The sequence below is a fragment of the Camellia sinensis genome, chromosome 13 (genome assembly GCF_055761805.1).
Source record: "Camellia sinensis isolate YWXY chromosome 13, ASM5576180v1, whole genome shotgun sequence".
In the NCBI taxonomy this organism is placed as follows: Eukaryota; Viridiplantae; Streptophyta; class Magnoliopsida; order Ericales; family Theaceae; genus Camellia; species Camellia sinensis.
In genome coordinates this window covers 69,418,641-69,490,729 of record NC_138973.1, presented here as the reverse complement: position 1 = coordinate 69,490,729, position 72,089 = coordinate 69,418,641, and the positions used below count along the sequence as shown (strand labels likewise).

The window sequence follows — 72,089 nt, the reverse complement described above, 5'->3', positions numbered from 1 at the left end:
ACGGTTAAATTCAAATAAAAATTTCAACCAAACACCATTAATTTTTTTTTAAAACCAATAAACTGAAAAATTAACCTATAAATACTATCAAATAGAACATATATATTATATAATATCATTTTATTTCACATATAATATTTTTTGTATGAACTCTTATTATTTCATTTATTAGAATGAGATGACATTGAATGATTATTCCTTAGGCGTTCATACATAGGGTTTAAATTGACCAAATAAAAAATTCAAGATTTACTTTGTTATATATGTTTTTTTTTTTTTTTGGGGGGGGGTAACTATATGCCTTTATTAGACTTTAATTATGTGTTCGAATTCGAATTTTCTAAAATAATTTTGGAGCTTTTTTTAAAGATGAATGGTATTTAATTATACAAAAATTGAAAATACAATAGTCAAAAGTTAAGGACATGTTTGATTAATAGAATTATATTATTGGATTGGGATGGGATGGTTAGTCTATGTACTCACAATCCCATGTTTGATTACAAATTTTATTAACCAGATTATATGTATAGCGAACATTCAATCTAACAAAATTGACAAAATTTTAATATTGAGAGAAGTTAGGAATCATAATTTTAAGTTTGAAAGAAAAAAAAAATGAATACATAATAAGTGGTTATCTCTCTAATTTAGTTTGATAGTGCTAGGTTTTTATTCTTGGTAATGCCGTTTGGCAAAACTCCTTTCAGTTGTACTTTTATTCGCTCTTTTATTTCAGTGAGACTATGAGTACTTAGATGCGAATCCAACCCAAATTGCGCCTTGCAGAGAAGTTTCAGAAGATAATTCTTTCATGTTTGCCGCTTCGCTGACTATGTCGGGGATCGAGAAGTTTGATCGCTTGCAAAAGTACTGGGAGTTGCATTTTTCTGCTCGAGTGGAATTTTCTGCACTCGAGCGTCAATCCGCTCGAGCGGCCATTCTTGCGATCGAGCGGAGATCGCGGAACAGATTGCTCTAAACATGTGTTTCAATCAGATTTTAAGGCTACGGCTTCCAGATCTTCTTCTTAGATATTAGAGTTTATATCTGGGGCAATTTTGCTTGGCTTCTTTGATGTTTAATTGAGTATTCAACTCATGGTTTAAGAAGTATACTTCAAAGGATTGTTTGTTTATTCAATACAAAAGAGAGTGTTGTTCTTCGGTGGATTCTGTGGAATTCGGGCCTGAAACTTTGGTGGATTCCGGAGTGGCTCATCATCGTGATTCGACATTGGCGTTGTGGATTTAACATTAGGCAAGAAAATTCTAAGGTAAAGACGGGGCTGGAAGAGGCACACTAGGGTCAGTTCAATTTGGGCGTGGATTCGCTAGGTAATTAAGAGTACAATTGTGTAATTTCTTTATATTTTTTTAGTGGATTGTTTTGAGACTGTTGCCCGTGGTTGTTTATCACAATTGAAAGCGCTCCAATTGTGATTTTTCCACGTTAAAATGATTGTGTTGATTTATCTTAATTGTTTGATTGAGATTGTTTTACTGCTTAAAATTGATACATAATCACAAATCAATATCTAGAAGATTTCTAGATTTTTCAGATAGCTAACCGTACACTAATTCATGAGATTATTAATCATTTTACTATTAATCCTATTAATCAAATAAGACCTAAGAGTATAGCAACCATAATAGTTTTTTTTTATATATACATATGTATATAAATAAAATTTTAAACAAAAATAATATTTAAAACAATAGCATTTTTAAATTTATGAAAACAATAGTGATTGTTTTTTTGAAAATGAAGTGCCTATAACAAATTATATTTTTATGTATGAAAATTTTGTAAAAAAATCTCAATATAAAGGTAATATCCATCATCATTGATATGTAAACATAATTAATCTTACTATATATATATGTAAAAGTTACTAAAGTGTTAGTTATATTTGTATGTGGAATTCACCCTTTATATGTTGTTTTATTATTGATAGGTAATATCATATGTCAATAATGACATAATATCATTATTATATGAAATTTTTACTCAAATTTTGTAAACATTTAATTTATCTTACTATGAAATAATTTATTTTAAGACTATGAGTTTTATGTAGTATAATTTGTATTTCAAGATTATATAATTTATTTTATGTAAAATACTTTTGTAATAATTTATTTAAGTTTTTTTATGTAATATTAATTCAAAAACTATTATTATTATCTTCTTATTATTAGTTATAAAAAAATAAAAATAAAGTTACAATTAATAAGTATCATCCTAATTTAGTTTCCCGACTCCACAACTTATTAATGGCCCATATTGGTGATCTAGTTATAGGCTAAGTTTTGCAATGAATTAAGAATTTAGGCGACCTTGTTAGGCTCAGTTTTGCAAAGATTCCAGAATAGGCTTTTTTTTCTTTTTCTTTTTTCCCCCTTCTTTTTTGATTTTTTTTGACTAATATGGGTGACCTAGTTATAGGATCAATTTTGCAATGAATTGAGAATTTAGGTGACCTCGTTAGGCTCAGCTTTGCAAAGATTCCAGAATAAACTTTTCTTTTCTTTTTTTTTCTTTTTTGATTTTTTTTTTTTTTTTTGACTAATATGGGTGACCTAGTTATAGGCTTAGTTTTGCAATGAATCGAGAATTTAGGTGACGTTGTTAGGCTTAGTTTTGCAATGAATCGAGAATTAGGTGACCTCGCGTTAGGCTCAGTTTTGCAAAGATTCCAGAATAGGCTTTTTTTCTTCTTCCTTTTTTTTTCTTTTTTGATTTTTCTTGACTAATATGGGTGACCTAGTTATAGGCTCAGTTTTGCAATGAATCAAGAATTTAGGTGACCTTGTTAGACTCAGTTTTGCAAAGATTCCAGAATAGGATTTTTCTTTTCTTTTCTTTTCTTTTCTTTTTTTTTTTTTTTTTTTTGGACTAATATGGATGACCTAGTTATAGGCTCAGTTTTGCAATGAATCTAGAATTTAGGTGACCTCGTTAGGCTTAGTTTTGCAAAGATTCCAAAATAGGCTTCTTCTTTTTCTTTTTTTTTTTGATTTTTTATTCTAATATGGGTGACCTAGTTATAGGCTCAGTTTTGCAATGAATCGAGAATTTAGATGACCCCGTTAGGCTCAGTTTTGCAAAGATTCCAGAATAGGCACTTCTCTTCTTCTTCTTTTTTGGATTTTTTTTTGACTAAATGTGTTAAAAAAAAGATTAAAAAATCAAAAAGTTAAAAAAATCAACACAAATGAACTTTTTAGCCTGAATTAAAATAGTCAAAAACTTCCCAAATGATTTTTGGTTTTGGTTTTTGATAAATGCCAACAAGTGCCTTTCATGTATTGTTTAATGTTGAGAAATGTGTATATAGTGTTTTAAAAATATATAAAACTATTAAAACGTATATTAATTTCAGTAAAAATTTAGTGAAAAGTATATTATGTTCTTCCTTTTACTTGTGCTCTAAGGGCATTTGTTAGCAAGACCCTTGATTTTATTTATTTATTTTATTTTTTGGTGTTTTTTGAAAAAAGAAATGAAAACTTAAAAATACCAACATTTTCATTTTTTTTTTCTATGAAAATCTTGCCCAAAAATTCCAAAAATAATTTAAAAGTGTTTTCTAAAATATTTTGCTTTCATAAAACTTTTCTTAAAATGGTTTCCGAGTAAAGTTTGCGAAAAAATTCTTCAAACAGTTTTTGTTTTAGACAATAAAAATAATACTGAACATATCAATTTTTTAAACAGTGGTTATAAAGAGCTTTATAAGTAGAATTCTAAATTGTGCTTGGCAATGAAAAAAAAGAAGCTAAAATATCACATCACTGGGTAGACTCCACCCATTAGAACTCCTTTATAGCTCTTGGTTTAGAAGTGAAAGCTACCAACCAGGCAAGCCACTCTAAACCTTCCCAAGCCTCCCAAGAAGTCTTGTTTGGTAAAAATGAATACAGAGCGGTTGTTGATCTGCCATTATCAAATGACAACGTACAACCTCTACTCCTTCCAGAGACTCTCCCAACTAGCATTTGTCAATTAGCATTCTCAAATTTAAAGGCAGCTCTTCCGAAATCTGCAGCTTGGCCTATCTTGTCAGCAACATCAGCACAAGCAACAAGGAGAGCAATTGCAGGAATAGAACACACAAGAAAAACTTTTCAAATCCAAAACCCAATCCATGAAATTGAAACTCAAAATCAGCAATCAGCCCGAGGGACTCAAGATCAGCAGCTATGTATGAAGGAGCTACATATAGAAGCCAAAGCAAGGCAGCCTCAAGACCACACCAATCGACAGTGCAACAAAGGACAAACATGCAACATGGCCTCCTGCAGAAAAGCCTTAAAATCTATACAGGTTCCACAAACCATCAACAAGAAGTAGCAGCAGCAGCTGTCTATTACCCCCATCTGAAATCCGATGAAACTCAAGCAGCCACAAACCACTCTAAACCTTCCCAAGCCTCCCAAGCTGTTATTGTTCAGCAAAAATGTGAATATAGCGGACATAGGTCTTCCAAATTCAGAAAACCTTAGGGCAAAACTCAACACAAGGATTGAAAGCCAATAAACAAACGAAACGAAACCCCACACCCAGCAGAAAACTAGAAAATAAATAGACAGACCGAATATAACACAAGAGGAAGCGAGTTGAATCGAGAGTAAGCTAGAGATGAATCAATATATGTTCTCTGGTCGTAGATAGTAAATGCATACTGGAAGAGTAATGGTAAGAATTATGAAAAAATTATCACGACGCATTTTATGATATCATGACGTATTTTATGATATTTTTTTCGTGATGCTAATATTATTCAGGAAAACAAAGCTAAATATTACAGTACAGTGGGGACAAAAAGAGGGACACGTGAATCTCTCTCCTCCACTTCGGAGGGAGGGAGGGAGTAGCCACCTGAACATTGTAGAAGAGTGGGGGTTTGGCAATGAAAATTTTAGCCTATTTTAAGCTAAAATTTACAAAAATAAAATAAAATAGGATAAAATAATTAATAAGATAAAATGTCACATTAAATTGATAATCATTTCACATTTTCTTTCATAAATATCACATTCAATTCAACTACAAAAAAATCCAATCATTTTTCCAAATACAAAAATTTTAGCCTATTAAACTATTCAAAATCTAAAATAGTCTACTAAAATCCCAAACACCCACAATGTATAAACCAAGTTGTTCATGAAAGTTTGTCTCAGCTTGTGAAGGGTTCGGTTCGTTTGCTAAACCAATCGAATTCGAATTCGAATATTAGATTCATTTAGTAATTGAGTTGAGTTCAAGCTTGAATAAATTCGATTAGTTTATCTTTATTTAAATTATATAAATAAAATTACAAAAATCTTATCGAGTTTGATTCGACTCGTTTATAGTCTAATGTAACTACCAAAGTAAAACACATATTTATATTAGTTTTTATAAAAATAGATATAATAAAATAAAATAACGATTAAATCAAACCAATATCATCTCACTCATCTCATCTCATCTCCACGTTTGTGAGAATTGTGAAGAAACTATGCTTTTGATAAGTCACTTTTTTGACTTTTTTTAAAAACATTATTTAAATAAGTCAATACATTAACAAATTGGCTTTTTTTTAATTGTCAAAATAGACTTTATAATCAAGTTTATTGACTTATTTGAATTACACCATCTCTTTATTTTTTTGTAATAAATCAAAATATCAGTTTATGAGCCACTTCCTAAGAGAATTTGAATTATCATCTTCTTCACAAATCTTCTCTTTAGACTTTGTTTGTGATGTGGGTTGACTTTTTGACTTTTTTAGCTTGGAGCTAAAATAGTCCCGTTTTGGATGAATTTTTTGACTTTTTTTACTTTTGTGAAAGAAAAATGAAATGATTATGATTTGGATGTGACAAATTTTAACCTGGTGCTAAAAAACTTATTTTTTCTTTTTGTGATTATTTTAGCTCCAACCCATCCCTAACTCACATGCCAAACCAAGACTAGATTTTATTGATTACTCTATTATTATTTGGAGGAGGATCGCTTTTAGTCCATATTTTAAATTGAATGGTGTTCTTTGGACCGTGGGACTTACCACAAGTCCCGTTTTGATCATTTGAACTATTTATTTTTTTAGATACTTCATATATTTCATCTAAAAAAAATTAGGTCAATCCGCTAACTGTAATTTGTTCGATTTTTTACTAAAAAATAAACAACAATTATATTTTAAAAAATAAACTATATATTTTTGTAATGACCAACATAATAAATCAAATAAGTTACAATTATTAGATTGACTTAATTTTTTTTAATAGATAAAATATACGAAATACTTGGTAAAATAAATATTTTATATCGTCAAAACGAGACCTAATAAACTCACAAGCTCAAGCAAAATTTTCCAATTTAAAATGTGGACGGAAGGGATGCTCCTCATTTTTTTTTTTTTTTTTTGGTTCTCTTTATAAGCTTGCAAAGGCAACAGCCATATATACATTGGAGCTGTATATACATTGGAGCTGTAAGTGAATAAGGCCAAAGCGCATGAGAAATTATTTAATGGTCCTGCAGTGAGTGAGTGCTTTTGAGATGGATTAAAATAGTGCAATTAAACTGAAATAATAATAAAACAAAATATTCAATGATAACTTTTTTTTGGTTGACTTAATTTGCTGAGTGTACTAATAAAAGCAAAGTTGGTGCCAGTGTAACAAAATATTTTTTAAATTATAATTTTAATGGTTAAATTATAATCTTTTATTTAGTTTATAATAATTAAATTATAATTTTTTATTATAATTTATTATGTAAAAATAGTCTAAATAATTTTTTAATTTAATTATTTAAAATTTGAGAAGGAATGGTTTTAACTTCTACATTGTATTATCAATTTTCAATTTATAATAAGTTGGGTATTGATGAATCATATAAAAAAAAAATAGATATTGCTATTCAGACCTAAAAATTAGACCAACTTTCTAAATTTAATAATGTGGTATTTCATTAAAATATCTAAGTCTCTCATTTATTTTTTAATCATCGACCATCTTATTTACACAAACACAAAAACATAGTCTAAAAAATAGATTTATATATTATTTTCCTAATGACTTATACCAAACTGGTCCATATACTCTCAACCATAAACTTTTTAAAGATCTGAAATGTATAAAGAAAATCTTTATAATTTTTGCAGTGGAAGAAATATTTTCACTAAATTGATATGCCCCTACAGTAAGATGGCCTTGGTTGTCAGGTTTCAAACTAGGGCATCAAAGATCAGCTAGTGATTAAAAGGCAGAGTCAGTCCCGAACCAAAGCTCATATTCAATGAATTCTTGAAAGATATTTCTACAATTTTTATACTTTTTTAAGGGTAAATGAATTAAAAAATAATTTAAAAAAAAATTTGATATAAAAAAGGATTGAAAATTTAAATAATTTTTTTTTTTTTTTTTAAAAGAGAAAATTGGAGAAAAATCTAATTTAAAAATAATGTAAGGTATTAAGTCCGCTGGGTATTTTTTTTGTGAGAAGTACACTCTTTGTAAAATATTCTGGTGAGAAGTATGTTTTGCTATCTTTGAGGACATTTTATTTCCAATTTTCTTTTTTTAAGTTTTATGAACAATATCTGTTGGAATTTTTATTCTATCTGTTGGAAATTTTTATTCTATCTAGTGAAATTTTGTATTCTATCTTTCGAATTTTTCTGTATTAAATTCTATCTATTGAAATTATTGTCCTAATTTTTCCTATCTGTTGAAATTGACCAAACCAAATTTTCCTATATGTTTATTTCTTATATGTGCAAATTACATATATACATTTATACATACATATTTATATCTATATCTATATCTACTGTCGTTTCCTATCTGTCTATTTCTTATATGTGCAAATTAAATACATACATTCATACATACATATCTATATCTATATCTACTATCGTTTCTATAACAATGATGCTGGAGAAGAGTTGCTTAATCGGATGGTCCAAATGTGACATTTGCAACCAATTTCTGAATTCATTCACAAAACAATTTGAAGAACACACCACCTACTTGATAGATCTAAGAGAAAGGAGTGAGGAAGCGACAAATCTAAGGGAAACAGCAACGGAAACCCTAACCCGCCACTATCGACGAGTCTTTACGGTGAAAATAGCGATAAATCTGGAGAAGATGGCTCGGAGTCACGACTTACCCGCTCTCCGCCCTCTTCTTCTATGCAACTTACTCTATCCATTACAATAGTAACAGAGAAAACCAACATCACACACGCAATAGACATTGACAAAAAACGAACCACCACTGAGAGATTGAGGCTAACAAAGAGAGAGTATATCACTGAAGCTTCCATTCTGTAACCTCTCTTTTCTCTACCATCTTCGTGGTACCAAAGCGACACCGATCTAACCGTTAAAGGAAAATCTCGATTTAATCTTCCATATTGCTAGCGCAGCCGTTAAGGTCTCGCTTTCTTGCGAGATGGTGGAGATCTCTCGACGTTGTCCTATCTCTGCCAGCCAGGAAGCCGCTGTCAGAGAAAAAAAGAGCAGATGCACTTTTCAAGAAGACAGAGTTGTACGTGGTAGTCAATAAGCAGATAAGAGTCGATTCATGGAGATGAGAGGAGAGAGAAATGGAGATGATGAGATTTGGAGAGAGAGAGAGAGACAGAAAAAAAAAAGAGATGTGATTTAGAGAGAGGGGTTTGATTACACAACATTCAATTTGAACAGATAGGCGTAAATCTAAATGATTTGGGGTGGCTACTGTGTGGGGGTACACAGCAGCCACTGTTGTGCAGCCAAATGAGCCAATTTCGGGATTCATTTCGATAATCCGAACCGTTCACATTTTAGAATACATCAAGTATAACATACTTGCAAAACATCAAGTTAATCAGATATCGTTTACCTTTTCATCCACTCATATTTGTATTTCTTTTAATACTTTAAATCACAATTGTTAGTTATATTTCTAGATACAAATGTGAGTGGATGAATGGGTAAACGATATCCGATTAACTTGATGTTTTGCAGGTATGTTCTACTTGATATATTTTAAAATGTAAACAGTTCGAATTATAGAAATGGGTCCCGAAATGGGCCCATTTGGCTGCACAACAGTGGCTAATATGCACCCTTGCACAACAGCCACCCCAAATCCGAATCTAAATATGTGTAGTTTGGTCATTTTGCAAAACATGTCCTTATGGACATACTATTTTCGCACGTGGACTTTTGGGCAAAATGAATTCAAATTTGAATTTTTGGCTTGAGCACCCTTTTGAAAACTTTAAACCAAACATAAAATAGATTATTCATGTAGAAAATTAAATTAATTGGATATCGATAATTGTATGTTTGAATAATATTTTAAAAAATAGAAATCAAGTATAATATCAAAAATAGACCCTCTATTTTTTTAAGAATAATATGATGAAACATGAAATTATTAATATCCAATTAATTTAATTTTCTACATAAATATTGACAAATACCAAAATTTGAGCTTTACAGATCACCAAAATACAGACCCACTCAAAATTTGTTCATACAAAATATGAGCAATACACAACACCTTACTAGTTGAATCAATGGGATGTCCCACTAAAAGTTTAAAATGACTCAATCAAATATTATGTATTATTCCCACTGTGTAATCTACCTATATATTTATTATCTATATCATTATTATTAAGTGAAAATCTAAATTGGTTTAGTGAAATGTTTTTCTCCTTATGTTAAGTGGAAACTGTATATATGCTAAAATAAAAAAAATATATATTATATACATCATAAGTAAGTTTTGAACCTAAGACCCTGGGTTTCATTAAGAACATTTTTATCACTTAAACAACACGTATATTACGATATTAAATTCTTTATTATTTGTTTTTAGACTTTTTACGAAAAGATGTACAATGTGATAAATAGATGATGTGACTCAAATAAGAAATGATATGACTCAAATAAAATAAAAAGATTAAAAAATGTGCTAAAGCAGCATATGCCAAAAAACCCCTTAGTCTAGATTTATAATAGGAAAATTTTAATATACACTTCTTTTAAAAATGGTGTACTATATACATCCTTAATTATGTCATTTTATTCTTTAGTTATAATTTTTTTTTTAAAATTATGATATTATTTTGGTTATGACTTATAAATTTTTTAGTTATATCTTATATTGTATTTAGTTATAATATTTTGTTTAATTGTGATTTAAAAAATTTTAATTATGTTTTTTTTTTCTTCTAATTATAAGGTGGATAGCTCTTAAAAGGGGTAGACTATAATATTCCTCTTTATAATATTACATCTCATTAATTAGGATGAAAAATGTTTGGGGGCCCTAATTCTGTGGCTCAAATGTGGCTCAAATGGCCAAAACGACGTCGTTTTGGCCATTTTGATGTTGTTTTGTACTCAAAACGACGTCGTTTTGGCCATTTGAGCCACATTTGAGCCACAGAATTTGGGCCCTCTACCATTGCTCATAGTTAAACATCATCAATCAATTCTGTCGGCAACAAAGGAAAGAAAGTAAATAATCAACCAACTCTGCTGACAACGAACAAACAAAAGAAAGTGAATGAAGAAAAGAAAAGGAAGTGAAGTATAGCATACAGAGGACATGGGCATGGCATGGTATGATAGTTGTTGACATATCAGTTCCAGTTCAAGTTCAACCTCATGCTTTAGTTCAACCTTAACAGATCAAAGAGTTCAAGGAACTAAGCTGAGGCCTCATTGTGACATTCCTATGTTGCTTTCTTATGAGAATATTTCCTCAGTTAGTTAGTTAGAGTTGGTTTAGTTAGTTAGCTTCCTCTTGTATATATAGAGGAGAGACTGATATGTGTAATATTGTGAAAAGAGTTTATGATATATGACTGGTTTATGTTTTTCATCATGGTATTAGAGCATTGATGCTTTCACGAGCTCCTGATCCATGACAACTTCATCTTCACTGTCTTCATCTGTTTTGTCTTCTTCACTTCCTTCGAATTTAACTCTGCTGATCTCCAATCTTTTATCATTTGTCAATGTAAAGCTTGATGGATCAAACTTTATCATCTGGAAAAATCAATTGTCTAATATTCTCAGAGCTATTAATCTTCTAGGTTTTGTTGATGGTTCAACACCATGTCCTTCTCTTACAATTACAGATTCAACAGGAACAGAGGTGACTAATTCGGATCATCTTCAATTGCGTATGATTGATGCTCATCTATTGAGCTGTATCACTGCTACACTTACACCACCAATCTACTCTACTGTGCTTCAGTTACAATAATGCTCTGAGATCTGGTCTTCTCTTCACAAGTGATTTACATCTCTTTCTCGATCTCATATCCATCAATTGAAGAACAAGTTGAATCTTGTTTCTAAGAAATCAGATACAATAGAGGAGTATCTCTTAAAGATCAAGGCCTTAGTCAGTCAGTTAGCACTTGCTTCAGTAATTGTTGAAGATGAAGATTTTATGTTAATCACCTTGAATGGTTAGCCATCTGAATATGATGCTTTCACCACAACAATTTGTGCTCGATCTGACACTATAACTATGGATGATCTATCATCTCTGCTGTGTTCTGAGGCAATCCATTCAAAAGCTAAACACAAGAACGTTGCAGAACCAACTGTTGCTTTCTCTTCTATTAAAGGATCTGTTAATTCTGCTTCACATGTACCTACTTTCACTTATTCTAGATGAAGATCTTCCTATAGAGGCAGTAAAGGATGTCGAAATTCAAGGTCATATAGAGGTAATGGTTGATACTACAACAACAACAGAGGTAGTGGAAGAAATTTCAATTAGGTTTATTCTACTTTAGGTTGTCAAATTTATGGAGGACTAAGTCATTCTGTACTTGATAGTTGGCACCGCATGGATCCTCAATATCAGTCATCTTCACAGACTGTTACTCATTCTCTATCCTCTCGATTTTCTTCTTCTCAGCAACCGAGAGCTCTTCTTGCTTCTTCTTTACCTAGTTCTAGTGTTTCTTCCTCACATCTGTCTCAGGCTTCTTCAAATTTCCAGTCTATTCCTTGGTACTTAGACTCTGCAGCTACAGACCACATTACTAATGATCTAAGTCATCTCAGTAATTATCAGGCTTATCCAGGTTCAAATCACATTACCATAGGTGATGGAACTTCTATTCCCATGCAGAATACTGGTAAAGGTCTCCTTCCTACACCTCATTATTCTTTCAAACTTAATAATGTTCGTCATGCTGATTTTATGTCTTCTAATCTTGTTTTCTATTCAAAAGTTGGCTCAGGATAATAATTGTATCATTAGTTTTGATGAAGCCAAGTTTGTGATTCAGGACAAAGTTACGAAGAACATTCTTCACCAAGGATCTAATCTCAATGGCTTATATCATTTTCTTCCATCAGTCGCTCACACATCTTCATCTGCTGCCTTTGTTGCTCAAAATATATACAAGACCACTCACATTTGTTGCTATTCCTATTCATGTACCAAATTCTTTTGTTAATAATTCATTGCCTACTTCTAGTATTGTATAGCATAATAGACTAGGTCATTCTAGTAGTTTGAAATTTCAGCATCTTGTTCCTCATTTGTAGCTTATTGCCAATAAGTCTGTCATTTCACTTGATTGTATTGACTGTTGTGTTGCAAAGAGTCATCGACATCCTTTTCAATTGTCTAATTCATCTGTTAATAAAACCTCTTTCATTGATACATAGTGATGTTTGGGGTCCCTTTGACTCTACATCTGGCTTCAAATATTATGTTCTTTTTGTGGATGACTTTAGCAAATTTACATGGTTGTATCCTTTAGCTTATAAAAGTGAAGTATATGATAAGTTTCTTGAGTTTAAAGCTTATGCAGAAAACCAATTCTCTGTTTCACTTAAGATTCTTAGAACTGATGGTGGCACTGAATACTGTAATAATAAAATGAAAGCTTTTATCACAGCTCAAGGTATTGTGCATCAACATTCTTGTTCATATACACCACCACAAAATGGTGTGGCTGAGTGAAAACATAGATATCTCACTAAATTTGCTATAGCCTTGTTACATCATTCTTCAGTTCCTTTTCATTTTTGGTTTGATGCTCTTGCTTGTGCTACTTATCTGGTTAACAGATTGTCTTCTTCTAAGCTGGGTCAGAAACTCATTTTGAAGTTTTGTTTCAGCATCTTCCAGATTTTGTTGTTAGTGTTTTCCTTGGTTAAAACCCCATACAGCCTAAATCTATTGCATGTGTGTTTTTAGGCTATCATCCTTTTGCTAAAGGTTATAGATGTTTTGATCCATTTTCTGGTAAATTTTACTTATCAAGATATGTTGTGTTTAATGAACATGTGTTTCCTTTTTCTATGTCCACACCTACTTCTACTTCTCTTCTATCTATTTCATTTTCACCTCAGATTTAGTCCTTTTTCTGGTCTTCTCCAATTCCAGCTTCTTCTCCTTCAGCTGCCAATCTTTCTTCTTCACTATCTACTATTTCCTCTCCAGCTAAGTCAGTCTCTTTGCCAGCTGAGTCAATCTATTTGCCTCTGGTTTCTCCTATTCTTCAACCTCCTATTCTAATTCAATCTTTCTCTATTCAATTGCCTTTGTTTTCTCCTACTGCTCTCATCCTTCTATTCCAACTTTAAATCTTCATCCCATGGTTACCAGACCTAAAGCTGCTGCACTTTTCTCTGTCAAAACCTCTTCTGCTTCTGATTCCACTACTGAGCCTCCCTCTCACAAAGAAGCTATTCTTATTCCCATATGAAAACATGCCATATTAGAAGAATTTAAGGCTCTGTAGAAACAGCATACTTGGTCATTTGTTCCTCTTCCTCCTGGCAAAACTGCTATAGGCTGTAAATGGGTGTTTAGAATCAAGAAGAACTTTGATGGCACTATTGCTAGGCATAAGGCAAGGTTGGTTGTTAAGGGATATCTTCAACAAGAAGGCATTGACTACCAAGACATTTAGCCCACTGACTAAGCTTCCCACTATTCATATTCTCTTATGCATTGCTTTACATCATAAGTGGCCTGTCAAACAGTTAGACATATCCAATGCCTTCATGGTGTGCTTGAAGAGGAAGTTTATATGTTACAACCTCTAGGGTTTGAGACCTTTTCTCAGTCCAATTATGTTTGTAAGCTTCACAAGGCTTTGTATGGACTTAAGCAAGCTCCAAGAGCCTGGTACAGCAAGTATGATTCTTTTCTGTTTATTCAAAAGACATCATCTACCTTTACTGCACTTCTAGTGTATGTAGATGACATCTTAATCACTGGCAATGATACTAAGCATATTCAGACTCTTGTCACTCAAATGCACCAAGTGTTTTCTATGAAAGAACTTGATCCCATATCTTATTTTTTGGGTATATTTGTTGAGCCCTTAGCCTCTAGTTATGTTTTATCTCAACCTAAATATGCTCAAGGCATGCTTCATAAAGTTGGGATGCTAGATTGTAAACCTTGCTCTTCTCCCATTGCTGTCAAGCCTACTGTGACTCCTACTTCTGATAATCTTTTTGCCAATCCAACTCTATATCGAAGTGTGGTTGGTGCTTTGCAATACTTGACAATTACCAGACATGACTTGTCCTTTGTAGTCAATCAGTCATGTCAACATGTGCAAGAACCCACTAATGCTCATTTTTCTCTAGTCAAAAGGGTTCTTCGATTTGTTAAGGGTACTCTTCATCATGGCTTCACCTACACTCCTAGTTCTTTTGACCTTCATGCTTATTCAGATTCTAACTGGGCTAGAGATGTTCTTGACAAAAAGTCTACCTTTGGTTATTGTGTGTTTCTAGGGACTAATCTCATCTCCTGGTTTGCCAAGAAGCAGGCTACTGTCTCTCGATCCTCCACTGAAGCTGAGTGCAGGTCTTTGGCTCATACTGCTACAGAACTTGCTTGACTTGGCATGCTTCTCCATGATTTTTGTATTGCTTCTCCTACTGTGCCACTGCTCTGGTGTGATAATGTTTCTACCATTGCTTTGGCATATAATCCCGTCTTTTATTCAAGATCCAAACATATTGAGGTCGATTGTCATTTTTTGCGCGATCAAGTTCTTGCCAAATAGTATATTTTGCATTATGTTCATACTATTGATAAGCTTGCTGATATATTCACCAAGCCCTTGTTTATCTCTCGATTTTCCTATCTTAAGGACAAGCTTATAGAGTTTCTCCTTCCCTTCGCTTGAGGGGAAATGTTGACATATCAGTTCCAGTGCAAGTTCAACCTCTACAGATCAAAGAGTTCAAGGAGCTAAGCTGAGGCCTCATTGTGACATTCCCGTGCTGCTGTCTCATGAGAATATTTCCTCAGTTAGTTAGTTAGTTAGAGTTGGTTTAGTTAGTTAGCTTCCTCTTGTACATATAGAGGAGAGACTAATATGTGTAATATTGTGAAAAGAGTTTATGATATATGACTGGTTTATGTTTTTCATTAATAGCCCATCGGGTGGCATTTCATTTGCCATATGTTTAAATTTAAATAAATTGAAAAAAATAATTTACATCTACTCATTGATTTAATAGATGTGGATGGAGCGGACTGTGCAGGTTGGCGGATAGATGTGATCAGTTTGACAGTTTAGACTTTACGAATTTAAGGCATTTTTTTGAATTATAATTTATAACTTTTATAATATCCAATAACTAGTAATATAAAAAAAATATGTATTATTTGTTTATAATATGCCATGGCACCACGCATGCATATTTTAAGGCATTTTTTTTTATTTTCACAAAAATATATATTTTATTATTTTTACTCTATGTTGTTGTTTGTTAGCAATTTTTTTTTCTTTGAACTTCATCTATGGGTGGATCGAGTTCATATAGGTGCAGTATGATTGATCCGCCACTTGAACCGTATTCGTGAATTTTAAAATATTTCATCTACATCCGTTCGTTGAAAGACACACATCTATCCAAAATCAATCAGGTTGGGTTGGTTGGGTCAGGTTAGGTAGGTTGGACGTATCCATGATCATCCCTAGTCAGACACCTTATTTTTTTAAAGCAAATTACAAATGCACATTTTAAAGTTGATTATAATATAAATTGTCTCATATTATTTTAAAAATTATATCTCGTTTTTTGAAATTTTAATTTCATAACAAATAATTATTTTTATTAATCAATTATTAAGTTAATTAATAATTTTTAATAATATTCAAAATTTATTTCAATGAGTAATTCAAGTAATTTTATTATTGTATAGAAAAACATTTAAGAATTTTATTTTTTACTTAATCTTATTAAATAAAAATTTATAACAATGAGATATTTATAATTTTTCAAGTTACGGGAGATAATCTGTATTTTAAACAAATTTTAAGAAGTTTATTTATAATTTTTTTTTGTTATATATAAATATCCACATAAATGGAGTGGTGTGTAGGCATGCCTTCCATACTTGAAGGTTTGCAAGGGAGTTGTGGGAATGGGGTAGCCGGCCATAGTGGTGTGCCGGCCATAGTGGTGTGAAAAGAGAATAATATAGATCAAATATAGGTTTTGTTTGGGATACTACTTTGGGTTAAAATAGTCATATAGAATAAATTGGTTATTTTAGTCAAATAAGATAAAATGTCACATTCAATCTATAATCATTTTATTTTTTATCTTATAAAAGTCAAAAATTAAAAAAATCTATCCCAAACAAGACCTTTTAGCCCCAAGCTAAAAAAACTAAAAAATCAAAAAGTCAGTCCACATCCCAACGAAGGCATAAAATAACAAAAAAAATTTCTTTATTTTCGTATAAAAATTTTACCACCAAATTATTACTTTTAAAACACATATATATATATATATATATATATCAACACCTCTCATTAAAATATTTAATACCTCAAAATTATGAAATTTCACCAGACTTACCTCTAGTCATGCTATGATCATTAAAACTGTTCATTTTATAAATTTATACATATATGTCATAAATAAAAAAATTAAAAAAAGTCTCCTACATACACATACAAGTCCCATAAGGATAGAAGGTAAGTGGAAAACGAGACTAGCTGGCTTATAATAGCGTTTCCCCATAATGTATTCTCAAGTGTAAATTTGTTGGTGGTGGGCCAATAAAAAAAGGAAAATGAGGTGGACCCTTCAAGGAGGCACCCCCTTTGACCTATTTTTTTTTTGATTGGCTAGTTTTTCTTTTTTCTTTTTCTTTTTTTCTTTCTCCTCCAATCACCAACCGCCACGTGTGTGTGGGGGGTGGTAGAGGTGGTGATTGGAGGGGATCTCAATCACTTTCCACAAAAAAATTACTTCTGAATTTGGCATTTAATTTTTAATTTTTAAACTATGCTACTATAAATTTTTGTGTTAAAAATTATTCATGTAAAAAACTAATTTGATTGAATATTATTAGACAAATGAGACTTCGTTTGGCAACATTACTTTTTAGCCTAAAAGTAAAAAAAATTACTAAAAAATCAAAAAGCCAACAACTTATAGCAAAAAGTCAAATATTTCATTACCTCTTTATTTTTTGTGCATCTTTTCATAAAAACTAAAAGTCATCCCAAAAATACTATTTTTTTAGGGTAAATTACAAACACACCTCCTGAGGTTTACTTAAATTACAAATTACCCCTTCTGATTTTAGAAATTACATTATGCCCATAAGGTTTTTAATTTCATAACAAATAGGTCTTTTTATTAATAAATTATCAAGTTAATTAACAGTTTTTAATAATGTTAAAATTTTATTTCAATTAATAATTCAAATAATTTTATTATTGTATAGGTGAACAATTAGAAGTTTTATTTTTTCAATTAATTCTGTTAAATAAAAAATTCTAATATGGAGGTATTTGTAATTTTTCAAATCACATGGGGTAATTCATATTTTAAGCAAACTTGAGAGGGTGTATTTGTAATTTACCTTTTTCTTACATCATATTTTAGCCAAAAAACTAAAAAGTTACTAAAAAATCCTGTCCCCAAACGAGGCCTGAATAATCTATGAAAATTTAAAAATTCTCGAGATATTGATTTGTGATTATGTTTTAATTTTAAGCAATAAATAGCAATCTCAATAAAACAATCAAAGATAAATCAACACAACGATTCAACGTGAAAAAATCATAATTGGAGTGCCTCCAATTGTGATAAAAAAATCAAGTGGCAAAGCCACAAAATAATCCACTAAGAAAACAAAAAATAATTATACGTGTATCCTTAATTACCTAGCAAATCTAAGCTCAAATTAAATCAATCTCCATGTGCCTCTTCCACTACTGTCTTCACATCGGAATTGTCTTGTCCAACGTTGAATTCACAATGCCGATATGGAATCCATGACAATGAACCACTTCGGAGTCTACTAAAGCTTTTGACTTATGTTCTCTAGAATCTACCGAAGAACACCTCTCTTTTTTGTGAACGAAATAAAAAGAACAACCCTTGATATTTGATAATCTGTAGTTCGATGATCAATCGATCACCTTCTATACATTAAGGAAACTCATATAAATCAGCCTTCAATAGAAAATACTTTATTTTTTCTTTCTCTCTAAGATTCGAGACAGCTAAAAACCCTAAAAATAGAGAACAACTCAATTTATAGAAAACAGAGTCAGGAAGATTGCTCGAGCAAACTCACTAAAACACGTGCCCATCACTTGAGCCAAGACTTCACTATTCGAGCGCAGATCAAATGCTCTCAAAAGTTTGGATGCTCTGCAAAAGTATTGGATGATGCCATTCATTGTTCAAGCACACAAATGATAGCTTGAGCGGTCAAATAGTTCGGTCCCTGACATAGTTAGTGAAGTGGCAAAAAAAATATTATTCGGATTGAATTCGCATTCAAACACTCATCTCCTTACAGAAACAAAAAAAAAGAATAAAAATACAACAGACATGAATTTTGTCAATCAGAATTGCTAATTATAAAAACCTAACAATCTATAATTTAAAATCACATTTACCTTTAATTTTTATTGTGACTATTGACATCTAATCTAGTTAAATTGTCAATGAATTTTACAAAATAAATAAGGGTAAAAATGAATTTTACATAAATCCAAATCACAAATTTTTTTTTTATACCAAAGATCCAATTGTTAAAATACTTTTGTTCAGAGTGACAAATTTAGACTAGGTTTGGTATCTTCTAAAAAAGTTAAAAAATTATTATTTTGTTTAAGTCACATCATCTTATTTAAGGCATATCACTTGTCTATCACATTATTTCAAACCTAACTCATATTTCATCAAAAATAAAAAAATACACTTATTTAAAACATTCCAAATAATCCATTAGACAAAATAATCAAAATACCGTACATATATGTCATGTACTTGCTCAGAATGGCAAATTTAGACAAAATGATCAAAAATACCTACATACATGTCCTATACGGTGATGAGATTCTCAAATCCATCACATTTCTCTCTCTCTCTCTCTCTCTCTCACACACACACATCAAACTCTAACGCTATCTCTCTACCGGCAGAACTCCGGCCGCCCTCCTCCGCAGTGCGCTGTTGCGACCGCCACTCCGCAGCTTCTGCCGTCTCTCTCTCTCTCTTCCCCTCTTCTTCATTACCGAGTCGTCCATCTCTCTCTCTCTCTCGAAGGCAGATCTGAGCGATCTTGATCTGTCAAAGATATCCTTGTCCAGATTTGGTTGTCCTCGTCGCCTGTAAGTTCACCGATGTCGTCGAAATCATCGTCGACAGTCTCCGGCTCGCGATTCGGTCCTCTGCTCACATTTACAAACAAACAGTCTCTATCTCTCTCTGAGATTCTGGATTGAGGACTTGTTGCTGTTCTCGTACCCTTGTCTTTGCAACCAACTCCAATCGGATCGTAGAAAGAGAAAACAAAGAAGAAACATCAAAAACTTGTTAGATGTTAGTTTCTTCGACAATGGTGGTTGCTTCGAGTTCCTTCTAGGCTCCCACCATGCTTCAGATCTCTCCTTATACCTTCTTCGCCTTCGGCATCGCCATTACTATCGGCGCCTCCGTTCTCGGCACTACTTGGTATGTACATATATATATATATATATATATATATGTATCTTCGGAATTACGTTTTGATTTCTGAGGCCTATATTTTTTTTATGACCATTTTTTGTTATGTTGCTAAAAATTAAAAATTAGTGACTTTTTTTTTGTTACAATTTTTTAAATTTGTTGCTAAAATTTATAATTCGTGACGTTTTTTTTTGACGAATTTTCACTGAGAATTAGTGACATTTCATTTGTAATAATTTTTTTAAACAATGGCTAAAACTTTTAATTAGTGACGTTTTTTTGTGATAACATTTTTAAATTATCGTTGAAAGTTAATAATTAATGATATTTTTTTAATAATATTTAATAAAAAAGTCGTTAATAATTACCTATAACCCAAAATAATTTTCCCCCCAAATAATTTTCTCCAAAAATTTGGAACAAACACCCGAATTTTCGCAGGAATGAAAATTCCCTCCTAATTTTTGTGACAAATCCCCAGACCCTTTCTTCATCCCTAACACTTTGAGAATTTATTCTCTCCAATTCTGTTTTATTTCGAAGCCCTGATTTAAATCTCTACCATCCCCAACCCAACTTAAACAACCTATTTGATAACGAGTCCAAACCCCTGCTACGGCGACGAAACCCTAGATGCATTCGATCTCGATTGCAAACTGGTATGTATGTAGTTCATTTTCGATTGATTTTAAAAATAAATTTGAAGTGGAGCTCTGTCTGCATAATTTAATGTATTAATAGATAAATTTGGTCATGATTTTATTTTGTGGATGGTTGCTTCTTTGGCTCTTATTTATTCTGCTCTTCCATTGCTAGTTTTGCTTGACGTAGGGTTTCTTTTCTTTTGGTATGATATGAATGCAATATTTATTTCAGAGTTGAGTTAACATATTTTGCATGATGCAGAAGAGAAGGGCTTGATTTAGCATATTTTAAGTAGTTTTCTATGCATTTCCTTTATCTTAGCTTATCTATGTTTAAAGAATGTGTATGCTCTGCTATTTTTTGTTGTGCTGAGATTTATTTATTTTAGAACTTTTATTTATTTATTTATAAAATTTCAATTTTCCTCTACTATTTTGCACGTTGGGGATTTGGATATAACAGGCTACATGTGTATATCCATGATCACAAGAATAAAAGGGATCTAAAGGCTTCTGTTTCAAGCTGAAGCGAAAGAACAACTAATAAAGAAAAGCCTTTTGAGTTGTGAATTTGGTTTCGTCTTTTTGTTCAAATATGGGACAATGGTGTTTCATTTATGCTCCTGGTTGTCTCCTGATCTATGTTTAATTGGAGTGTGTTCTTTGATGTCATCATAAATTTGAAGTCTGCCTATTAGGGTCTCTATTACAAGAGAAGAGAAGAGAAGAGTTGCTTGCTATAACTAACTATTACTTTGAAGATGAAATTTGTTTGTCTTTAATAGGTTTGAATGGGTTCAATTTATGTGGAACGCAGGTCTTTGAATTGAGGCTCATAACTTTTTTTTTTGTTCTTTTTTATTGTTGTTGTTTTCATTTATTTTTATATAATGCATGTCTTTGAATTGCAGTTAGCCGTCATGTGTGTCACTATTGGAAGTCTATAATATTGAAGTTACTTGGAATGTTCATTGAAAATTTTATTTTTTTGTTTTATTTAAAATAAAAATAAAAATCAGGTTTACTGGTTGGTATATCAGTTAATACTATAATTCCCAGCTTGCTTATTGTTATTTATAAATACATTTGCATAAATATATGATTGGTTGTATAGTTTAATTTCATCATATTTTGCTATTTTGCATTCAGGACTGCTGCCATACTGTCATATTAGTTGTGCTTCTTGTTTACTGAGTATAATTTGTGTTGAGATTGGTTTGTTTATCCTTGGTTATTTAGATAATGTATTTATTTTTTCTGGTAGCTAAAGGGAGTGATAATGACACTTCCTTCAACCACCATTGCAGCCACTTATTTGGTCATCTCTCGCCTACTCAAAAGGTACTTCAGTTCTTGCTTATTTTGTTGCCTATGTGTTAGTAAAAATTATGCTAGGTCTTGATCGACAGTCACCAGGCAATAATCTTAAACTAAACAATTAAAACCGGAGCAATGAAGCAATTGTGGTACTAGTTCGAATGCCTCAAGAGAATGAGGATTTCTTTGGATCAACTAATGGTAACAAAGTAAACAAGAAGAACAGACTTTTATATCAACTAATGGTGACAAAGTAAATTAAACAAAGAACAGTAATTTCATATTGAAATCACCAAAGTTCACCCAATTACGAAGTACCAATTACAAAGAACTACTCCTAAATTATAGTTTGAACTACTCCTAAGTCTAAGAACTAAGTTGTTGTGTTCTTGATTCCTCTTCCTTCAAATCTTTGGCCTTTATATCCTCTTCCTTCTTTCTTGCCCCATGACCGCATGACCTCCTTGTGCTTTGTAATTGCCACTACTTAACTACTGCAATTGTTTCCTGATTGTTAGGCTATCAAACCTCTCGAATCCTTCACTTCCTCTTGTTGAATTGCTTCCTCTCTAAGTTGCCACATACCTCTCACTCCTTTGGACCTTCCATCGATAGACAAAAACTCCCACCTTGCACATTCCTCTCTCAGCAAGTCACCCACTAAGCCCATGACTTAGCCAAAAACTGCTCCATCATCTGCACTGTTTAATGTACATTCTCAACCTCTCTCAAATTGCTTTCCCCCTTAAACAACCGTTGAACCCTCGCTTGTCTCTGCCACACGTCACACTCCAACTGGTCCATCTGTTGACAGGACCAAGCAAAAATCAGTGCAAACACTATGCATGCATGGTTTGATTAAATTATTTTTTATCATGCATTAATTGCTTTGTTTTGGTTTTATTTGATAAATTAGAAATCACGTGCAATTGCCACAATGTTGACTTTGACAAAGTAGAGTAGTAGGCTATTGATTCTTTTCCAAAACATAATAAATTTATGAAGCATTTTAACAGAATTGTAGATTTTTTTTTGGCTTGAGTTATGGGTTTTTTATCTACCAATTGGGCCCTCCCTTCACCACCCCCATGGGAATAGTCTACAGAGTTCATAACTACTCCTCTTACTATAGAATGCTTAGCTAGCCAACGCTTAAATCCGGCTCTACCCAAGTCAAACTGGCTAGTTTTTGACAAAGTGCAGGATCTTTGGCTATTTCCTTATACCCTATCAAGTCCTTGGTTGATTTGCCAATAGTAAAAGAAATAAGACAACTAGAGTGAAGCCTTCGTTCCCTTTCTTGAACCAAGATATTTTATACGAGTCATCACTCTCCCACCTTTTGTATTTTCTTAATTAAATTTTGTTTAATTAGGGTGAAATTCTTTAAAAACCTTTGCCTTCTTTAAAAGATAGACTGTCAACAGCAGATCAAACTCTCTACGACCTCTGTATTGTTGTCATGTGGCAAGTCTTTATTGGGACACATCATTGACAGCACCAACAACACCACTGTTAACTACAACAAAACCAATCCCTACTTAAGTAGCCTGAGCTCTCTGTCACGGACTGGGCGTTTATTATCCTCTCGAGAAGCCGGCTCCACGAGTGGTACTACGTACCCCCGTGCATTATGCCCAAGGACCAACCCAGAAGATGCGATAAGGATCTACCCTGCCTGCCTTGCCGCTCACAAACTAATGCGCTTGCAAGGTGCTTGGTGTAGAACTCGCACCCCCAATGAGTCGGTATGTGACATGCTATCACCGCCAGTCCCTGACGCCTTCGTCAGGGGGACATTACCTTACCTACCTCCATGCTTGTCCGTTTCCCTACCCACGGGAAACCTGCCCCGCGCGGACACCACCCTTGGTACGGACCCCACAATGAAGATGCTTGGTGTAAGTCCCACGTACCGTCCCCATCACAGTGCACCTAGGCTGGCTCTGATACAACTTGTCTGTTCCCCTACCCACGGGAAACCCGCCCCGCGCGGACACCACCCTTGGTGCGGACCCCACAATGAAGGTGCTTGGTGTAAGTCCTACATACCGTCCCCATCACAGTGCACCTAGGCTAGCTCTGATACCACTTGTCATGCACTGGGCGCTTGTCATCCTCCCGAGAAGCTGGCTCCACGAGTGGTACTGCGTACCCCCGTGCATTATGCCCAAGGACCAACCCAGGAGATGCGATAGGAATCTACCCTACCTGCCTTGCCGCTCACAAACTAATGCGCTTGCAAGGTGCTTGGTGTAGAACTCGCACCCCCAATGAGTCGATACGTGACATCTCACTCTAACTTCATATGCATAGCTAAATTTACCATGTTCACATAGATAAAGTCAGCATTCAATTGGAATAATTCATAGCTAATTTTGGGCAAAAAAAAAAAAAAAAACAAATAAAAAAATAAAGGCACCTCTGTTTTTGAATTTTTTTTTTGGTCCTTAGCGATTTGTTTTTTTCAAAATTATGCCAATTTTTTATTTTTTATTTTTTAGTCCGTCTTGTCGAGACGAATCTAAAAAGTTTATATATATATATTTGAAAAATTCCAAAAAAGAAAAAGCCAAAAAAGATTGTTTATTTTAGCATATTTTGGTCTTTTTTGGATTAAAAAAAAAAAACTATAATCTTACGCTTCGTTTTGTCGAGCTGGATCTAAAAACTTAAAAGTTTTTTGATTTTTTTTTTAAAAAAAATCACTAAAGACAAAAATAAGTCCAAAAGCAATGTAATGCCCCTGAAATAATTACAACAAACCAACTCCAAACATCAATACAATATGATATAAATAAAACAAGGAGCTTCTATTGATCAAAGTTAATATACAACAGGTGACACATGCAATATACATTCACAAATCATTTATCTTGAATCTACAGCATGTGTTACAAGAGGTAATAGGAAATGAAAGCTAAATATGTATTTAAATACCCTAATGGCTTATATTTTTCCAAGACTGTGCCTTGTTACAAAAAAATGAGTCAAAAGTTCAATACAAATAAAGCCTTAGGCTTGTACAAAAATAAATATAAAATAAGCAAAATTGAACCTTTAGCTCCATAGTCCTTTCAAGCTAAGTCTTTGACAGAGGCATATGACTAACACCTGAAAATAGTTTTTCCCAACTAGGGTGAGTCAACGTCTAGTAGAAATAATCTAACACAATATATGAATCTTAACAAAGATATAAGTATGAGATGCATGTCCAATGCCCATGATAAAATCATTTACGAGTCTTTTACAAAATTATGCTATGCCAAGTTTTATATCACAATTCATATTATCTCAATTTATTTTGTTTCAATTCTTTTTATCTTAATTCATGAGTCATTCCACTCATTCCAGATAACTAAATTGAGGATACAGCTCAGTGGGTCTCAAACGAACATAACTATCATACAAATACTTATATTTGCCATTTTACGAAAATTTCGTCTGCGGGAATCGGCATCCATGTATACGCGCGGTTTTCGGGACTCACACTTTAGACACACAGGCCAACTTAATTGTATAGAGTTCATCTTTTTTCTTCTTCCAAACATGGAGTACATCCATTTTCTCCTTCCAAACATCATACATATACATTGTATTTAAAACACTGTAGTATTCAATGACAACTAAGAAGAAATTAGTTTCAATTTACTTAATTCTCATTTAATTTCTACATCAATCATAGCTATCCTCCACTGATAGCCCAAAATAGATATTTCTAAACAGATGTACAATCTCGAAGACAGACAAATTATCCAAATTTTCATATGTGAAAGGTAACACATAACCAACTATACTATTTATATAAACGTCCATCTAATTTCATATTTTCAATGCTAATTTCATTTATTTATACAAAATAATTATTTAAGATATTTTAGGACAAACTTTTCCTTTTTCCAACATCCACTCCAAGTACCAAAATCAATTATTTTAACATAGCACAAGCTCATTTACTCCCATAACCATTTCCAATACATCCATTCAAAACCCCTCTTTTGATTTAAAACCAAAACCTTAGGCTTGTTCATAATCACCTTAAATCCCTATATTTCTTACACATCAACAAATAACTAAATTAAAACTCATAGAAGAGTGTAGAAAGTCATTACCTCGAAGTTAGAAGTTGAGCAAGTAAGGAGGAAACTTCAAAGATGCTCAAACACAACTCAATTAAGATAGAAATGTAGCCCTTGAGATGCTCTACCTTTTTAACAAAAGAAATAGGGTAGAGAAACCACTAGATCTAGATAAAAATGTAAAGAGTGAGAGTTTTAGAGAGAGAGAGGCTCTTAGATCTAGGGTTTTGAGAGGAATAGATGTAAAAAAGTGATGTAAAAAGGTGCTGCTGTGAACTGATATATGCACAGTCCGTTTGAGCGCAAGAAGTGACGCTCAACCATAGAATGTACACTCCCAGTAGTTTGCAGACAATAGACCATAGATCAAGTATAAGAAAGGCCGCTCGAGCTTCCACTCGCTCGAGTGTAGGAAACGTCACTCGAGCGTTGAATACACTCTTTCAATAGTTTTACAGACCTGTAAAAATACTGAGAGTTCACAAAGTCCGTTCAAGTGCAAGAAGTGCCGCTCGAGCGGAGGGGCAAAATTATAGGCGACAAAAGGTTTGAAAACCAAGCAATCAACCTGTTCCAAACACAACCAGAACAATCCTATGGCCAAATTCAAGGAAGAATAAGGAGAAAGGACATGAACAACGTTCAGAAACCATAAAACCAAGTTCAGAATATCAAATGGGTCATGCTAAAACCGGAATCGCTATAGCCTCCCCCCTTAAGAAATTTTGTCCTCGAAATTTCAACTCAAGTTTTAAAACTCTGTTTAAACCAATTACAATGGTGATAACCAATCAATTCTATCATCATATGACCCATTCTCCAGTCATCCATTCTCATCAACAAGATAAACAATTTCTTAGTATTGAATATACAATGCATATTTTTCCAAAACATATGTAATGTTTGTAATAAACTCGCGTTTCTAAAACATAAACAACATATACAATGTTTTCACATTTCTAAAACATATACAATATTATCATTTTCCATTAATCATAATAACAATACAATACATGTTCAAACATCAACAAATAGGTCCGGATATTTCTCACAGACTTCCAACTCACGTTCCCAAGTTGCTTCCTCAATCTTATGATGCTTTCACAATACTTTAACCTAGGGAATTGTCTTGTCTCGCAAGACTTAGTCCCGAATATCAAAGACTCTCACCGGTCTTTCCTCATATGAGGCACCCTCATCTACCTCTAAGCCGGTCCAATCCAACACGTGCGATGGATCCGGCTCATACTTCCAAACCATGCTATTATGAAACACATTATGAATCCCAGAAAGTTGTGGCCCAAACAATAAGTTACCTCTCCAATCTGCTCAAGGATCTCAAAAGGTTCAATGAATCAAGGGGATAGCTTCTCATTCTTTCCAAATCTCATCAAATCTCTTCTAGGTGATATCTTCAAGAATACATGGTCTCCCCACCTTAAAAGACAAAGGTCTTCTCCTATAGTCGGTATAACTTTTATAGCGACTCTGAGCCGTAACCAACATTTTACGGATAAGTGTAACTTTCTCCATCGTCTTCCGAACTAATTCTGGACTCAACATAGGTGAATCACCCACTTCGGCCCAACACATAGGGGATCTATGTGGTCGACTATATAAGGCCTCAAACGGTGCCATGCCAATACTTGATTGAAAGTTGTTATTATAGGCAAACTCTATTAAGGGCAAATACCTCTCCCACAAACCCTTAAAGTCAAGGATACAATCTCGAAGCATATCCTCTAAAATTTGAATGGTACGCTCTGACTGCCCGTCAGTCTGAGAATAATATACAGTGCTAAAGGTCAATCTCGTGCCCAAGGCACTCTGTGGGCTCTGCCACAACCCAGTCGTGAAATGTAGATCTCTATCCGAAACAATCGTCACTGGGACCCCGTGCAACCTCACTATAGCCTCGTTTGGGAACATGCTAATTTAGTAACTTTTTGGCTATTTAGCTAAAATATGAGCTAAAAAAAATTAGTATGTTTGGGATGACTTTTTGGCTAATTACGAAAAGATGTGCAAAAAGTAGAGAGAAAAGAGAATCTTTGACTTTTTGGTATGAGTTGTTGGCTTTTTGGCTAATTTAGTAACTTTTTGACTTTTTGGCTAAAACAGAGCCTTCCCAAAGATCGGTAAGATATTCTACCGAGTCACTTACGCGCATAGATATAAATTGCATTGACTTAGTCAACCGGTCAACTACCACCCAAATGGCATTACTACCCCGTTGAGTCCTCGGAAAGCTCATAACAAAATTCATCGTGATATGCTTCTATTTCCACTCGGCAATAGGCAAGGGTTGCAACAAACCCACTGGCCTCTGATGTTTGGCCTTCACTTGTTGATAAGTAAGGCACTTTGGCACAAACACAATCACATCCTTCTTCATTCCCTTCCACCAAAGCCGGCGACTAAGGTCGTGATATATCTTTGTGCCTCCCAAATGCACTGCAAGGCATGAATGATGAAACTCTCAGAGTACTTACTCTTTGCAAAACTCCAGCTCGAATAGACGGTCAAGGTATCTAACACTAGAGTCGGAGTACACGATCAAGCCCTTCTCTACCTTTTCACTGGAGATCTTCTCTTGGAGGGATTCTACTTCAAGGTCAACCCTTTGTGCTTCTATCACTCGGCTCACAAGTGTAGGCTGTGCAACTACCGAAAACAAGGCCGTTGACTCAACAGACTTGCCAAGATGCAAGTCAAACTGTCTTAATGTAGTGGGCTGGGCCTTGAGCCGAGCCTGGGGGCTTGGGCCTGGGCTTATGTGGGCCAGAATAATATTTTTTTTATTTTTTTTAACTGAAATTTTATTATTTTTCACTAAACAAGACACTAGGCCTCGGGCAGGCCGGGCCTTGGATTGACCCTTGAGTCGGCCTTAAGCGGGCCAGTGGGCTGGGCCATGTGGGTTGGGTTTCAAAATGATGGCCCAACCCAGGCCCAAACCCAAGGACTCGAGCTAGGTTTAGGCTCGGGGCCAAATCGGCCTAAACGGGGCAGGCCCACCTTGAGCCATGTATGGGCTTCAGCATGCCCACGGGCCACGGGCCATTTTTACACTCTTAATAATACCCCATCATTATATCACTGCTTTCCATTCATAATACTGACCATCATAGGACAATGCAACATACCACTAGGGAAATATTCTGATGCTTAGTAGGCATCAACATTATGAAGCTACTAATGGCAAGGAAACAGAGACACAGAGAAAGAAAAAAGAAAGAGAGAGAGGGGAACCATTGAATCGAGGGAGACAGTGAGTGTAAAAATGGCCCGCAGCCCACCTGCGGCCTATGGTAGGCCCGACCCGTTTAGGTCTGGGCCTGAGCCCAGCCCGAGACCCTAGGCCTGGGCCATCATTTTGAAGCCCGGCTTGGCCCTGGCCATGGCCTAGTCTATCGGCCCGCTTAAAACTCACTCAAGGCCCGACCCGTCAAGCTCGCCTGAGGCCCAGTGTCTTTTTTAGTGAAAAATAATAAAATTTTGGTAAAAAAAATTTAAAAGAACAAAAAAAAATGTTCAAGTCCGCCCAAGCTCAGGCCCACCGGCTCGGCCCGAGGCCTAGCCCATTGTCCCGTCCAAGGCCTAAATATCCCATGGGCCTGGGCCTAATTTTCTGGCCGGTGGGTCGGCCTGGCTTGGCTTGCATTTTTGCGCTCGAGAAAGGCGGGGCCAAATTTACACCCCTAGAAAGAGATGAGAAGGAGGATGTGGTAGTCTGAAGAAATAAAAGCAATGAAAGGTGCAGGGAAGTTAGATACCCAGTTTGGCCCCAAACAATCACAGATGCCAGTTTTTGCTAATCAATGGCAATGAACAACCCTATTATTAGATGTTTTAGGTTCCCGGCTGAAAGTGAGTCCCCTAATAAATGCCAAAGTATTTCTCAGAACTACATCTTTCCTTTGAAAAACACAAAAGAATAGTTGTCTGTACTAGTGTCTATGGGTGCAAATTTGCCTTGGCCCTGCTTGACCTACCCAGGCCCAGGCCCAGGCCCAGGTTGGCCCTTGGCGTGCTATGCGGGTTCCTGCCAAAATTCGGGCCGGGCCTGGCTAGCCCATGGGCTAGAAAATTAGGCTTGGAGGTATTTGGGCCTTGGGCTCGCAAGAGGGTTGAGCTTAGGGCTGGGCCTATTGGCTTGGGCTTGGGCTTAGGCTTGGTAGAGCTTGAATAATTTTTTTTTTGTTTTTTATTATTTTTCCAACCAAAATTTTAATATTTTACACTAAAAAAGACACAGGCGCTTAGGCGGGCTGGGCCTTAAACGGGCCGATGGGCTGGGCCAGGCAAGCTGGCCGGCCCAACAGGTTGGGGTCGGGGCTTCAAAATGGTGGCCTAGGCCCAGGCTCAGGCCCAAGGTCTCGGGCTGGGCTTGAGCTCGGGCCCAAACGGGCTGGGCCCTCATCGAGCCACGACGGGCTTCGGTTCGCCCATGGACCACGGGCTATTTTTACACTCCTAATAATACCCCAATCATTATACCACTGCCAACCATGCATAATACCCACCATTATAGGACAATGCACCGTATCGCTTGGGTGATATTCTAATGCTTAGTAGGCACTAACTTTGTGAAGCTACTAACGGCGAAGTGACGAACACAGAAAAAGAGAGAGAGAGAGAGAGTGGGGAGGCCATTGAATCGGATGAGAGGGAGATAGGAGTGTAAAAATGGTTCGCAGCCCGTGGGCGGCCTAAGGCTTGCTCGCGGCCTAGGGTGGGCCTGAGCCAAGCCTGAGACCCTGGGCTTAGGTCTGAGCCATCATTTTGAAGCCTAGCCTATGGCCCGACCCATCGACCTGCTTAATACCCACTCAAGGGTTCTCTAGAGGCTCGGCCCGCACAGCCCGCCAGAGGCCTAGTGTCTTTTTTAGTAAAAAATAATAAAATTTTAGTAAGAAAAAAATTAAAAAAACAAAAAAAGAATGTTCAGGATTGCCTAAGCTCAAGCCCGAGCCCAAGCACAAGCACAGATTTGAGGCTCGGCCTAAGGCCTAAATACGTCCTGGGCCTGGGCTTGGGCCTAAATTTCTGGCCTGTGGGTCGGTGCGACCCGACATGGGTCAGGCAAAATTTACACCCCTAAAGGGAGATGAGGAGGAGAAGGTGGCGGCCTAAAGCAATAAAAGTAGTGAAAGGGACAGGGGAGTTAGATACCCAGTTTGGCCCCAAACAATCACAGAGGGTAGTTTTTGCTAATCAATGGCAATAAACAACCCTACTATTAGATGTTCTAGGTTCCCAGCTGAAAGTGAGTCATTTAATAAATGCCAAAATATCTCTCAGAACTACACCTATTGTTTGAAAAACATGAAAGAATAACTGTCCGTATTAGTATTTATGGGTTTAAACTTGCCCTGGCTTGGCCCGGCAACCAAAGCCCGGGCTTGGGTCGGTCCATGTCGGGCCTCGCTGGCCCAGCCCACAGGACAGAAAATTAGGCTTGGGGGTGTTCAGGCCTTAGGATGGCTGTTGGGCTTGGCCCGTGTACCTGGGCCTAGGCTCAGGCTTGGGCGGGCCTAAACAATTTTTTTTGGTTTTTGTTATTTTTTCAACCAAAATTTTATTATTTTTCACTAAAAAGACACTTGGTCTCAGACGGGCCGGACCTTGGGTTGGGCCTTGAGTGGGCTTAGCTAAAGTAGGCCGATGGGTTAGGCTCAGATTGAAATGGGCCTAAACGGGCCAGGACCACTTAGAGCTATGGAAGGCCTTCTGGCAGCGCATGGGCCGCGGGCCATTTTTACACTCCTAATAATACACCATCAATATATTACTGCCTGTCATCCATAATGCCCACCATTTAAATTTTCTGGCCCATGCGCCAGCCTTGGCACGGGCCAAATTTACACCCCTAGAGAGAGATGAGAAGGAGGAGGTAGTAGTCTAAAGTATTAAACAACGAAAGGGGTAGTGGAGTTAGATACCCAGTTTGGTCTCAAACAATCACAGAGGGCAGATTTTGATAATCACTGGCAATGAGCAACCCTATTATTAGATGTTTTAGGTTCTTAGCTGAAAGTGAGTCCCCTAATAAATGCCAAAGTATCTCTCAGAACTACATCTATCCTTTGAAAAACACAAAAGAATAGCTGTTTGTACTAGTATCTATGGGTTTAAATTTGCTCTGGTCTGGAACGCCAGGCCTGAGTTGGCCCATGTCGGGACTTGGGGGTTCCTATCAAAATTCAGGCCAGGCTAGGCCAGCTGACGGGCTAAAAAATTAGGCTTGGGGATATTCGGGCCTCGAGCTTGGGCGGGCTTAGACAAATTTTTTTGCTGCTTGTTATTTTTCCAACCAAAATTTTATTATTTTTCACAAAAGAAAAACATTAGGCCTTGGGCGGGCTGGGCCTTGGGTCAGGCCTTGAGTGGGCCTTAAGCGGGCCGATTGGTTGGGCCATGGGCCAGGCTTCAAAATGATGGTCTAGGCCGAGGGCCAGGGTTAGGGTTTCGGGCTAGGCTCAGACACGGGCCTAAACAGGTCGTGCCACCTCGAGCTACAGGCCATTTTTACATTCTTATCTCTCTCTCTCCTCTAATTCGATGGTCTCTCTCTCTCTCTCTCTCTCTCTCTCTCTCTTTATCTGTGTGTCTGTCTCTTTGCCGTTAGTAGCTTCATATTGTTGGTGTCTACTAAGCATCAGAATATCACCCAAGTGGTATTGTGCATTATCTTATGATGGTGGGCATTATGGATGGCAGGCAATGGTATAATGATAGGGTATTATTAGGAGCGTAAAATTGGCTCGCGATCAGCGGGTTGCCTGAAGCCCGCACGTGGCTCGAGTTGTGCCCAAGCTGAGACTTTAGGCTTGGGCCTGGGCTACAATTTTGAAGCCTGGCCTGGTTCTTGTGCTCAGCCCAGCCCGACCCAGCCCATCGGCCTGTTTAAGGCCCACTCAAGGCTCGGCCTGCCTGAGGCGCAGTGTCTTTTATAGTGAAAAATAATAAAATTTTGGTTGGAAAAACAAAAAAAAATTATTCAGGCCTGTCTAAGCTTGACCCCAGGCCAAGGCCCAAGGCCCGAATACCCCCAAGTCTAATTTTTTGGGTCGTGGATCGGCCCGGCCCGACTCGAATTTTGGCAGGAGCCCACATAGCTCGACATTGGCCGACCCGGGCCTGGGCCTGGGTGGACTGGGCCGGGCCTGGGCAAATTTACACCCACAGATACTAGTACACACAACTATTCTTTTGTGTTTTTCAAAGGATAGATGGAGTTCTGAGAGATACTTTGGCATTTATTTAGGGACTCACTTTCAGTTAGGAACCTAAAACATCTAGTAATAGGGTTGCTCATTGCCATTGATTAGCAAAAACTGCTCTCTATGATTGTTTGCGGCCAAATTGGGTATCTAACTCCCCTTTCATTGCTTTTACTGCTTAAGACTACCACATCCTCCTTCTTATCTCCCTTTAGGGGTGTAACTTTGGCCCGACTTGACCTGGCTGCAAAAATTTAGGTCGGGCCAAGCTGGCCCATCGGTCAAAAAATTAGGCCCAAGCTTAGGCCCAGAGGGTATTTGGGCCTTAGACGGGCCGGTGGGCAGGAGCTTGGGCTCGGGCTTGGGCAGGCTTGAACATTTTTATTTTTGTTTTTGTTTTTATTTTTTATAATTTTTCTTCCATAATTTTATTATTTTTCACTAAAAAAGACATTAGGCCTCAGGCGAGCTGGGCGGGGCTGGCCTTGAGTGGGTCTTAAGCGGGCCAATGGACTGGGTCGGGCTTTAAAATGATAGCCCAAGCCTAAGCCAAGGGTTTCGGGCTGGGCTCAAGCCCGACTCCAAACAGGCCTAAACAGCTCAGGTCCACCAAGGACCGCGGCAGGCTTCTGGTCGCCCACGGGCTACGACCTATTTTTACACTCCTATTTCCCTCTCTTCTCTGATTTAATGGTCCTCCATTTCTTTTTCTCCTTCTCTCTTTCTCCGTGTCTCTGTCTCTTTGTCGTTACTAGCTGCACAATGTTATTGCCTACTAAGCATTAGAATATCAACCAAGTGGTATGGTGCATTGTCCTATAATGGTGGGTATTATGGATGGCAGACAGTGATATAATGATGGGGTATTATTAGGAGTGTACAAATGGTCCGAGGACTGTGGGCGGTGCGAAGCTCGCACGTGGCTTGAGGTCAGCCTGACACGTTTAGACACGAGCCCAACCTATGACCTTGGGCCTAGGCCTGGACCATCATTTTGAAACCCGGCCCGGCCTGTGGACCCGGCCAGCCTTACCCAGCCCATCGGCCTGTTTAAGGTCACTCAAGGCCCGACGCAAGGCTCGACCTGCCCACGGCCCAGTTTCTTTTTTAGTGAAAAATAATAAATTTTTGGTTGGAAAAATAACAGAAAACAAAAAAAATTGTTTAGGCCCGCCGAAGCCCAGTGGCTAGCCTAAGGCCCGAATACCCCCAATCTTAATTTTTTGGCCCATCTCGGCTCAAATTTTGGCAGGAATCCGTGAGGCCCGACATAGGAAGACCTAGGCCCGGGCTGGCTAGAGCAAATTTACACCCAAAGATACTAATACAAACAACTATTCTTTTTGTGTTTTTCCGAGGATAGATATACTCACTTTCAATTGGGAACTTAGAACATCTAACAATAGGGTTGCTCATTGCTATTGATTAGCAAAAACTGCCCTCTGTGATTGTTTGGAGCCAAATTAGTTATCTAACTCCCTTGCCCCTTTCATTGCTTTTATTGCTTCAGACTACCACCTCTTTATCATCTTCCTTTAGGGGTGTAAATTTGGCCCGGCTAGGCCTACTTGGGCTTGGGATTGGGCCGGCCCATGTCGGGCCTCGTGGGTTCTCGCAAAAATTCAAGCCGGGCTTGGTCAGCCCATGGGCCAGAAAATTAGGCCGAAGCCCAGGCCCGAGAGGTATTTCGGTCTAGGGCTGGCCTGTGGGCTGGGCTCGAGCTTAGGCGGGCCTAACCATGTTTTTTTGGTTTTTTAAAATTTTTTCGATCAAAATTTTATTATTCTTCTCTGAAAAAGACACTGGGCCTCTGGCGGGTTGGGTGAAGGGGGGCTCGGGCCTGGGCCCAAGGTCTCAGGCTGGTCTCGAGCTCGGGCAAAAACGAGCCTAAATGGGTCGGGCCCACCTCGAGCCATGGGCGGGCTTCAGGTAGCCTACGGGCCGCGGGCCATTTTTACACTCCTAATAATACAACATCATTATACCACTGCCTGCGATCCATAATACCCACCATCATAGGACAATGCATTATATCACTTGGGTGATATTTTGATGCTTAGTAGGCACCAACATTGTGGAGCTACTAACGGCAAAGAGATAGAGACACAGAGAGAGAGAGAGAGAGAGAGAGAGACCATTAAATCAGAGGAGAGAGGGAGATAGGAGTGTAAAAATGCCCTGCAGCTCGTAGGCGGCTTGAAGCTTGCCCGTGACCCAAGTTGGGCTCGACCCGTTTAGGTCTGTTTGGGTTCGGGCCCGAGACCCTGGGCCTAGGCCATCATTTTGAAGCCCGGCTCATCGGCCTACTTAATATCCACCCAAGGCTCGGCCCGCTAGAGGCTCAGTGGATTTTTTAGTGAAAAATAATAAAATTTTTGTAGAAGAAATTTAAAAAAATAAAAACAATCTTCAGGCCAGCTGTGGGGTATTTGGTCTTGGGCCGGTCCAAATTTACATCCTAGAGGGAAATGAGAAGGAGGTGGTAGTCTGAAGATATAAAAACAACAAGAGGGGCAGGGGAGTTAGATGCCTAGTTTGGCCCTAAACAATCATAGAGAGCAGGTTTTGCTAATCAATGGCAATGAGCAACTCTATTATTAAATGTTCTAGGTTCCCAACTGAAAGTGAGTCACTTAATAAATGCCAAATTATCTCTCAGAACTACATCTATCCTTTGAAAAACACACAAAATAGCTATTTGCACTAGTATCTACGGGTGCATATTTGGCCTGGCTCGGCCCGGCCCACCCTGGCTCGGGCCTAGGTCGGCACATATTTGGCCTCATGGGTTCTTGCCAAAATTCTGGTCGGGCCCCACGGTCCAGAAAATTAGACTTGAGGGTATTCGGGCCTTGGGCTAGCCAGGCCTCATGCCGGCCTGAACAATTTTTTTTTTGTTTTTTGTTCACCAAAATTTTATTATTTTTCACTAAAAAAGTCATTGGCCCTCGGGCGAGTCGGGTCTTGTGCGGGCCGATGGGTTGGGCCATGCAGGCTGGGTCGGGCTTCAAAATGATGGCCCAGGCCCAAGGTCTCGGGCCCAAACAAGCATAAACGGGCTGGGCCCATCTCGAGCTACATTTAGGATTCGAGCCTCCCACGGGCCGCAAGCCATTTTAACACTCCTAATAATACCCTATCATTATACCACTGCTTGCCATCCATAATACCCACTATCAAAGGACAATGCACTATACCACTTGTGTGATATCTGATGCTTTGTAGGCACCAACATTGTGAAGCTACTAACGACAAAGAGATAGTGAGAGAGAGAGAGAGAGAGAGAATGTAAAAATGGCCTGTAGCCCATGGACGGCCCGAAGCGCACCCACGACCTGTTGTGGGCCCAACTCATTTAGGCTTGTTTGGGCCCAGGCTCGAGCCCATCCTGAGACCTTAGACTTAGGCTATTTTTTTGAAACCTAGCCTATGGCTCGGCTTATCGGCCTGCTTAACACCCGCTCAAGGCTCGACCCGCCTACCCTGCCTGAGGCCCAGTGCCTTTTTTAGTGAAAATAAAATAAAATTTTGGTAAAAAAAAAAAAAAAAAAACCAAAAAAAAAAAAAATGTTCAGGCCTGCCCAAGCCCAAGCCTAGGCCAAAGGCCCAAATACCCCCGGGCCTGGACCTAATTTTCTGGCTTATGGGCCGAATCGGCCCGGCCTGAATTTTTGTAGTCGGGTTAGGTCGGGCCAAAATTACATCCCTAGAGGGAGATGAGAAGGAGGAGGTGGTAGTCTAAAGCAATTAAAGCAATGAAAAGGGGCAGGGGAGTTAAATACCCAGTTTGGCTCCAAACAATCACAGACGACAATTTTTGGTAATCAATGGCAATAAGCAACCCTATTATTAGATGTTCTAGGTTCCCAGCTGAAAGTGAGTCCTCTAATAAGTGCCAAAGTATCTCTCAAAACTACATTTATCCTTTGAAAAACACAAAAGAATAACTGTCTGTACTAATATTTATGGGTGAAAATTTGGGCTGGGATGGCCCGGCCTACCTGAGCTTGGTCCCAGGTCGGTGCTTGTTGGGCCTCTCGGGTTACAGGCTGGCTTACAGGCCAAAAAATTAGGCTTGGGGGTATTTGGGCCTTGGGTTGGCTGGTGGGCTAGGCCTTGGGCTGGGCCCATGTACCTGGGCCTGAGCGCAAGCTTGTGCGGGCGTGAACAAATTTTTTTATTTTTTGTTATTTTTCCAACCAAAATTTTATTGTTTCTACTTAAAAAGACACTGGGCCTTGGGCGGGCCGATGGGCCGGGCCAGGTCAGGCTTCAAAATGATGGCCCAGGCCTAGGCCCAAGCATAAGGTCTTGGCCTCGGGTCTAAATGGGTTAAACGTGCCGAGCCCACCTTGAGCCACGGGCGGGCGGGCTTCGGGCCACCCACGGGCCGCGGGCCATTTTAAACTTCTAATAATACCCCATCATTAGGCCTGCTATCCATAATATCCACCATCATAGGACAATGCACCATTCCGCTTAGGTGATATTTTGATGCTTAGTAGGCTCCAACATTGTGAAGCTACTAATGGTAAAGAGACAGAGACACAGGAGAGAGAGAGAGAGAGAGAGAGAGAGAGAGACCATTGAATTAAAGGAGAGTGAGATAGGAGTGTAAAAATGACCCGAAGCTTGCCCATGTCCCGGGGTGGGCCCTGGACCGAGCCCAGCTTGAGACTTTGGCCGAGGGCTTGGGCCATCATTTTGAAGCTTGGCCTGGCCCGACCCATCAGCCTGCTCAAGACCTACTCAAGGCCCAGCCTGCCCGAGGCCTATTGTCTTTTTTGGTGAAAAATAATAAAATTTTGGTAGAAAAAAAAAATGTTCAGGCCCACCCAAACTCGAGCACAAGCCTAGGCCCGAAGCCTAGCCCACTGGCCCGCCTAAGGCCTAAATATCCCTAGGGCTGGGCCTGGGCCTAATTTTCAAGCTTGTGGATCGGCTCAGCCTAGCTTGAATTTTTGCAAGAGTAAGCAAGGCCCGACATGGGTCGGCCCGCGCCTTGGCCCAGGCCAAATTTACACCTCTTTTAAGAGATGAGCAGAAGGAGGTGGTAGACTGAATCAATAAAGGCAACGAAAGGTGTAGTGGAGTTAGATACCTAGTTTGGTCCCAAACAATCCACATAAGGCAGTTTTTGTTAATTAATGGCAATGAGCAACCTTATTAGATGTTTTAGGTTCCTAGCTGAAAGTGAGTCCCCTAATAAATGCTGAAGTATCTCTCAGAATTACATCTATTCTTTGAAAAACACAAAAGAATAGCTATCTGTACTAGTTTCTATCGGTGTAAATTTGGCCTGGCCTAGAACGGCCTACCCGGGCTTGGGCCCGGGTCGCCCCATGTCGAGACTTGTGGGTTCCTACCAAAATTCGAGACTGGCCGGGCTAGCCCACGGGCCAGAAAATTAGGCTTGGGGTATTCGGACCTTGGGCTAGCCGGTAGGCCTGGGCCTAGGCCTGGGCTCGGGCTTGGACGAGCCTGAATAAACTTTTTTGTTTTTTGTTATTTTTCAATGCAAGATTTTATTAATTTCCATTAAAAAAGACCCTGGGCCTTGGGCGGGCTGGGCCTTAGGTGGGGTCTTGAGTGGGCCATAAGCAGGTCAATTGGTTGGGACATTGGTCGGGCTTCAAAATGATGGTCCAAGCCTAGGCCCAGGATCTCGGGCTAGGCTTGAGCCCAGGCCCAAACGAGCCTAAACGGCTTGGGCCCACCCCGAGCCGCGGGTGGGCTTCGGTTCACCCTCGGTTTGCGTGCCATTATTACACTCATATCTCCCTCTCTCCTCTGATTTAATGGTCCCTCCCCCCTCTCTCGTTGTCTCTCTTTCTCTATGTATGTGTCTCTGTCTTTGTCGTTAGTAGCTTCATAATGTTAGTGCTTATTAAGCATCAGAATATCACTCAAGTGGTATGGTGCATTGTCTTATGATGGTGGGTATTATGGATGGTAGTCAGTGGTATAATGATGGGGTATTATTAGGAGTGTCAAAATGGTCCACGGCTAATGAGCGGCCCGAAGCTTGCACGCGGCTTGAGGTGGGCCCAACCCATTTAGGCCTGTTTGGGCCCGAGCGCAGCCCAGGACTATGGGCCTGGGCCATCATTTTGAAGCCCGGCTTGGTCCGTGTGCCCTGCCCAGCCCAGCCCAACCCATCGGCACGTTTGTGCCCCACTCAAGGCCCAGCCAGCCCGAGGCGTAGTGTCTTTTTTGGTGGAAAATAATAAAATTTTTGTTGGAAAAATTAAAAAAAAGAATTTTTTTTTTCAAGCCTGCCCAAGCTCGAGCCCAGGCCCGAGGCCCTACCCATCGGCCAACCCAAGGCCTGAATACTCGAAGCGTAATTTTCTGGCTCGTCCCGGCCCGAATTTTGGCAAGAAATCTCATGGTCCGACGTTGGCCGACCCTGGCTTTGGCTCATGTGGGCTCGGCCGGGCCAAGGTAAATTTACACCCACAGATACTAGTATAGACAACTATTCTTTTGTGTTTTTCAAAGGATAGATGTAGTTCAGAGATACTTTGGCATTTATTAGGGGACTCACTTTGAGTTGGGAACCTAAAACATTTAATAATAAGGTTGCTTATTGCCATTGATTAGCAAAAACTACCATCTGTATTGGTTGCAGCCAAATTGGGTATCTAACTCCCCTACTCTTTTCATTGCTTTTACTGCTTCAGACTACCACCTCCTCTATTTCATCTCCCTCTAGGGGTGTAAATTTGGCCTGACCTGACCTGGGTGCAAAAATTCAGGCCAGGCCGACCCAACCCACAGGGCAGAAAATTAGGCTTAGGCACAGGCCTAGGGTGTATTTTGGCCTTGGGCGGGCCGGTAGGTCGGGGCTTGGACGGGCCTGAATATTTTTTTTTTATTTTTCTAATTTTTTCTACCATAATTTTATTCTTTTTCACTAAAAAATACACTTGAGCCTTGGGCGGAGTGGGCCTTGAGTGGGTCTTAAGCGGCCCGATGGGCCTGGCCGGGTTTCAAAATGATTGTCCCAGTCCTAGGCCCAGGGTCTCGGGTTGAGATCAGGCCTAGGCCCAAATGAGCCTAAACAGATTGGGACCACCACGGGTTGACTTTGGGGCGCCCACAGGCTATTGGCCATTTTTACACTCCTATCTCCCTCTCTCCTCTAATTCAATGGTCTCCCCTTTCTTTGTGTCTATGTTTTTTTGTCGTTAGTAGTTGCACAATGTTGGTGCCTACTATGCATTAGAATATCACCCAAGTGGTATGGTGCATTGTCCTATGATGGTGAGTATTATGGATGACAGGCAGTGGTATAGTGATGCGGTATTATTATGAGTGTAAAAATGGCTTGAGGCCCGTGGGCTGTCCGAAGCCCGCATGTGGCTCGAGGTGGGCTCGTTTAGGCTCGACCCTGAGCCCAGCTCGAGACCTTGGGCCTTGGCCTGGACCATCATTTTTGTAATAACCCACATTCATATCTTAGTCATGTTTATGTGCATTTGCATGGTTTTGTCTTGTTAAGCTTGCATCTGTAGACTTTGACTTGTTTTGTCTAAGTAAAGGTCCCTGTCTTGTTTTGTGCTTATGTGATTTGCCTAAGTGTTGCTTGCATGCCTTGTTCCTTGCTTGGTGTGAGTTTAGCCGAGGTCATCTTAAGCCTAGGTTGCACCTTTGAACTTCTTACACCTAGGATCGTCTTGGAACCACTTTGGTTAACATCCACCCTCACCCTGACATATTGGCCGAGATGTCATTATCTAGGCCGAGGTGTTCATCACCAAGGCCGAGATGTGTATTATTTAGGTTGAGGTGTTAACATATAGGCATCCTAGATTTTTGATCCTTGCACCTAGTGATCTTGTTCCTGGATTGGAATGACCTAGACCGAGGTATGGCACATCTAGGCCAAGGTGTGGCACAGCTAGGCCAAGTGTTATCCTTCCTAGTCGAGATCATTGTTCCCTTACTTGCCGAAGTCTTGTCTTAGTCGAGATCATTACCTGCCGGAGTGCTTATGCCATCTTGCTTGTTGAACACCTTTGTCATAGTCTTGTCTTTTCACTCAGTCACCTTTTTGAGAAGAGCCAACCAACCGATGCCACGTGTCCCAGTAGAGGGTTAAGTTAGTGAGTTGTTGAGAAACACATCATTTTGTATCATATCCTTGTCTTTTAGAGAGAGAGGCTCTAGGAAGAAGAAAGAGGAGTTCTTAGAGAGGGAATAGATTTTCAAGCTTGATCTTCACACCTTGAGGCGTTAGATTCGTGTCTTGAGGTTAGAATCTTGATCTACTCTTGTTGTTCTTATTGTTCATCTAGCTGCATTGCATGATCGAGCACGATTTGTAAGCCATGCATTGATTTGAAGTTCGGTTCTAGAAAAAGAAAATGGTGTTCTTGAGTTCTTGAAGAAACGTCTTGTTTTGATCCGAAAGTTTGCATTAAAATCCATGTTTTTGTGTTGTTTTCATAAAATCTTCAAGTATGGGTACCAAGGTCCATGTTTTCGAACTCATAGCATGAAACCCATATTTTGTAATAACGAGTTATGATTTTAGCATTCATGTTCTTCAAGGAAGGAAACGTAGATTTCCAGACCTTACCTTTCCCTAGGTGTGGTCACTGGAACCACTCTTGCCTAGATCTCACACTTAGGCCAAGCATCATATGTCACCTTGGCTAACCTTGCATGATCACTTGCACCTTAGTCTATCTTGCATGCACACCTAGGCCGACCATGGTACACCCTTGCCGGCACCTTGTAACACTTCGGCAGACAGCCGTTCGCCGAAGCCTTGGTAACCACACCTCGGCCAAGAGGTGTGGGACCTCGGCAAAGACTTGGTTGGTACCCAGCATGTTTTCCCGGGATGAAAAACAGTGTTTTAACTTGTAGCATGCTTTGCTTTGACTTGACTGAGTTTTGAAAGAAACGCCGGGATCATTCGCATTCATATAAGGCTTGTCTTGAGAGTGCATTTCATATCCATCTTTGAGCATCCTTTCTTGTCTTCTTGAAGTGCATTCAGTAGCCTTTGCCATGTGTTTGTAGGACTTGGACCCTTGCCTTAAGCCCGACGTCTGAAGAGCTATGTGACTAGTATTTTTTAATAAAGCTATGTTATAATGTTTTGATAAAAGTTTTGCTTTGCTTTGTTTTGGAAAAGTATTTGATCAAGCATGAATGATTATTCCTAGTTTTGTATCAAGTATTAGCTTTGCTTTGATGACATTCTTGGAAAGTCCTTCCATGCTAGGGGACTCTAAGCCCATGTAGCATCATGTTTGAGAGATCTCTGCCACCGACGGTCTATGAACAGATGGCCCCACCGACGGTCTATGAACAGATGGCCCCACCGACGGTCTGGTGTACGGGTGGATTTGTCTAATCGATTCCGGGTCGATTATTCCCTTGTTTTGTCCAGAATGTCATCATTTTGTATTATGTAGATGTTATTAACATCCAAGAAGCTTCGAAAGATTTGATTGATGAACTTGATTCATCCCATGTTTTGTTACAAGCTATGATATGTATTGTTTTGATAAAGATCTCGGATATTATTCATTTAACCCTTTATTACTAATATCATTCACTGAGTATCCAAGCTCACCCTTTCCCTATATATATGTAGGTGGCGAGCAAGAAGGCGGTGACGCCTAGATGTTTATTTGCAAGTCGTTTGCAATTCATTTTGTGTATGTCGGCTTGAGAAGCCTTTTGATCAAGATGTAATATTTGTACTTTATTTTATTTGTACCCAAGTTGTAAAATCATGTTAAGATGTATGTCATTTTATTTGATCTATGCACAGCTCTTATGGACTAATTAGATTTAAATATATTGCTTCCTCACATGTAAGTCCCATATGTATACTCTGATTGTATGTGAACCTTTGTAAGTTGGCCTTTGGTAATCTCGGATTACTGGCCATCACGACACCATTCTACTAGGGACGGAATGGGGTCGTGACAGATTGGTATTAGAGCACGAGTTCCTTATAGTACGTTATTCACACACCTTGAGTCCTAAAGAGCATAGGATGTCCCTTAGAATGATGTTAGGATTGCATCATATTGCTTGCTACTTGACAAGGTGTGCATGATCTCGGCATGATCATTTGTTACTTGCATACATGTCTATTTGTTCATTTTGTTTAAAAGTCACATTTTGCATACTCCTAGCATTATGAGAAGAGGTAGACCTCCAGTTGGCCGAGATCAATCCGAGGACATGTTAGACAGATTAGAAAGGATGGTAGAGGGTTTGGCCCATGAGTTGAGGCAAGCCACGCAACAGAACACGAACACTACATCTACTCAGGCCGCACAGATAGATGGCCGATGTGAAGTTCCACCTCCACTTCCTCCAGTACCACAAGTGCATCCGCAGCTAGCTTTGTATGGGGATGGCACATTGACCTTGATCAAAGAATTCAAGAAGATGAATCCGTCGAAGTTCCAGGGAGGTATAGAGCCGATGGAGGCAGAAACATGGGTTCTTGAGATGGAGAAGTTGTTCGAGGTTTTTCCCAGCACCAACGCTCAGAAAGTGTCATTGGCAGCATTCACATTGGATGACGACGCCCGTAGATAGTGGATGATGATCCGAGAAGGCAACCCAAGTTTGACTTGGGCCAAATTTTTGGAGTTGTTCTACGACAAGCACTTTCCCCTCAGTGTCCGAGATCGCAAGACCACAGAATTCCAGATGTTGGCGCAGGGTAACAAAACAGTGGCTGAATATAATCGTGCTTTCACCGAATTGGCAAGGTATGCACCTCACATGGTCAACAACGAATACAGGAAAGCTAGGAAGTTTGAGAGTGGACTTCGGGGCCCAATACAAGACCGAGTTAATATGCTCGACATGCCGACGTATTCCGGAGTGTTAGACAAAGCCATCCTAGCAGAAGCTAACTTGAGCAGAAGCCAGAGTTCAGGGGAGAATCAGAGAAAGAGGTAGGATTATAACTATCGCCAAGCACCATCCGATGTCAATAAGAAGGTTAATGTGGGTAATTCCAATAACTCAAATCAGGAAACTGGCACCAGGCCGACATGTACAAGTTGTGGGAGGCAACATTTTGGAGTTTGTCATCGGATATCGGGAGCATGTTTTGAATGCGGTGAGATGGGTCATCGTATTAAGGATTGTCCCAAGGTAAAGGCTGGGGATGGTAAGAAGGGATGAGAATCCGACATTCGGAATTATTTTGGGGACAAGGTAAGTTAAGTTTGGGGACCAAACTTCTTTAAGGGGGGAAGGATGTAATAACCCACATTCATATCTTAGTCATGTTCATATGCATTTGCATGGTTTTGTCTTGTTAAGCTTGCATTTGTAGACTTTGACTTGTGTTTGTAAGACTTGGACCCTTGCCTTAACCCCGACGTCTGAAGAGCTATGCGAGTGGTATTTTTTAATAAAGCTATGTTATAATGTTTTGATGAAAGCTTTGCTTTGCTTTGTTTTGGAAAAGTATTTGATCAAGCATGAATGATTATCCCTAGTTTTGTATCAAGTATTAGCTTTGTTTTGATGATATTCTTGGAAAGTCCTCCCATGCTAGGGGACTCTAAGCCCATGTAGCATCATGTTCGAGAGATCTCTGCCATCGACGGTTTATGAACGGATGGCCCCACCGACAGTCTGGTGTACGGGTGGATTTGTCTAATCGATTCTGGGTCGATTATTCCCTTGTTTTGTCCGGAATGTCATCGTTTTGTATTATGTAGATGTTATTAACATCCAAGAAGCTTCGAAAGATTTGATTGATGAACTTGATTCATTCCATGTTTTGTTACAAGCTATGATATGTATTGTTTTGATAAAGATCTTGGATATCATTTATTTAACCCTTTATTACTAATATCATTCACTGAGTATCCAAGTTCACCATCTCCTTATATATATGTAGGTGGCGAGCAAGAAGGTGGTGACGCCTAGATGTTTATTTGCAAGTCGTTTATAATTCATTTTGTAAAACCATGTTAAGATGTATGTCATTTCATTTGATCTATGCACAACTCTTATGGACTAATTAGATTTAAATATATTGCTTCCGCACATGTAAGCCCCATATGTATACTCTGATTGTATGTGAACCTTTGTAAGCTGGCCTTTGGTAATCTCGGATTATTGGCCATCACGACACCATTCTACTAGGGGCCGAATGGGGTCGTGACAATTTTGAAGCCTGACTTGGCTTGTGGGCTCAACTTGCCTGGCCCAGCCCATCGGCTTGCTTAAGGCCTACTCAAGGCCTGACCTGCTGGAGGTCCAGTATCGTTTTTAGTGAAAAATAATAAAATTTTGGTTGGAAAAATAACAAAAAAACAAAAAAAAAAAATTGTTTAGGCCCTCCCTGCTCGAGTGCAAGCCCATAGGCCAGACCAAGGCGTGAATACCCCCAAGCCTAATTTTCTGGCCTGTGTCGGTCGGAATTTTGGCAGGAATCCGTGAGACCCAACATGGGCAAACCTGAGCCCGGGCCTAGGTGGGCTGGGCCGGGCTAGGGCAAATTTACACCCATAGATATTAGTATAGATAGCTATTCTTGTGTTTTTCAAAGGATAGATGTAGTTCTGAGAGATACTTTGGCATTTATTAGGGAACTCATTTTCAGTTGGGAACCTATAACATCTAATAATAGGGTTGCTCATTGCCATTCATTAGCAAAAACTGCCCTCAGTGATTGGTTGGGGCCAAACTTGGTATCTAACTCCCTTGCCCCTTTCATTGCTTTTATTGCTTCAGACTACAACCTCCTCTTTCTTATCTTCCTCTAGAGGTGTAACTTTGGCCTGGCCCCAGGCCTAGGCTGACCCATGTTGGGCCTCGTGGACTTCTGCAAAAATTCAGGTTAGGTCAGGTCAGGCTGGGCCAGTCCATGGGCCAGAAAAATTAGGCCCAGGCTAGGAGGTATTTAGGCCTTGGGTGGGCCTAGGCTTAGGTGATCCTAAACATTTTCTTTTGTTTTTATTTTTTTATTTTTACCAAAATTTTATTATTTCACTAAAAAAGACACTGGGCCTTGAGCGGGCCGGGCCTCTGACGGCCTTTGAGTGGGTTTTAATCGGGCTGATGGGTCGAGCCACAGGCCGGGTTGGCCTTCAAAATGATGTCCCAAGCCCAGGCCCAGGCCCAGGGTCTCCTGCTAGGCTCTAGCCTAGGCCTAAACACGTCGGGCACAGCCTGGGCAAAGGGCGGGCTTCGGACCGCCCACGGGCTCGGGGCCATTTTTACACTCCTATCTCCCTCTCCTCTGATTCAATGGTCCCCGCTCTCTTTCTCTCTCTTTTTGTGTCTCTGTCTCTTTGCCATTCGTAGCTTCACAATGTTGGTGCCTACTAAGCATAAGAATATCACTCAAGTGGTATGGTGCATTGTCCTATGATGGTGGGTATTATGGATGGCAGACAGTGGTATAATGATGGGGTATTATTAGGAGTGTAAAATTGGCCCGTGGGCGGAACAAAGCCCACCCGTGGCTCGAGGTAAGCTCGGTCTGTTTGGGCTCGTTTGGGACTGAGCCCAGCTTGAGACCCTAGGCCTAGGCTTGGGCCATCGTTTTGAAGCTTGGCTCGGCCTAGCCCATTGGCCTGCTTAAGGGTCGAGCCTGCCCGAGGCCTAATGTCTTTTTTAGTGGAAAATAATAAAATTTTCGTTGGAAAAATAACAAAAAACGAAAAAATTTGTTTAAGTCTGCCCAAGCCCGACCCCAGGCCCAGGCCCTCGGGCCCGGCCTAAGGCCTGACCCATCGGCCTGCTCAAGGCCTGAATACTCCCTGGGCTTGGGCCTAATTTTCTGGTTCGTGGCCCGGCCTGGCACAACCCGAATTTTGGCTGGAGCCCACGAGGCCTGACATGGACCGGGTCGGGCCAGGCCAGGCCAAATTTACACCCTTAGGTATTATGGATGTCAAGCAGTGATCTAATGATGGAAAAGATCAAGAAGCAATTTAGATTTTGAAATGTATGGAAAATTCTTGAGTGTGCAAGACATATTGAATGTTAGTTACTTATATATTTTTGACTTAAATTACACAGTTTTATGAGTATTTGTGTCACATTTTATGAGTTAATTTATGTGAATTTGTGTAATATTTAGGAGGAAAAGAAGAAAAGTGAAATCTTTATTATATTGAACTAGGTTTAAATTCGTCATTATTATTATTATTATTATTATTATTATTATTATTATTATTTGGGAGAGGGGTTCTCTGTGCTGATGTCTTGTGCTATCTGCTATTGTACAAGGATATATACTTGCTTGATGTTTGGTTATGTTGTTTAATATATATGCTATAACTTTTACATACCAAAAAAAAAAAAAACATTTTATCCGTGGTATGTATGGGTGTTTAAAATTTAATTTTATATTAATGTTGTTAGTTTTTTTTTTTTTTTTATATAAATTTGAATGTATAGTTTTAGGGTGAGAACTCTCTCCAATCTAGATCTAAAGTGTTGATCCGGCCAACGCCGTGTGATTCATCACGGGCCTTGCTTCAATGAAATGAATCGTTCATTTTTTATGACCTTTTGTGTATATCATCTGCATTAAAAATTATTTTGATCCTATAATTATAGCATCTTCATTTTATCGTGTTTGTCTCTAAAAATAATAAATCGCAAGTGTAATTTTGAAAATAAACTATTCATTTTTATTTTTATTTTTAAAAAGCAATAAAATAAAGAGTTATTATTCAAGCCCAAATGGTGAAACATAATTTCAAATCAAATGATGTGGCTACTTATTATAATATTTAAGGCAACTCTCTCTCTTATATATTTTTTAATTATTAATCATCTTTCTTACACATCATTGGGTCTATAAAGGAAATCCACAAAGTGGGGTTGTATATCGTTTTCTTAAAATAAATAAATTATAATTATTGGATCGACGAATTCTAAAAAATAAAATTGTTCAAATTACAAAAATGGGATCTTTGGTGAAACCCACCAGTTTGGATAGCGCCTCTTGTGTCCAGGTTAGAGTCCCCCTTAGTTTTTGGTTCCGAAACGAGATGTGTTGGTAGAATTTTGGCATCCTTCGTACTTTGTATTTTTCCTATTTTTAATATGGAGGATGTTAGACCATGTCCCATGGTTCATCAAAGCCATCATCAAATCTAGATTTTCACTTTTCTTTTATCAATTTGAGGATCAATGGACCTTTTATCAAGTTACTGTTCATTGATGTTGGATTTTCACCATCGGGTGTATCCCTGGATGTCTCCCGGATGACCACCTCAAGGTAAAAATTTGTGAAAATATTTGTAACAACCCCGACCTTGGATGTCTCCCTGATGACCACCTCATTGGATCATGTTTTGGAAACTTAGAACTTACACCTTTGCATGCATGATGTATATGGTTATGTTTTCAAAGAATTGGTTTTGGTTTTGCATACATCACATGCTCTTGAACCTTGATTTTGTTGAATTGATTTTGAATTTACCATGTTTTTCAAGTTTACAAGAGTTTTCTTAAGTTTTTGGCCCAAAAGGATGCGTTTTGTAGTATTTAAGTTGAGTTTGGAAGCTTGGAGGTGAGTCTGGAAATTTTTGAATTCAACCTCCCCGCTCGAGCGACGGATTCTACGCTCGAGTGACCACCTTCATTTTCACACTTCCGCTCGAGCGACCAGAGGTTTGCTCGAGCGTGAAATGCATGCTCTCAAAAGTTTGCGTGTTTTGCAGACCGCTCGAACGACAAAAGTTGTGCTCGAGCGAGGGAATGAGTCTCACGCTCAAGCTAGCGTTGAGCGAGTATCGAGCGGAAAAATGAAGCAACTAGCACTTTTGCAAACTTTATAGACTGCTCAAGCGAAGGAATGTACGCTCGAGCGACCACTCGCATTTTGCATGTCCGCTCGAGCGAGACCCCTGTTTTTAGCAAATTTTGTTAAGTGTTTTCGAGTGCATTTTAGCATCCTCATTGCATCGTAGGTATTCCTAAGCCAAGATTAAGACACCATAATAATGATAAGAAGTAAAAACACACCAAGATAAGAAAAGATTTAAGTTAATGTTTCTGGGTGTGTAATTCAGTGTGTGTTCATTTTGCAACTGTGTAGGTCACGCGCCACAAGACGTCTCATTTGCCCATTCTATTTTTTTTGCCTTGGAGCCCTCTATTAATTGTGAGTAATAACTTAATAAAGTTTTGTTCAAATTAAATTATTTTCTGTGTATGGAATAAGATCTGTTCTACGAATGCTATGATTTTTGCACTATGAATGATTGTCCACCTCTGACAAATAATTGTGACATTAATGCTGTGATTCAAGTATGCAATATGTACTTGGACCGGTGGTTCTTTTATGGAACTGACAAGTTATCTATACCGGGCTAGAGGTTCCTATATGGAACTAACAAGTTATCCGTTCTTAGTCCGAAAGTTTCTTTAAGGAACTGACAAGTTATCCGTACCTGGCCGGAGGTTCCTCTATGGAACTGACAAGTATGTTCTATGATGCTCTCTGGATATGATCTGTTCGCGCTAACGGATAAACCATGTATGATCAAGCATGAATTCTGATTTCTGTCAATGACTCAAACAAGAATACGTATATGAATCTATTCTATGTACGGACTTAGTTATGGGACATCATTTATTTAACCTTTTACTCAGTTATTATTCGCTGGGCTCCCGCTCACTGTTTATATTATGTATATAGGTGATCAGGCACGTGACTAGGCTCATAGTTGAGGACCTGGCGTCTCAGTTTTTGTCAGCCAACCTTTGTGCCTTCCGAGAAGGTTTCAGATTAAGTCAAGTCTAGTGGTTGTGTTTTTATTCTTTTGCTCCACGAACAAGTTTTTCTGTTTATATGTACATGAAGTAACGTGTAAATACTGTATCTTTTGACATCACTTGTATGATAAAAAAAAAAGAAAAAGAGAGTTTAAGATTATCTGTCCCATGTATGTCTTCACAACTCGATGTATTTGCTTCCGCAGGCCCTAATTATATGTTATTATGTTAAGAGGCCATTGGTAATCCAAGGATTACTGGCCGGCTACAACGTTAAATCTATAGGGGTGGGTTTGGGTCGTGACAATATTACACTGGATGGTTGACTGGCCAATCGTCCGCCCAGTTGACCGGTGGTTTGATGAAACTACAAAAACCTTCCGTTAGAGCACTTGCTATCAAAGGGAGCTTTTACTTAAATTTAGTGAAAAAATTGATGTACCGTTGAAGATACTCTTACAGGACTTAATGAAGATTGTCAGTTATTAGAGCAATTGTGACTAAAATTCAATGGAGATTGTCTTGTTTTTTTGAGTAGGATTAATAAGGCAATCAAGTGGCTCACAAGTTGGCTCAGCTTGCCTTGAATGTGTTTTCTCTGCTATCATAGCAGATATGCATGGTCCTTAGTAATTTATGTGATCATTTTTCTTTGCCTTTTGCATGGTCCCCCCCCCCCTCCCCCTCCCAAATCCGAAAAAAAAGTGTAAAAGATCTGTAGGATGTCCACCCATCCTTTCCAGTCTTAATATTGCTTTAGAAGTTCGTGGTGTTGATTGAGTGTATTTTTCCTATTTTTAGAGGAGGTTCCCCCCATCACTTTTAGCCTTAGGTTGTTTTGGGTATGATTTATTTTTTAACTTTTTTATTTATTGTAAAAGATGTGTAAAAAAATAGAGAGTTTATGTGAAATAAATAAACAAATAAGCTGCTTATGAGCCATGTTCCCAACAGTGTTTTTCCAAATTGCAAATAAAGTAGGTATTTTTATCACTCAATTACTAAACAAATTTAAGTCAATATTGTCTTTTTTTTTTATAAAAAAAACATTATAAATATAATTTTGAAATTGCTTTCTTAGGCACTTTGACAAGTGTATATGTATACATGGATGTATAGAATTGGATAAAACAAAATTAAGATAGGGTTCGTACGGAATGTAGTGTGATATAGCAAGGAAATGATATACCTGCATGAAAACAGTGAGGTTGATAAGGTATGGCACATAATAGAACACCCTGGTTGTCACACACCAAACCCGGGTATGGCCGGCCGTGGCCAACAGGGACTAAGTCCAAGACACACGTAAGCTTTAAACATGAACCCAAAATCACAAAGAATAAATGTGACGATAGCCCATAAATAAATAAATCAAAACCCAAACCAGTGACCTGTCACAAGTATAAATGGTAAAACCATCTATAACCAACTTCCAAAAATATATAGTAAATGGAACACAAACCGCCCACAAAATAAGTTAATTTTAAATAAAATCCAACCATGTTGTATTCACAAAACCGACATAACAAGCTAAAACAAAATAATGAATGTCCTAGAGGTCCATGCAATTAAGTCCCTGCCACACCATGAGTTTACTCTAAGTCCTTCTAACACCTAGAAGTGATAGACAACTAAGTTAACTGGTAGCTCAGTGAGTAGCAACATAGATAGTAAATACAGTTTTGAAAATAGGGTTTAATTCTAAAATAAAATTTATATCCCATAAACTAGATTGACATACAGTTTTGATAAAGATAATTTGTTTAAAAAAGAAGGTTTCATAGTTCAACGGTTAAAATACTCATGTCTCTTGAGAACATGATAAATGACATTCTCTATTTAAAACATATTACAACATGAACACCAATTAACAAGTAACATGCCACAAATTTCTCAAGGTAATAAGCCCGTTGGATCCAATATTGAATCAAGAGTCATCCTCGGGGTGGCAACCCGGGTCTTTTCTCTAAGTCGATCCGATTGAAGGTCACCTAGCCTAGTCTAGGTCTTTTCCTTACAATCGTTGGGCACTAGAGTCATCACGGCCCAATCCGGATCTATTCCCTAGTGGCCAGAGTCATCACACACAGTGAAATAATTTCCCTAGACTAAAATATACAGATGGTCCAGATGACCAATACAATTTTATTTCGCAAAACATGGTAGTTCACCATTGTAACGCCCTCAAAATAATAACAATAAACCCATCAGATAAGACATGCATTTACATTTAAACTAACTGCATTCCTTTCATTCATTAGAATTCCAAGACGTAAGTATTACATGTTAACCTCATAACAAAATGCCCTACGGGCTTACAGCTTTCCAAGTTAACACTTGGTTACAACAAAGAGTTCTAACTCGTTTACACATTAAGCCCTTGGCTTGAAATTACATGTAATACATCAAAAGTAAAACGACAAAACTATGCCCGCCACTAGCCTCCCAGCTATGTCCTTGGAGGTGGCATGCTTCCTGTACCTGAAAATGATATTCCCATATAGGGTGAGCCACAGCCCAGTAGAAATACACTAAACCAACCATGGACAATGACTAAAACATTAGCAATTGATAGTTGGTCAACACTGATACAATCACATAAATTACATATTTATGTCAACGACTTACAAGTCCCAATTACTTTTCATTTTCCCTTTTTCAACAGATAAGCATGCTAGCTCTATCATCATTTCCATAGATATGTATAAAAACTATATCTCACATTCAGATAAGCATAGAAGCTATATCCACATTCTCAACAGATATGTATATCAACAATATCCACAGATAAGCATACAAGCTGTATCCACATTCTACAACAGATATGTATATCAACAATATCCACAGATAAGCATACAAGCTGTATCCACACTTCACAAAGATAAGCATATGAGCTCTATCTTCACTTCTCTAGACAAGCATATGAGCTCTGTCTACGGAGTTCATCCCCTATCTCCTCCCAATACCTATTCGGTTTAGAGGTACATCCCCTATCTTCCCCTAAACCGCGGAGTACATCCCCTATCTCCTCCTCTACACATAACGTATATAAACACATTGGTTCTATATACAATCACACAATACACACAATTAATGTATTCTATCAACCGTCAAGTTCCATGACACATTCCATTGATTAGTTTCCGTTTACCTAATCATCATGCATTGTCTACAACAATCTCGACTATCCTCCACCGATAGCCCCAAGCAGTTATTTCTAAAACAGAAAATAAATGCACAAATGGATATTCAATCAACATTTTATTTTCTCATTTCTCACCAATTAATTATCCCAATTAATTAAACAATGTAATTAGGCCATTTTCCATAATTACTATTTCAACCCTTAGGTCCCATTTTCATCAATGATTCAACAATCATTCCATTTTTCCATGCCAAACATGCATCTAGGTTTATTATGAATAAAACCCCAACCTTTGTAAAATTACACAAAAGCCCCAAACTTTCACAAAATTACCAAACCAACCCCAACATCTCAAAATACCAAAATTTAGAGACAAAATCCATAGAGAGGAGTAGGATATCCCTACCTCAAATTCGGAGTCCCAAAGGAGAAGACGACAAAACCCAACGTGCTCCAAAACCCGTGATTTTCAGATTAAAATGTAGCCCTCGACGATCAACAACTTTTTTATAAAGGCCAAAGGTGAGTAAATCACTCCTACTAGATCAAAACCTAGAAAGAAGGTAGAGTCTAGAGTGAGAGGCTCAACAATGGTGATTTTGGAAAAGTAAGAGAGAGAAGAGAAAGTGAAAAAGTGATTTGGAAAGTCACAACTTCGGGACTTTAACCCAGGTCTCCGCTCGAGCGTAAAACACCCCGCTCGAGCGGCCACTCACAGACTTACGCTCGAGCGGCCAACCTCCCGCTCGAGCGCAGAATGCACTCGCCCAGCACTTTTGCAGAACCAGGCCTCCGCTCGAGCTCCCAACCCTACGCTCGAGCTCACAACACTGCACAACAAGATACTGGATGGATGTATTCCCCGCTCGAGCGCCAACACCTCCGCTCGAGCGGACAGGTCAAAAAATCTGGGCAACTAGTTTTGGTTTCTAAACTCAACCAACCTGAAACAAAACCACCCAACACATCCTATAACTCAAATACGAAGTAAAAGGATGTAAACACAATAATAAACAACTACCAACATCCACGGACACATGTCCGGATCACGGTATAACAAGGGTAAACCCGGGATCGCTATAACCATTGTAAACATGAGACCATAACAAATAGTTTACCATATGCCAAGTTTACACATGTTTTAGAAATAATTTAATTCCATTGATAATATAATAATATATCAAAACAGTTTAGTTTTGAAATAAGAATTTAATTTTCCAACAGTTCAGGGTAGGAGAACATTTATAAAAATATGTAGCATGCAACTACTCACCTAAACACGGCATAATAAAATTCTTGAATAAAGTATGAAAGTCCAACTAGTACTCTGAACAAAGTATTAAAACTACACTTTACTACTAATTCAAACATACTAAAAGGAATAATGAACTAAGTAACCCCAAATTAAAGTGCACTAACACAGCTTAACGCCACTCCCTGTTACTGTTAAATAATACCCAAGTTGATGTTCTTCAAGTTCTCAAATTACTCATGACATGGATTCAGATCGAAACTTAATTAAAAGTGACTTTAAGATAAAATAGAATTTTAGACAAGTTTGCCCAATCTATTTGCTAACTTTGAAAATTAAAAACTCACTCCACGCTATTCGAAAATTCCAAAACCTGCCAGATAACAACTAATATATCCTAAGTTTCGAATCCAATTGGTTTTACTTGATTTGTTTATCAACATAATTATTTACAATTAATTATGCCCAAATTGATGTTTTCTATAGCACTTTAAAGAAATTAATGGTTCTCTTAGTATACATGAGCAATCAAGGCAAGGTCAAAAGTGTAAGAAACTAGACTCGTAATCGGTTCTAATGACCCTGATTTGATAATTTTTAGAGTTATATCCAAGGAGAACGACATTTCCGAAGTTATTGTTTTACACCAGTTAAACGCATCGGTTAATATAGATTTTGACTCCCAAAAATTATGAGAAAATTCTAATATGCAATTCAATATGTAATTAATCTACTGTAAAAATTTCAGCTCAAAATTCATCCGTTTGATATGATTTCTCGATTTTTAAAGTTTGTGGTTTTGTATAGAATTTTTAAACTAAGAATTACACATATTCTTTATACACAATTTATTTCCTCAAGTTTCTTAACAATGTATATATACACAAAATACATAAACCTACAACCTCTCTATCAATGAATTAAATAATAATAGAGTAATGATAAAGAACAAAAACAGAAGGAAGAAGAAAGATAGAGACCTACCTATAGCGATCCCGGTTTTTCCCCGTCATATATTGTGTTCCGGACTTAGGTACCGAGGTTGTCTGTTGTTGTCTAATTCTTGTTTCCATCATTAAATTCTTTGTATTTGAGTTGTGGGATGTGTTGGTCAGATTTGGGATAGGTTGGTTGTAAGTTGAAACAAATGCTTGCTGTCCAGATTTTGGCTTCTTCGCTCGAGCAAGGCTTTTGTCGCTCGAGCGAGCCGTGGGTCTTAGTTTCTTCACGCGAGCTAGCTTTGTGTGGTGTGTCTCTTCGCTCGAGCGAGAACTCTTGCTCGAGCGAGAACTCTTGTGCTCAAGTGTGCATCTGCGTTTTTGAAAAACCTGAAGGTTGGTATTCTTTGCTCGAGTGAGGCTTTTGTCGCTCGAGCGAGCGAGCTATATGTTTTGTGTTTCTTCGCTCGAGCGAACACTCTTGCGCTTGAGCGTGCGTCTGGGTTGTAGGCTTGAAGCTTCTCATTTTTTGCTTGAGCAACGCTTCTTGCGCTTGAGCGAGACCCTTTTGTGTCTGGTCGCTCGAGCGACCACTCCTTCGCTCGAGCGAGCCCTGCATATATTAGTTCGCAGCAGCGGGTTTATACATCACTTTTTCATCTCCATTTCTCTCCAAACCCTAGATCCGACACACTCTCTCTCTCTACACACTTCTTCTATCTACCAAAACACTTGATCTAGAGGGTTTCCATCCTACTTCCTTTGTAAAAAGGGTGGAGTATCGCATGGACTACATTTTGATCCGAAAATTCTTGGATTTGGAGCATCTTGAGTTTTATTCATCATCTCCTTTGAGTCTCTTTATTTGAGGTAGGGATAAACTACTCCTTCTTATGAGTCTTAACATAAATGTTAGTCATTTTGTATAAATGGTGAGAGTTGGAAATTTTGGGAAGTTAGGGTTTGAAATTTGAAATGTCTAAAAATTGGGGTTTTCATGTCTTTGGACTATAATGTGTATGTGAGGTCTTGAGAATGGGCTCATTTGTGTTAAATTGATGAAATTGAATATTTGGGATTTGATGGTTGAAAAGGGGAAGATTTGCCCTAATTGGAAATTAAATTAATTATTTCGTATAGATATGAAATTGGTTTGAGAATGATGAAATTGGGGAGAAATGTAATAAATTGGTATAGTCGGATTGAAAATCGCTTACATATGGAAAATGTATAATTTATCTGTTTGATAAACTTAATTATCTGTTTAAAAATAACTGTTTTTGGCTATCGGTGGAGGATAGCCATAATTGTTGTAGAGTTGCATGATGATTAGGTAAACTGAAACTAATCAATTGGAATATGTCATTGAATATGACGTTTGGAATAATACATTGAGTATGTGCATTAAATGATCATTGTATATGATGAAGTGTTTAAATACATTGTATACGTATCTTTGTTTGGGGGAGATAGGGGATGTACTCCATGGTTTGGAAGGAGATAAGGGATGTACTCCACAGTTTGAGAGGAGATAGGGGATGAACTCCATTGATAATTAAGTTGGCCGAAGTATCCAGGGTGAAAGTTCCGAAACCTTTTACACATTTGAATGATGTTAATGTATTGAAGTGTTGATAATATGAGTTGTAGTCTCATTTTGATTTGTTAATGAATCGAAGTGTTGTTTTATGAGTTGTAGTCTCATTTGAATTACTTGGATAAACGAACCATGTCAATAAAGTGAATTGGAAATATAAATGAAACTAGGTTGAAAGATGAATATCAATATTGATGGATTATAAAAAAATGATGTGTAACGATGCATATGTGTTGAACATTTATCAGATGCTAATGCTTTAGTTATTTCTCATTTTTGGTTTAGCATATCTTGACTGGGCTTTGGCTCATACTATATGAGACATCATTTTCAGGTACAGGAGACATACTGCCTCCAAGGACCTAGCTTGGGTGATTTAGAGGCAGCAGGCTTCTTTTGTTGATTTTCTTTTATGTTATATGTTTTATTTCCAAGCTGAGGGCTTTAATTGTAAAGGGCTTCTGACCCTCTTTTGTTGTAACCAAGTGTTGACTTGGAAAGTTGTAAGCTCGTAGGGCATTTACTTTTATTGTCAACATGTAATACTTTTTGTAAAGAATACTCTGATGAATGGATGTATATTTTATTCTTCTATGTCTATGGATATTATGAATGATTGATTTATGCATTTATTTTGGGGGCATTGCATCCCACACACCCAAAAATTCTTCCTTGTTTGCAACTTTTTTTTTTCTTCTTTTTTCTCAACCTCTCTCTCTCCCGTGGTTGCTACGCTACTATAAATTGTATTAGGCAACCTAGGGTTCCTATATATATATATATCTAAAGAAAAGGCTCTAAATTATTATCTCTTTATATTATTTTATTTTCTATCTCCATTAATTTAAATAAAACATAACTATTATTATATCAAAATATACTTACCAACTTGCCTGCCTACCTTTTTTTTTTTTTTAATACTAAATCTTGCCTCTAAATTGAAGAAGTTCACGATAAATTTATTTTAGGTTTTAAAATTAATTAAAAGACCCTCCAATAATATTTAGTTTACACTTAAAGATTCATAAGCAAAATAATTATTACTTAATTATTTATTTGATTTGTATATTACAGTTCTCATACTGTTCCACCCTCTTAATTGCTTCAGAAGCTTCTGGCATAGGCTAAGTGTATTTTTCGTATTTTTAATCTGGAGGAGGTTCCCCCGTCTCTTTCAACCGTAATTGCTTCAAAAGTTTATGGTATTGATTGAATGTTTTAGCTTTGTTTAAGCTCTTTATGATGTGCTATGTTGCTTGGCAATTTCTATTTATTTATGAGAATTCTAGCCATTTTCCATCTAACTATACTAGCATATTATAGCATGAGGCCCTTTATTAGGGTGCGAATGCATAGAACAAACACCATGGTCCACCCTCTTAACTGATTTAGAAGCTCGTGAAGTAGGCTGAGTATATTTTTCTTATTTTTAATGTAGAAAAGGTCCCCTAATCCCTTTTAGCCTTAATTGCTTCAAAAATTGGTGGTGTTGACTAAGTGTTCTAGCTCTGTTTAAACTCTTTGTGCTGTGTTATGTTGCTCGGCAATTGCTATTTATTTATGAGAATTCTACCCTTTTCCCATCTAAATAAACTAGCATATTATAGCATGAGACCCATTATTAGGGTGTGAATGCACAGTATAGAACACCCTGGTCCACCATCTTAATTGGTTTAGAAGCTCGTGGGGTAAACTAAGTGTATTTTTCCTATTTTCGATGTGGAGGAGGTTCCCCTATCTCTTTTAGCCTGAATTGTTTCAAAAGTTAGTGGTGTTGACTGAGTGTTCTAGCTCCGTTTAAGATCTTTGTGTTGTGCTATTTTGCTTGGCGAATGCTTTCTATATATGAGAATTCTAGCCTTTTCTCATCTCTATGTACTAGCATATTACAACAAGATGCCCATTATTACGGTGCGAGTGCACATAATAGAACAACCTGGTCCACCGTCTTAATTGCTTTGGAAGCTCGTGGGGTTGGCTGAGAGTATTTTTCCTATTTTTAATGTGGAGGAAGTTCCTCCATCCCTTTCAACCCTAATTGCTTCAAAAGTTGGTGGTGTTGACTGAGTGTTATAGGTCTGTGTAAGCACTTTGTGCGGTGCTATGTTGCTTGGCAATTGCTCTTTATTTATGAGAATTCTAGCCTTTTCCCATCTAAATATACTAGCATATTATTGCATGAGGACCATTACGGTGCGAATGCACATAATAGAACACCCTGGTCCACACTCTTAATTCCTTTAGAAGCTCTTGGGTAGGCTGAGTGTATTTTTCCTATTTTTAATGTGGAGGAGGTTCCTCCATCCCTTTCAACCTTAATTGCTTCAAAAGTTGGTCGTGTTGAATGAGTGTTCTAGATCTCTTTAAGCTCTTTGTGCAGTGCTATGTTGCTTGGCAATTGCTATTTATTTATGAGAATTCTAGCCTTTTCCCATCTAAATATACTAGCATATTATAGCATGATGCCCATTATTAGGGTGCGAATGCTCAAAATAGAACACCCTCGTCCACCCTCTTAATTGCTTCAAAAGCTCGTAGGGTAGCCTGTGTGTGTTTTTCCAAATTTTAATGTGGAGTAGGTTGTCCAATTCCTTTTCAGCCTTACTTCAAAAGTTGATGGCGTTGACTGAGTGTTCTAGCTCTGTCTAAGCTCTTTATGTTGTGCTATGTTGTTTGGCAATTGCTATTTATTTATGAGAATTCAAGCCTTTTCTCATCTAAATATACTAGCATATTATATCATGAGGCTCATTATTACGATGCGAATGCACATAACGGAACACCCTAGTTCACCCTCAAGAGTCTCTGGAGGGAAACATATGTTGAATATCCAGCTTGGCTTTGTAAATGTGAAGTTGGCTTCAAAGTCCCCACAGGTGTTTAAAATAAGAGGTTGCCTTCAAAGTCTAATTGTCAAACGGTCAGCTAAGACTTCAGGAGCAAGCAATTGACTTCGAAACAAGTATCAAGTCCCAAATTCAAGAGTAATTGGGATTAATTTGGTCATAAATGCGAGTGTGCCAGTAAGGATTGAAAAATCCTTACAGATTAAATTCAAGCCAATTATCAAACGATTGTGTTGACGGTTCTTTTGCCTCAACAAAAGGACTTCAAAATTGCCAAGTGTAGAGAAAAGAAAAATTAAAAGAAGAATGAGGGAGACGGAGAAAGACGATTGAGTGAACAATCAAAATAATAATTACCTACTTGTACTCCTATGCTTCGAAAAGGAAATGCATAAAATGTTTTAAAAATGAAATGCTAAAAATAAATGTTTCAAAATATAAATCTATGTTAAACTACTCCTAAGATAAGGAAAATGATAATAAATATTGAAATCAATTGCCTTTGATTTGAGTTCTCGATCCCTTTACAATGTAGCCATTGATGGCTATTTATAGAGGGAAAAATACAGCAATAATTACTTAGTAACTACCAATTTCTCCTATCTTCATCATTGTCTTGCCATGTGCCTTTCCACTCATCCACTTTATCCTTCATGTTCTCTATCATCTCGATAACTTCTTTTAACTTCCAAATGAATAAGAGGATGTCACGTGTCCTGAAAATAATAAGAATAATAATACTACTAATAATAAGAATAATAAGAATATTTTATGGTACCAACACACAAGTTTTTATTTATTTATTTATTTTTTTATGTATATGAACACAACACATTTTATGATGGATTTTCTTAACAAGTGTCCTTAGGGCACTTGTCAAGAATGCAACAAATGAGTAGGTACCCCTACTATCACAAAAAAGAAACAAATATTATAAATGCATTGTATTAAATAATATATATATTTTTTTCTAATGGACTAAAATACCCTTTTATACATTTTTTTTTATTTTATCTTTTTTTTCTAATCCATTCACCTCCCATTCATCGTCTTTTCGGAATTATGCAAATATGATTTATAATTTTTAAATATTTTATTTTCATCTAAAATTATAATTCTTTTTTCTTTTACATTTTTTTCCCAAAATGATTTAGCCTAAAATCTATGGTTGTGATAAAATTTAAGAGCATTCTAAAATGAAAGTTACAAACTATAATAGTTATGTTATGAAAAATTATGTAAAAATTTAACAAACATTTCTAATGAGAAATATTATGAATTATTTTCATGAAAAATATGAATAAAATAATAATTTTTAGATGAAAGTGTATTGATCTCATAAATCTCACCAATATCCACCAATCAAAAAAATGTGTTTTGTTGGCTCATTAATCAAACCCATTGCAATTGATGCAAGTCAACACTGAAAAGCCCTTCCAGTAGATGGTTTTTCAAATTGGCACTTGTTAGGTTTTATTCTTGGCAACCCCGTTTGACAAAACTCCTTTCAGTTGTATTTTTTTCGCACTTTTATTTCAGTGAGGCTATGAGTGTTTAGATGCGAATCCAACCCGAATTGTGCTTTTCAGAGAAGGTACTACCTATGTTGTCAAATCCGGAGACAAAACATTGTGTTGATTCAATTGTATTTTTTGTGTTTTTGTTCTGTCCGCTCGAGCGGAGCCTTGTGTGCTCGAGCGTAGATTAGCAGGTCTCAGTATTTTGTCAGGGCAAGCAAAAAATATTGGTGGGTGTGATTTTACGCTCGAGCGGATTCTCCTACGCTCGAGCGCATCTCAGTTTGTTCGCACGCAGTTTTTGGTCAGTCCGCTCGAGCGGGCTGTGTTGAGCTCGAGCGGACCGCGCGATCCCAGATTTCCAGATTTGATTAAAGAGTTGGTTTTCTTCTGAAATTAGGATTGCTTTGGTTTTCTATATATTGTTGGTTTTCTCCCAACACTAGGGGAACTTCTCCAGATCTTATTTTTGGATCTTAAGGTTTATATCTGGAGAGATTTTGCTAGTTTTCTTTGATGTTTTTATTGAGTTTTCAACTCATGATTTAAAGAGAGTACATCAAAGGTTTGTTTGTTATACACAAAAGAGAGAGTTGTTCTTCAGTTGTGGATTCTGAAGAGTTCGAGCCTGAAGCTTTGGTGGAATCCGGAGTGGCTCATCAGAAAGACAATTCCGTGGTGAAGATAGGGTTGGAAGAGGCACATAGAGGTTGGTTCAATTAGGCGTTGTGGATTCGCTAGGTAATTGAGAGTATGCCTGTGTAATTCCTTTAAATCTTCTTAGTGGATTGTTCTTGTGGCTGTTGCCCGTGGTTTTTTGATCACAGTTGGAGGTGTCCAATTGTGGTTTTTTCCACGTTAAATCGTTGTGTCTCTTTGTTTGATTGTTTGATTGAGATTGTTATATTCTGCTTAAAATTGATACATAATCACAAATCAACATCTAGGAGATTTCTAGATTTTTCAATACCAATTTTAAGCAGAATATAACAATCCCAATCAAACAATCAAACAAAGAGACACAACGATTTAACGTGGAAAAAATCACAATTGGACACCTCCAACTGTGATTAAAAAAACCACGGGCAACAGCCACAAGAACAATCCACTAAGAAGATTTAAAGGAATTACACAGATATACTCTCAATTAACTAGCGAATCCACAACGCCTAATTGAACCAACCTCTATGTGCCTCTTCCAACCCCATCTTCACCACGGAATTGTCTTTCTGATGAGCCACTCCGGATTCCACCAAAGCTTCAGGCTCGAACTCTTCAGAATCCACAACTGAAGAACAACTCTCTCTTTTGTGTATAACAAACAAACCTTTGATGTACTCTCTTTAAATCATGAGTTGAAAACTCAATAAAAACATCAAAGAAAACTAGCAAAATCTCTCCAGATATAAACCTTAAGATCTAAAAATAAGATCTGGAGAAGTTCCCCTAGTGTTGGGAGAAAACCAACAATATATAGAAAACCAAAGCAATCCTAATTTCAGAAGAAAACCAACTCTTTAATCAAATCTGGAAATCTGGGATCGCGCGGTCCGCTCGAGCTCAACACAGCCCGCTCGAGCGGACTGACCAAAAACTGCGTGCGAACAAACTGAGATGCGCTCGAGCGTAGGAGAATCCGCTCGAGCGTAAAATCACACCCACCAGTATTTTTTGCTTGCCCTGACAAAATACTGAGACCTGCTAATCTACGCTTGAGCGCACAAGGCTCCGCTCGAGCGGACAGAACAAAAACACAAAAAATACAATTGAATCAACACAATGTTTTGTCTCCGGATTTGACAACATAGGTAGTACCTTCTCTCAAAAGCACAATTCGGGTTGGATTCGCATCTAAACACTCATAGCCTCACTGAAATAAAAGTGCGAAAAAAATACAACTGAAAGGAGTTTTGTCAAACGGGGCTGCCAAGAATAAAACCTAACAGCACTCAATAAACACTCCCACCCGTATTCATTAAATGTTTTTGATCCATATCAGTTTTGCATAAAATAGATATGAGTTTTTATGAATTTTTGTTAACTAGTCCCAATATTTATAGGATAGAGTTATTCATAGGACATAATTATGTATAGGATTGTTCAAAAAAAAAAAAAAAAAAAAACTAAGTATAGGACAGAACTATTTATAGGATAGAATTTTTATTATCTAGTCCAATAACCACTCCAACTCCCATTATCTTCTCTTACGTGGTCCTCTTCCATTTAATTCTCATATTTTTAATTATTCTCTTTAACAACTTTTTATAAGGGCATCTATAATAGAGTAATTAAAATTCTGTTCAAATATATTATATGATAAAAAGCAATAAAAATGAAATCTAAAAATGTGTATTAATAATTTATTAATTTAGAAATTGAGGAGAGGTGCTACAAGAAAAGTGGCTTTAAAACACGGAACTTTTTGTGACGGCGTGTATCCCGTCGCAAAAAGTGGTCATTTGCGACGGCATTTGAAGCCGTCTCAAATAAATGTCTTTTGTGACGGTAATCACCCCGTCGCTAATAAGCACACAAGAAAAAGTGCCTTAAACACAGAAGTATTCGCGACGCATTGTGTGCTGTTGCAAAAATAAATTCTTTTGAGATGGGTGAAATTTACCGTCGCAAATAGTGGGAATTTGTGACGGCAATTCTCTGTCGCAAAAAAAACCTTATTAAAATGGCGTCGTTTTAATAAATGCATTTTATCATTTGTGACGGTTTATCTATACCGTTGCAAAAGGTGCTGAAATATTCATCTCCTCCCTTTAGCCCAATTGGCGCTCGATCAAAACCCCCAAAATTTCATCCCCAAATCCCTAACACCATTCTCCCTCACAATCACAGAGATTTCGAGTTCCCAATCTCAAAGACGAGTTCGAGTTCGTGTTCACCGATGATCACAGAGATTTCGAGTTCCCAATCACAGAGATTTCGATTGTTCACCGACGATCTCTCTGTCGACGAGCGACGACGGCTAGCGGTGGTGCGGCGACGGCGTATTACGATCCCTCTCTTTCGCGTGAGCTCAGTCAGTATGCTCTCTCTTTCTCTCTCTCTCTCTCTCACACACACACACACACACACACACAGATATATATATATACACATAGACACACATACACACACACACCTTATGACTGTTGCCAAACAAGCTAACAACTCTACTATTTTTTTTTAATTTATTATTTTTTTTGACAGTATATATTTTGTTAATCATATGGGGCATAGTTACACTTGTTGGTGTAATGATTTGAACACGAGCTCTAGTAATATCTTACAATTGTGGATTCAAAATACTAAGATAAACAATGTCTTATAAAGTGAAGTATAATATTATTGAGGAAATACGAATGGATTAAATTATATATTTTTTGGTTTAAAGTCTTGGATATCTCTCTATTATTATATATCATTTTTATTTATTTGGCACAAAACAGTATAACCTTTTGTACTATTACAAGAGGCCCAATTGTTATGGAAATTTGGCTGTCCAATTTTAAGGTCAAGTTGAACTACAAGTTGCAACAAAGTGGATATTATTGAAACATTTAGAAAATAATTCAGTAGTGATAGGGAAATGAACATGTGAAATACAAATTTGTTACAAATATATGGTTGTACATTTTGGTATTGGGGGCCCACGGATAGAGACCAAGTAGATACACAGAGGAGTACTGTGTGATTGAGGCCACTTGTCTATTGTATACTTACAAAAAATAATATCTACCTTTCCTCACCATTGAAGTGATAGAATGAAAGGGGCAGCTTGATCAATAACCATCATCAATTTTTTTAGTAGGTATTTGATGGGGTTCACATGAGTGTGGACTGTATTTTAGAAAGTTCATCCCCCCCAGGCTTTAGTTGCTTCTTCTGACCACCAATATGGGCTCTCTCTCTCTCTCTCTCTCTTCTTGAGCCCAAAATAACACTTTTGGGCATGTTTTGCTGTTTAACACTTTTGTTAGCTAATGAGTAATTTGTTGTAATTATATTTTTGTCTAGGGCATATTTGTTGTAAATATGACTAATTTTTCCATTCTTTCTCTATCTGACTCCCTTCTAATCCTATATCATTATGACCCTTACATTTGTTGTAATTATATTTTTTCCTACGGCATATTTGTTTTGCATGTGAGATGTATATCTCCCAGGAAGTTTGCCTGAAGCAAATTAATGGTGGGACACATATATGCATGTGGAAAATGACTGGCATTTAAATATATTTATATATATTGTTGAGAAGATTACAAAAGAAGTGAAGTATGCATTTGAGGGAAGTACAGATGATGGATAAGAGTTGGATTGATTTTCCAAATAGGATGTCGAGGGAATACATTAATGGGATTGATCAATTCCTTGTGTTTGCCTACACCAATAAGGTTGAAGGTTCGATGATTAGTTGTCCGTGTAGGAAATGTGAAAATCGATACCATCTTGGACGAGAGGGTGTACGGGAGCATCTGATTTTGAATGGTTTTTTAAAAAAGTACAAACATTGGATTAATCATGGGGAATCTTACGTATCTCTGCATGGTAATCGAGAGAATGAAACATGGGCTAATTTAGACATTGGAGACGATATGGTTGGAATGATACAAGGGGCTATGAGAAATCCACATGCAGGTACAAGTGTTGAGGGTATTGAACCACAGGGGCCTGATCCCCATGCATCTGAACCCCAGCTCAGTCCAAATGTAGAGACTGCAAAGTATTTCAAACTTCATCATGATGCACAAAGTGAATTGTATCCGGGTTGTCAGAAGTTCACATCTTTGTCATTCATTGTTCGACTTCTACATCTGAAGGTGCTTAATCAGTGGATAGACAAGTCTGTTGACATATTGCTTGAGTTATTGAATAAGGCGTTCTCGTTGGGTGTGAAACTCCCGAACTCATATTATAAAGCTCAAAAGGTCAAAACAGATTTGGGCTTCATGTATGAGACGTGGGGTGCATGTCCCAACAGTTGCATGTTGTTTCGAAACGAGGACACCAATCTTGATAAATGTGTCATATGCAACAGTTCAAGATAGAAATCAAATGGCGATGGTGGTTCAAATGGTCCTAACAATGGTGGCAAACGAATAGTTGCAAAACAAATGAGGTATTTTCCTTTAAAGCCAAGGTTGCAAAGATTGTTTATGGCATCCAAGACGGCTAAGTTAATGAGATGGCATGCAGAGGAACGAACTGATGACGGTGTCTTTAGGCATCCTGCAGACTCCCTTGCATGGAAAGATTTTGACCGTTGGAATATTGACTTTAGTAATGATTGCCGAAGTGTAAGGCTTGGCTTAGCATCTGATGGTTTTAACCCATTCAGGATGATGAACATAGTTCATAGCACTTAGCCTGTTGTACTCATTCCATACAACTTGCCGCCATGGATGTGCATGAAGCAACCATTTCTAATTTTATCTGTGCTTATTGATGGCCCGAAAGGACCTGGTGACAAGATTGATGTATATATGTAACTGCTGATTGAGGAGTTGAAAGAACTACGGAATGACGGTGTCTCTACATTTAATGCATCAACAAATCAAATGTTTCAAATGCATGCAGTTTTACTGTGGACAATTAGTGATTTTCCTGCATATGCAAACTTGTCAGGATGGAGCACTAAAGACGAATATGCATGTCCTTGTTGCAATAGGGAAACTACATCGTGTTGGTTGAAGCATAGTAGGAAACAATCATACTTGGGTCATCGCGGATTTTTATCTAGTGGCCATAAATTTCGAAAGGATAAAGTATCATTTGATGGTAGTCGGGAAATCAGATTCAAACCAAAATTGTTGTCTGGAACTGAGATGCTGCTACAATTATAATTTGAGGGTATTTTAACCCAATACAAGAGGGATGACCTTAAGGAGAGGCATATGAGACAAGTAGAGAAGGAGAAAGCTGGACATCACACCCATAGTTGGAAGAAAAAGAGTATCTTTTATGAACTGCCATATTGGGAACACAATCTAATAAGACACAATCTCGATGTGATGCATATAGAAAACAATGTTTGTGACAACGTGTTGTCGACAATATTAGGGGTTGCAGGAAAATCGAAGGATGGTATTAATGCTCGGCGTGATTTACAAGAAATGAATATTAGAAAATTCCTACATTTGTAGTTAAAAGGGTCGAATAAAGCTTATTTACCACCAGCGCAATTCACGATGACCAAGGATGAGAAAGATTTGTTTTTGAAAGTATTGAAGAAAGTTAGAGTTCCCGACGGGTATTCATCCAATATATCGCGTCACGTGCGCTTACATGATAGAAGTATTGGGGGTCTTAAGAGCCACGATAGTCATATTTTGATGCAACAACTAATTCCATTGGCTATTCGAAGATCATTACCGAAGAATGTAATTGAACCTTTGATTGAATTGAGCAATTTCTTTAGACAATTGTGTTTCAAAGTGAATCGTTCGACGGATTTGCAATATATTCAAGATCGTATCGCCGTAACACTTTGTCATCTAGAGAAAATATTTCCTTCTACTTTTTTTGATATAATGGAGCACTTGCCAATACATCTAGCTGATGAAGCATTATTGGGTGGAGCGATTCAGTTTCGATGGATGTATCTAATTGAGAGGTATCTTCTTACTTTGAAGCAATATGTGCGTAATAGAGCTTATCCAAAAAGTTCAATTGCTAAAGGATATCTTATGGAAGAATGCATGAATTTTTGTGCACAATATCTCAATGATGTGGAAACCAAATCTAATCGACCCATGAGGAACTACAGTGGTGATGATAATCTGGGTCGTGCTGTTGGTGAAAGCACAAGCTTTTATCTTGATAATACTTCTTCGGTACAAACTCATCGGTATGTCTTATTCAATACAAGTGCGGTTCAACCATTCATAAAGTAAGTTATGTCACTCACTCAATATTTTATTATGTTTCATTGAATTTTGAACCAATTTTTTTTTTTTTTTTGGTTGAAAAAATTTCAATCTACACAGCAAACACCTTGAAGTACTTAAGGTCAAAATGCCTCGTGTTGACGATCATCAGCTTCAGCATGAACATTTTGAAACTTTTCACATTTGGTTCAAGGAACATGTATGTATTTAAATCTACAGATTCTATTTACCTAAGTTGAACTACATTTTAAATTTTACAATTTTTTTTTTTTTTTTGTAAATAGGTTCAAACATTGCGAAGGACTAGTGATGTCACATTTTCTAAAGAGATTATTGTATTGGCAAATGGTCCTCATAACCTAGCAAGGAGGTTCAACGGGGATATAATGAATGGGTTTTGGTATCGAGTAAAGGCCATGGATGACCGTCAAGCCACATAAAATTGTGGTGTAGCTTTGAAGGTAGATGCCATAAGTTATGCTAGTCAGAAAGACAAGAATCCTTGTGTGGGGTCTGTGTACTATTATGGACAATTGACAGATATTGTTGAGATTCGATATTCCAATGAGAAGAAGCATGTGTTGTTTAAGTGTGATTGGATTGACAACATTCATGGGAACATACAAGATGTCTTCAATTTCACGTTGGTCAACTTCAATCATTTGTTCTATCAAGATGATCGAATTACCAATGAACCTTTCATCTTGGCATCCCTGTAGACGCGCCCGTGTGGGGCCTTCGTGCTACAGTTCGGACTCGATTTGTTGTCACGGTTCTTGATCTGAACCAAGGAGTCCAAATCCGGCAAATCGTTTTGAGAAACAGATTTTTTGAAAAGGAGTGCCAAACATGGACTGCTTTGCCAGATACAAAGTCGCCACCTAAATATTTTAAAATTGGGGAATTTAGGAAACCCTGACTTGGTGCCAAAGGCCACGTGTCCGTCATTGCCAAAGTTGCCTCAGCTCGGGAGCTTGGGTACGATTGGGGAAGGTCAGCTATGAGCACCCCCTCTCGCCCGGTCTGAAGACCGGCCTCTACTAACCGTGATATCCAGTTTTGAAAACGTTATGTGTTCTTATTCCGATTATTAGCCTAGAATTACTATGTGATGCGCACAGCATACAAGTATAGACTAGATTGCCTAATTTGGAAATAAGAACTGCACATCCGTTTATTTTGGAAAACGTTTTGGAATTTGCTATCCGTAAGTAGGCTAAAATACGAATTTTCAATGAACTTTTCCAACTCAGGCAGTCCAACCTTCACCCACAGGCATTCAAACAGTTTATCACATAAGCATTTAGCCGCATGGCAAGCATACTGTCATGGCAACACTCACACGCATGCGGTATGCTAAACCATAAATACTTACATCGTACTCCATGCCAAAACAACAAACTAGTTAGCAAACATGCGTGGTCCTAGTTCATGTCAAATTGCCAAATGTAACACATACAGGATGCAATCAAAGTAGGCTCGGCTAACCTAAGCATGGCATGTGAAATGCGATATTGATGCACGTATTCAATTTGGAATTGAAGTACAAATGCAGTTAGTGTGATGTACCGAGCCTGATGCATGCAATACAAATGCATGAATGCACACATGCGTAGCATAAGGTATGCTAATTTTAAATATGCCCTAGCCTACCATCATAAGCAGGTAAATAAAAGGGAAGAAAGACGTGGGGTTGGAAGACATACACACACTCACGCACACTTATTCCATCATTGCCCTCACTCGGAGGGTTCGAATAAATATTACAGTCCGAATGATAAGCAAATAAATTATTACAGAATTTCTAATTTAGTTAATAGAATGAGTGCCAATAAAAAAGGAAAGGTGGCCACAGCCCCCGCCTCGGGACGCGCGAATGATGCATGCTCGAACCCGTTTCGTCCGGAAAGCCCGCACCATACCATTGCTGCCTCTGTTTTTACTGCCTTGCTTCTTTGAAAAATGCCAAAATTCTGGGACAGGTTCCTTGCACACTGCAGAATAGCACCGGCTAGGGGAAATTCCCACCGACAGTGCATAATTTTCATCGGCTGCTGATTGGGTCATCGGCCATTCACCAATGGCTGGTCGGCACTGAATTCTGTCAGTCGGTAGAAACTTCCTACAGAAGACAGTTTTGACAGCAACAGAGGACAAACAGCATATGGCATAGGATTTCAGGCACATGTGAGCTTGGTCATGTTTCCCATCATGTGTTGAACTCAGGGAAGCATGGCCCTCGATCCTCGAGCCATCAATTGTGCATGATAGCCCAAGAGATCAAGCTTGCCATTTGATGTAAAAATTCATGCAACAAACAAATGAGGACCAAGGCCTTATCATGTCGAAGTCAAAGGCCCCGGTGACCGAGAGTTAAGGGAGGTTGCATCACTTACAGTATGAACGCTCCTTACCCCTCACACTTGGTTTGACACCCCAAACCAAGTAATGCAATGCATGTTATGCTCACATGGCTCAAAATGCAACATGGTACTAATTGTGCATGGCATGCCAAATACCATGCAACTAATATGCAATGCTAGGCATGCAAGATGCAAATGCAATGCAAATATGGACAATTTAAGCAATGGGATCATCATGTTACAACACCTCATGAAGAAATCATGCAACAAACATGAAACAAGCATGCAATGGTGGCTTAAAACCATAGAAGGGCAGACCTTGATCTACCCCAAAATAGTGGCCAAAAGTGCCTAAAAAGGTGGACAAATACTCATGCCAACAAGCAAGCCAATGGTCCTAAAGTTAAGGCACAAAAGGGGGCACTTCATTTCCACCAACATGACCATCCAAGGCATGAATTGGACAAGCCAAAACAGAAACTTAGCAAGCAAAAATAGACCCCAAAACCTACTAACATGGCAGCTAAAGTGGCTCCAAATAGGCGTATGCACCGAAGCTCATTTCTAGGCATAAGAGGGCACACCCTCAAGGCATGAAAGAGGTCACACATGCACACATATAAACATGATTTATGGACTGAAATATGGTCCTAAATGATGCCAAATCATGAGGATGGTCATAGCTACGCATGCTAGAGGTCAATATGCTCAAGGCTTACAAGCCAAAACACAAAGAGATGACACCAAACAAGGCAAGCATGACTGAAATAGATGGCCAATGGACCTTAAACATGGTAAAATAATGCCAACACCTTCATGGAACTAAGCCAACACATGCAAGAATCATGGCCTAAACACAAGGTGCATTTCTAGGCCAAATAGAGGAATGTAAAGCAAGTATGTTAAGCATGCAAAAGGGCACAAATCCGACCAAAAATAGAGATTACATGTGACCTAAAAACAACCAAAAACCTCTGAAAAAGGGGCAAAACCAATCAAGCATGCATGTTACCCTTTAAGCCAAAATGAAAGGAAATAAGACAATAAAAGGAGAAGGGTGTCCCTCCCCTATGCAAGACTTCAAACCACCTTCATCACCACTGAAAATCCACTAGTTTTCAGTGGTGAGAAGACCAAAACACTGAAGCAAACAAGGCCTTACCAAGGAGGCAACTAAAAGGCCAAATAAGGCCTAAGAGGGTGAGTTTGAACTCAAATCACAAAAGACCCTTAATGAAAGTTCTTAAGCATGAAAATATAAGTCTTTTTTTATGTTATGCACAAAAACTAAATCAGCAAGCAAGATAGGCAAAAGACTAATGCAAGTTTGGGGAAACTAAAGCAAAGTGCTCATCCTTGAAGCACACCTCAAGAACAGCCAATGCAGCCCTCTTCCTTTGATCAAAAACAGCCCCAAAACTCAAGAATCAACCCTCAAAAGTCCTCAATCTCAGAGCAAGGTGTAATGGTGTGTGTATTAGTGCAAAAGTAAGGTAAAAGCACACTTTTAGGCTAAGAAACACACACAAGGGAGGAGAGAGAGGGAAATATAGA

The 72,089-nt window shown here is 38.0% G+C and overlaps 1 long non-coding RNA gene across 3 annotated transcripts; it reads left to right on the top strand.

Annotated features, from left to right (window-relative positions):
• The first annotated feature begins 19,340 nt into the window (after nucleotides 1-19,340).
• On the top strand, nucleotides 19,341-57,519 carry LOC145806206 (uncharacterized). Of its 3 annotated transcripts, none has more exons than XR_014348968.1 (3): nucleotides 19,341-19,996; nucleotides 21,899-21,975; nucleotides 57,266-57,519. It is a non-coding gene; the product is annotated as an uncharacterized LOC145806206 (long non-coding RNA). The 3 variants fall into 3 exon arrangements; XR_014348969.1 differs by lacking the exon at nucleotides 57,266-57,519 and adding an exon at nucleotides 49,923-50,652; XR_014348970.1 differs by lacking the exon at nucleotides 57,266-57,519 and adding an exon at nucleotides 42,870-44,686.
• Nucleotides 57,520-72,089: the final 14,570 nt, after the last annotated feature.